Source organism: Phyllobates terribilis, unplaced genomic scaffold (assembly GCF_046119375.1).
Source record: "Phyllobates terribilis strain yellow unplaced genomic scaffold, ASM4611937v1 Scaffold_8__6_contigs__length_399053987, whole genome shotgun sequence".
NCBI lineage: Eukaryota > Metazoa > Chordata > Amphibia > Anura > Dendrobatidae > Phyllobates > Phyllobates terribilis.
In genome coordinates, this window is record NW_027362768.1 from 307,053,463 (window position 1) to 307,125,551 (window position 72,089).

At 45.6% G+C, this 72,089-nt stretch overlaps 1 protein-coding gene and 1 long non-coding RNA gene across 2 annotated transcripts; one reads left to right on the forward strand and one right to left on the reverse strand.

Moving 5' to 3' along the window:
• Positions 1 to 12,078: 12,078 nt before the first annotated feature.
• Positions 12,079 to 16,734, reverse strand: LOC141157375 (uncharacterized). The gene is made up of 2 exons (XM_073644531.1): positions 16,280 to 16,734; positions 12,079 to 15,713 (listed from the first exon to the last, which is right to left on the reverse strand). Exon 2 carries the CDS (start codon positions 15,565 to 15,567, stop codon positions 13,672 to 13,674), a length of 1,896 nt encoding a protein of 631 aa, XP_073500632.1. The 5' UTR covers positions 15,568 to 15,713; positions 16,280 to 16,734; the 3' UTR covers positions 12,079 to 13,671.
• Positions 16,710 to 43,453, forward strand: LOC141157376 (uncharacterized). The gene is made up of 4 exons (XR_012247789.1): positions 16,710 to 16,767; positions 38,045 to 38,312; positions 39,271 to 39,503; positions 42,978 to 43,453. It is a non-coding gene; the product is annotated as an uncharacterized lncRNA (long non-coding RNA).
• The last annotated feature ends 28,636 nt before the right edge of the window (positions 43,454 to 72,089 follow it).

Consider the following 72,089-nt stretch of genomic DNA (forward strand, 5'->3'; position numbering starts at 1 on the left):
GACTACTCGGGTGCTCGACCTGAGCAACGAGCCCAATGTAAGTCTATGGGAAACTCGAGCATTTTTCAGGCTGCTCCCCCCCGGCTGTCTGCAGAGGGCCTAAAAATTGCTCGAATCGATGGGAACAGTGCTCAAATGACATGGGAACAGCATGGGGAAGACTCCTGGAAGCATCTCTGACTCCCAGATCACTGTTGTCAACAACGTTGTCAGAGTATTACGCAACTTTTACGGACTCACAATAAAACATACAAAAACAAAACCAAAATGGATTTTCCTGGGAAATATGTTAAGGAACATCCTTTCCAGGGTAATGACTTGTATATAAGGCAAAATAAATAACCAAAAACAAAAATACTCTTCCACACTTTGGGCTATGTTCACACGTTTTTGATGCGTTTTTGCACTTTTGCTTTGCTTTCAACCAAGACAAATGCATTCACCAGGAAATGTCATTTTAACATTTTACAACCTTATCTGGCCATGTGGTGTGTGACACATCATCAGACTCATGCATACATTGCTGAAAAGACATGGGAACAGCATGGGGAAGACCTCTGGAAGCATCTCTGACTCCCAGGTCACAGCCTAAAAGTGTGCCCATCATAAGTGATCCTTGGCGCATGCGAAGATGCCTCCTGACATGCACCTGTCGTTGCAGACTTGCAACAATCACCGTCCATGTCCTCGTCCCAGTGCAGCGCTCATTTGTCCCTACCCCATTCCTTGGAATGCAAGCGCAAGTATGCAGCCAGCCAGCCACCCACCCACAGGCTACAATACTGTACTGCCAAATTTTTGACAGCTGCTTGCACTTGAAATGTGGCCTTTCAGGCTCGTGGAGGCGGAAGCTTTTCATAACCTCATGCTGGCGGCGGCCGGGTGTCCATACTCAGTCCCCAGCCGCCACTGTTTCTCCCGGTGTCGTCTCTGCCTTCCACAAGCACAGGTCCCATAACATTACCCGTGCCCTCCCCAGTGCACTTACTGGGAAGCACCGCCTAACCACAAACACGTGGATAGGTGAATGTGGCCAGGGACGGTACGGAGCCAGTCCACAGCTTTTTTTGCTGAGTTGTATTTCACCACTGCCATATTCTTTAGCTTGGTGAAAGGACTTGGGAAACCATATCTACCCAGCTGTCATTTCTCCCAGGAAGTCCTCTAAAGCTGCTTTCACTTGAAATGTGGCCTTTTAGGCTCGTGGAGGTGGAAGCTTTTTACCACCTCATGCCTCGTGTCCATACTCGGTCCCCAGCCGCCACTATTTCTCCCGGTGTTGTCTCCGCCTTCTACAAGCGCGGGTCGCTGAACATTACTGCTGGTACTTTTCTGTGGGAATCTGCTTGCCTCCTACCAGCCTGGAATATTTCCAGTAAACTATGGTACGACACCATGGTATTAGCACTGCCCCCAGTACCAGTAGCGAAGCCTTCCCCAATTTCCTTCTCAGGAATTTTATTTGGTAGACTGAGTGGCTGCCCAAATACATTAGTTTCTCACAAAGGAGCTGAAGATAGAGTGGCAGTAGGTGCAAGTTTCTCCAGGCTGTTAGATATCAGAGGGTGAATGGCAGCACATTGGATCAGTGGTTAGCACTGAAGCCTTGCAGCGCTGGGGTCCTGGGTTCAAATCCCAGCAAGGACAACATCTGCAAGAATTTTGTATGTTCTCCCCGTGTTTGCGTGGGTTTCCACCTCAGCAAAAAAGCAGCCATAGAGTGTCCGGGAACCTTCCCACACACTTTTCTTAGCCAGGACTGCTTCTCGGCAGGGTTGGGCGGTCCCACCAGAGAATCCTCTGGTGTGCCCAGGCTTCTACATCAGGAGAGTTCATGATAGCGCTAACTTTGCAGCTGTTATGGGGCTCTTGAGCGGGGGAGAAAGGTGAGCCCTCAGAATCAAATCCTCTGGTGGGCCCAATGTTTTTCAATCTGAAACAGCTTCTCAGTGGGAGTTGTTCTTCACCACAGCCATATTCTTTAGCTCGGTGAAAGGACTGGCATAGAGGGAAACTCTGGCTGTCATTTCTCCGTCACCAGGTTCCGCCCATTGTCACACACGACCATGCCTGGCTGTATGTTCAGCGGTGAGAGCCACAGATCAAGCTGCTCTGTTACAGCTTTCAACAACTCTGCAGCGCTGGGCAGTTTGTCACCTAAGCTTTAAGCATGTTATCTTCAGCACAGCCTGTTGCCGCTTGGCAAAGGCAGTGCTGCAGTGCTTTCAGCTTGTGACTGATGTGGTCATTTCGGAGATGCAGGAGGAGGTGCAGGAGCTGAACAATGTGATTACATTGAGGTTACATTGGCAACTCTGTTTTTATACTAAAGAAAGGTCCTACTGTTTTTTTTTAACATTATTTTTTAAGGCAAATGCATTCACCGGGAAATGTCATTTTAACATTTTACAACCTTATCTGGCAATGTGGTGTGTGACACATCATCAGACACATCCTGTTTCATTGATGATGGAGGGACTCTGAAAGACACATAGAGCAGGGCCACAGTAACGAGTACAACATGTTCCCATTAGAAAGGAGAGAGTCTGCTATACAGTTATAGGGTATGCAGTGAGTCCAACGGCTGACTAAATTTAGGAAAAACCCCACTAAGATATTAAAGACACATAGAGCAGGGTCACAGTAACGACAAGTTCCCATTAGAAAGGAGAGAGTCTGCTATACAGTTATAGGGTATGCAGTGAGTCTAACGGCTGACCCAATTTAGGAAAAACCCCACTAAGAATTTAAAGACACATAGAGCAGGGCCACAGTAATGACAAATTCCCATTAAAAAGGAGAGAGTCTCCCATAGTGTTGGCCTATGCAGTGAATGCAAGGACTGACAAAAATTTGGAGGCACTTCAATGCCTCTTGGAAGAGACGTGGAGGAGGGCCTCACAAAAAACTGTTCCCATTAGAAAGGTAGCGTAACATAAACTCAGCCATGCGTGCCAGACTACTAACAGGCAAGACTTCCGTGTCCTCACCAAGAGGATGACTGACCATGCTCTCCTCCTCCTCCTCTTCTCTGTCCTCTGGCCATCCACGCAGAACAGACGGGATGACAGCTGTGCAGGTAGTACCGTCTATAGGGCATTAAACTAGTTCCTGTCCTTCCTCCTCCTCCTCTTCCTCATTGTCACCCAATCCACGTTGGGATGATATGAGGCTTGGCTGTGTGTAATCACCTTGTATGGTTCCTTTCTCCATCTCATCGTGCTCCGCCTGCAATGCATCCTCTTTGATTGTGAGCAGAGAGCATTTCAGAAGACAGAGAAGCAGGATGGTGACGCTAATTATGGCGTCATCGCCGCTCACCATCTTGGTGGAGTCCTCAAAATTTTGGAGGATGGTAGATATGTCTGACATCCATGTCCACTCCTGAGGTCTTATGTGTGGAGTCTGAACTGAATACAGACGGCCTTGTTGATGCTGGTACTCAACAATTGCCCTCTTCTGCTCACAAATCCTTCCCAACATCTGCAGTGTAGAGTTCCAACGCGTGGGGACATCACACACCAGTCTGTGAGCCGGAAGCTGCAAAAGCTGCTGAAACATGGCAAGGGCGGCGGAAGCTGTAGCTGGCTTTCTAAAATGGGCACACAGGCGGCGTACTTTAACAAGCAGATCCGGCAGCTCCTGGTAGAATTTGAGAAACCGCTTAACCACAAGTTTAAGCACATGGGCCAGGCATGGTACGTGTGTGAGCTCGCCTCGCCTCAGAGCCGCCACCAGGTTCCGACCACTGTCACACACGACCATGCCTGGCTGTAGGTTCAGCGGTGTGAGCCACAGATCTGCCTGCTCTTTCAGAGCTGTCCACAACTCTTCAGCATTGTGCGGTTTGTCACCTAAGCATATTAGCTTCAGCACAGCCTGTTGCCGCTTTGCCGAGGCAGTGCAGCAGTGCTTCCAGCTTGTGACTGATGTGGTCATTTCGGAGATGGGACACGTGCTTGTGTAATGCGGAGACGGCACACCGGGAGAAATAGTGGTGGCTGGGGACCGAGTACCGAGGTACGGCCGCCGCCATCGGGTTGCGGAATGCTTCCATCTCCACGAGCCTAAAAGGCGACATTTCAAGCGCAAGCAGTCGTGAAATGTGAGAATTTAGTAGTGTGGCCTGTGGGGCGTTGGCTGCATATTTGCGCTTGCGTTCCAAGGACGGGGGTATGGACAACTGAAATCTGCGCTGGGACAAGGACATGGACGTGCTTCCTAATGCTGCTACTTGAGAGTGCGCAACGACAGGTGCAGAGCAGGATGTATCTTCGCATGCACCATGGACAGGGGTTCGGCTTGCATGCACAACAGCGGAAGAAGCAATGGTGCCACCTGCAGACACTGTTCCTGGACCCTGGGGTTCGGCCCACAAAGTTGGGTGCTTTGCTGCCATGTGCCTGATCATGCTGGTGGTGGTCAGGCTAGTCGTTTTGCCACCCCTACTGATGCTGGCCTGGCAGGTGGTGCAAATGGCCTTTTTGGGGTTATCGGCAGAGTCTTTAAAAAACAACCAGACTCCGGAAGACCTAACAGTTGTACTGGCAACTTCCTTTGTGTTGGTGTTACGGGGAACGGTTGCCTGCCTTCTGTCTGCGGCCACCACACTGCTTCTTCCTGCCTGTTGGGCTGCTCTGCCTCCCTCCCCCTGTGTGCTGCTGTCCTCGCTCTACATGTCCTTCTGCCAGGTTGGATCAGTTACTATATCATCCACCACTTTGTCTTCCACTTCTCCACCCTGGTCATCCTCCTGACTTTCTGGCAATTGTGTCTCATCATCGTCCACCTCTTGTGACACTTTCCCACCGTCGACTTTGTGTGACCGTGGCTGCACAAATATTTGGGCATCGCTACACGCGATCTCCTCTTGCCCCGCTTCAAGTGGACCGGGCGAGAGGCCCCAATCTATAAATGGAAAAGTGAACAGCTCTTCAGAGTGTCCAAGTGTGGGATCAGTTGTCTCTGGGCACTCGGCATGGTGGGAGGAAGGAGGATCAGGGTGAGGAATATGCGGTCCAGACTCACGGCTACTGAGACTTGACCGTGTGGAAGACAGGGTGGTGGTGGTGGTGGTGGCTAAGTGACTTTGATGCATTATCCGCTATCCAACCAACAACCTTTTGACACTGCTCTGGGTTCAATAGTGGTGTGCTGCGGTCCCCTAGAAATTGGGACAGGAAGGTCAGGCGAGAAGATGTGGGTGTTTGTTGTGGCACAATTTCAGCTTGTCCACGGCCTTGTCCTCGGCCTCTGCATGCACCATTACCATCACGTCCCGTTACCCGTCCCTTGCCACGTGCCTTGCTCATTTTAAATGGAGGACAGTATCTTCCACGCTCACTACAAATGACTTGAGTTTGGAGCAAACTTATATGTGATCCGTGTGATGGAGAAAACAGAGTTTCACATAGCTGGCCTGTAGGTAAGTAGTTTGAACAGCAAACTGCTGTGAATTTCTTCACTGACACACTAAAGGAAATTTTTAATGGAGGCCAGAAATGGCAGTATTTTCTGACAACGTATATGTGATCCGTTTGACGGAGAAAACACGGTTTTAAATAGCTGGATTTCTAGCGCTGTAATATAGAAAGGACTTGGCTGTATTCAGCAGTGCCAACAAGCAAATGGCGCAGAAAAATTGTGTTTTCTGGATTGCTTTTTAAGCAAATAATGAGGATTAAGATCCAAAGAAAAGTATTCCTGGCCCCTGAGACCTGGGCCTTTGTATAGAAATATCTAACAGCAGCAGAAGGCAGAATTGGAATGGAGCCTCTTGTGCTATATGCACTGCAGTCTGCTATATACCCTGCCTGCCTGCCTATATACACTGCCTGCCTGATATCTCTGCAGATGGATTAGTTAGTCCTCAAAAGGACTGTTTGTTAAGATGGCTATGTGTAATATACGGTTTTTCTCCCTACACTACCTAATACACAAGCAAATCTCACCCTGACGCAGCAGCACCTCTCCCTACACTGTCTAATTCTGGAGTGACTGTTACGTACATGGCGGCGCCAGGTCTGATATAGACCCGATGACGCTATGCGGCCAGCCAATCACTGTAATGCCACAACCAACATGGCTACAGCATTACAGTGAGTGGCAGGCAATCCCTGCATGTTGATTGGCACTCTAAAGAGCGCCAAACATGCAGGGAGGGTACCCGAGCTCCCACTGAGCAACCCCGGAAATACTCGGCGAGCACTGAGCATCTTGAGTAGTGAGATATTCGGGCGAGCACTGAGCAGTAGCGAGCATGCTCGCTCATCACTAGTCTTTAATAATTAGCTGCTCATTTTCTGTCATCTTGGTCACTGCTTATACATAGCACTGGAGTCAAAATGAGTTTGTAACAGACTTTTGCGCTCTGCACAGTCAGCAATCAAAACAAACATTATTATACTTAGCTTTGTCATTTCAGCCGCTGCTTATGCTGAGTACAGCAGTGGATGAGATGCTCATCTCATTTGCTTTGTTCTCAGCCACTTTATGCAGATAATGTATAGCTGTCAACTGTTTCTCAATAAGTACAATGGTGAAGTACAGTGGGTATGGAAAGTATTCAGACCCTTTTAAATTTTTCACTCTTTGTTTCATTGCAGCCATTTGGTAAATTCTAAAATGTTCATTTTTTTTTCTCATTAAAGTAAACGGTGGCGCAGTGGTTAGCACTGCAGCCTTGCAGCGCTGGGGTCCTGGGTTCAAATCCCACCAAGGACAACATCTGCAAAGAGTTTGTATGTTCTCCCTGTGTTTGCGTGGGTTTCCTCCGGGTTCTCCGGTTTCCTCCCACACTCTAAAGACATACTGATAGGGAATCTAGATTGTGATCCCTGATGGGGACAGCGACGATAATGTATGTAAAGCGCTGCGGAATATGTTAGCGCTATATACAAATAAAGATTATTATTGTTATTACTCTGCACCCCATCTTGACTGAAAAAAAAACAGAAATGTAGAAATTTTTGCAAATTTATTAAAAAAGAAAAACTGAAATATCACATGGTCATAAGTATTCAGACCCTTTGCTCAGACACTCATATTTAAGTCACATGCATTTCCTTGTAATTCTCTTTGAGATGGTTCTACTCCTTCATTGGAGTCCAGCTGTGTTTAATTAAACTGATAGGACTTGATTTGGAAAGGCACACATCTGTCTATATAAGACCGCACAGCTCACAGTGCGTGTCAGACCAAATGAGAATCATGAGCTCAAAGGAACTGCCCAAGGAGCTCAGAGACAGAATTGTGGCAAGGCACAGATCTGGCCAAGGTTACAAAAGAATTTCTGCATTACTCAAGGTTCCTAGGAGCACAGTGGCCTCCATAATCCTTAAATGGAAACAGTTTGGGACCACTAGAAGTCTTCCTAGACCTGGCCGTCCAGCCAAATTGAGCAATCGTGAGAGAAGAGCCTTGGTGAGAGAGGTAAAGAAGAACCCCAAGATCACTGTGGCTGAGCTCCAGAGATGCAGTAGGGAGATGGGAGAAAGTTCCACAAAGTCAACTATCACTGCAGCCCTCCACCATTCGGGCCTTTATGGCAGAGTGGCCCGACGGAAGCCACTTCTCAGTGCAAGACATATGAAAGCCCACATAGAGTTTGCTCAAAAATGCATGAAGGACTCCCAGACTATGAGAAATAAGATTCTCTGGTCTGATGAGATGAAGATAGAACTTTTTGGTGATAATTCTAAGCGGTATGTGTGGAGAAAACCAGGCACTGCTCATCACCTGCCCAATACAATCCCAACAGTGAACCAATGGTGGTGGCAGCATTATGCTATGGGGGTGTTTTTCAGCTGCAGGGACAGGACGACTGGTTGCAATTGAAAGAAACATGAATGCGGCCAAGTACAGAAATATCCTGGTTAAAAACCTCTTTCAGAGTGCTCTGGACCTCAGACTTGGCCGAAGGTTCATCTTCCAACAAGACAATGACCCTAAGCACACAGCTACAATAACAAAGGAGTGGCTTCAGAGCAACTCTGACCATTCTTGACTGGCCCAGCCAGAGCCCTGACCTAAACCCAATTGACCATCTCTGGAGAGACCTGAAAATCGCTGTCCACCAATGTTCACCATCCAACCTGACGGAACTGGAGAGGATCTGCAAGGAAGAATGGCAGAGGATCAACAAATCCAGGTGTGAAAAACTTGTTGCATCATTCCCATGAAGACTCATGGCTGTACTACCTCAAAAGGATGCTTCTACTCAATACTGAGCAAAGGGTCTGAATACTTATGACCATGTGATATTTCACTTTTTTTTTAATAAATTTGCAAAAATTTCTTCATTTCTGGGCTTTTTCAGTCAAGATGGGATGCAGAGTGTACTTTAATGAGAAAAAAAGGAACTTTTTAGAATTTACCAAATGGCTGCAATGAAACAAAGAGTGAAAAATTTAAAGGGGTTTGAATACTTTCCATACCCACTGTATATAGTTTTCTTATTTTTGTGTGGATAAATAATACAGCATATTGTTAAAATGGGCCGTAAAATCCTAAAATTATCTGTGAGATAATACTGAAGTGATGAAAAATGGAAAGATAAAATTTAAATCAACTAACTAAAAACAGTAGAACAGAAACAGATTTAATTTTATTACAACCCTTATATCAAACTGATACATTCCCATCCTTATACTGTAGCATAAACCTTAGAATCTTATTGGTCAGTTACTGATCACATGACCAGTGCCATCCAGGTGCCCGTGAGCTCAGTTGACAGTTGAGGAAAGTGGCAGTTGGAGTTGACTGGTGACGGTAAAGAAGCTGTCTGCGGACTGTGAGCAAAGCGATAATATGGAGAAAGAGGAGATTGTAGGGAGGAAGAGAGCGAGGAAAAGAAAACACTTGGACTCATCGGCTGATGAGAAGTCTTCAAGCAAAAAACCCAAAAGGAGGGGAAAAAATAGTAAAAGACCTAACTCAGGACAGAAGATGTCTCCCACCCCAAAGATGGAGTGAGTGGATGAGGACATCATTGCCCAGAGTGAAGGACTCAAGAACAGAAGACACTTGGACTCATCGGCTGATGAGAAGTCTTCAATCAAAAAACCCAAAAGGAAGGGAAAAAAGAGGAAGAAAACAGACTCAGGATGGAAGATGTCTCCCACCTCAGAGATGAAGCTAGTGGATGAAGACGTCATTATCCAGAGTAAAGGACCGAAGAACAGAAGGATCAACCAGGATTGTTCAGAGGAACGAAAGACACCATCAATCCAGGCCAATAACCAGAAGAAACAAGACCTGGGAGACTCAGGTAAGAAGAGAAATATAACTAGTAGTGTTGAGCGAGCACTAAAATGCTTGGGTGCTTGAAGCTCAGGCCGAGCTCGCCGTGATACTCGGGTGCTCGACCCGAGCAACGAGCCCAATGTTAGTCGATGGGAGACCCGAGCATTTTTGCGGCGGCACCCCCGGCAGTCTGTAGAAAGCCTAAAAAGTGCCCAAAACGATAGTGACAGTGCTCAAAAGACATGGGGACAGCATGGGCATCACCCCAGGAAGCATTTCTGACCCCCAGGTCACTGCTGTCAACAATGTGGTCAGAGGTATTAAGCCACTTTAACAGGCTCACAATAAAACGTTCAAAAACGAAACTGAAACTGTTTTCCTGTGAAATATGTTAAGGAACTTCCTTTCCAGGATAAAGACTTGTGTATAAGGTAAAATAAATAACCAAAAACAAAAATACTCCTCCACACCTTGGGCTATGTTCACAAGTAGCATTTTTTATGCGTTTTTGTACTTTTGTATTGCTTTCAACCGTGACAAATGCATTCACCGGGAAATGTCATTTTAACATTTTACAATCTTATCTGGCCATGTGCTGTGTGACACATGCATACAGTGCTGAAAATACATGGGAACAGCATGGGGAAGACCCCTGCAAGTGACGCGCTCCCTGGGCCGAGTGTACACGCATGTGGGTCATCCGGAGCCGGGTCTCTGGGGGTTGTAGTCTCCGTGGCGGCGACCTGGTCCCATGGCTCAGGGTGGTCAAACCAGTGGCAGTCTTTATAGGGTTTTTGTGGTTTAATGTGCGACTACGCCACCCGTGGATTGCGGTCAGGGTGTACCGCCGCTGCGAGGCAGTCCGCTGAGGCTGGTGTGGTGTGCGCAGCTAAAGATGGGATAACTCCCCACGGGAAAAGTATGGCCTCAGGGCAGGGAATGTGGATGATGGGAGTGATGGTGCGCGGGCATCCCAGTACTAGTAGTGCTGTATGTGGTGAGAAAGCAGGAACGACTCAGAGTCTTTGCAGTGCAGTTCAGGGTCTTTACTGATGATATTAAGGCAGACCCTCCCGGGAGTACTGGCTAACATAAGCGGCCTGGTCAGTCTGTGAGCAAGCAGGAGTTCCCCTGGCCAGGTGGAGTTGTAGGCTTCCCCGTCTATCTGCACTCTTCCTGGCTACCTTGCTGTAAGCAAGTGGAAGTAGCCCACGTCCCTGAGTATACCGTGTGGTGCTCACCCGTATGGCTGGTGACTTGGGACCTTCTGATAGCCTCCGCTCCTCGATGGCAGTGCTGGTCCCTTCCTTGTGACTGAGCCTCCGGGCTTCTATGGCCAGAGGACCTGGAATCCCCTGCCGGCTGGTTTCTGCTGCTGGACTTAGAGGTTCCCACATCCTCGGACTCTGTTGTCCGGTCGTAGTCTCTTCAGCCAGGACAAGCAATATCTGCTTCCAGTCCCTGGCACTCAGCTCCTGCTCCTACAGAGCTCCTAGCTGTTTCTCGCCCTCTGTCTGGAACTTCACTCCAGGCTCTGTCTAACTAACCCTGCCCCAGATCCAGTTTATATAGGGCAGGTTCCTCCCCTATCTGGCCTGGGACAGGAGGTGTTGCATGTTTAAGGGCTCCTGACCAGGAAACCTCCCACCTGCTCTCAGACGTAATATTTCTATTACTGTGGTAACCAGACCCCTGGGGTGCCAAATTCTTCCCTAGTAAATTTTAGTACTCCGGGACTAAACATATTTTTAAGAAAACACAAATACAGGGTATAATAGTAGCATAACATATGTACACGAAGTTTTAGTCTTTTAGAGGTCACGGCGTGTCCGTAACCGGGTGTCCATGACACACAACAAGGTGAAGTCTTGGAACAGAGTAGGGGACCTGTCCAAAGCAAACCCCTAACGTTGGCCCTGGGCGTGGCTGCAAGGCTGAGGCTAGCTACTTTGGGCCACAAGGAGGCCACGCCAGACAGGTTTTTCTCTTCCGCGGCCATTTTCGCAAGAGGCACCAAGGTGCAACTATCTACAATGTAGTTCCGGTTACTCAGCGTCCATAACCTGTCAGTCCAAATAAACCTGCAGGGTAACTAGAGAAACATAATCAATGAACAGGCAACAAAACATAAACCTTTTTCAGCATTTACGTATGTACAGGTAAATATATACTTGGCATTAGACTCTCCAGCGAGCGGGCATGTGTCCTCTAGTGCTCCTGGTGGACCTACGTAACCCACTATCTGGTTCTGCACTACAGGGTATAGAAGGTGTTGCGGGTAGGCCTGGCAGCTTTCTGCATACTCTTTGGCTTACTAGGGGCACGGCAGGCTCACTACTAGCAGAGGGTTGATTCTCCTGGGCTGCTGGTATGGATTCTTCTGCCTCCTGGGCCGGCTGCTCTTCTGACACTACCTGTTCTTCAGTAGGCCCATGAGGGGCTGGCTGGAGAAAGGTGAGGATGGGTACCACGACAGCGTTGTTGATTTGAGTCCAGGACCGGGGAAAGTCTCCGAGTACAGTACTGATCATTTCTTCCCTTTCCTCTGCGGGTTGAGGGTTCTCTTGATCTTCGTCAGGGCTTTGCAGCTGCTCGGGACACTTTTTCAGGTGGTCTCTGGAGACAATGGCTGTGGTTTCTCCTCCATCCTTACTGATTACACAGACTTTTGGGTTATCATGACTTGAAGGCAGTACTGTGTACGGGTCCTTCTCCCACTGGTCGTCCAACTTGTGGAGCCGCCTTTTTCTCTTCAAGACCTGCTCTCCAGGTACCAGGGGAACAGCGGGAGCATGCTGGTTATAAGTCTTCTCTTGCCTTTCTCTTGCTTGAGACAGACTTCGCTCGACGCTCTCCTGTACTTTCCGATACTGCTGCTGCCGTTCTGTATCCCAGTCTGCCTCTGGCGAGGTGTCCTCAGGTGTCAGGACTCCCATATCCAGGTCAATAGGCAGCTTACCAGGTCTTGCTCTCAATAGGTAAGCCGGGGTACAGTTGGTGGAACCTACGGGGATGTGATTATACAAGTCCACCAGATCAGGCAGTTTTTCAGGCCACAGACTGCGTTCTTCCAGGGGCAACGTTTTTAGCAAGTCTATCACCACCTGGTTCATTTTCTCACATAGTCCGTTGGTCTGAGGGTGATAGGGCGTTGTTCTTATCTACCTGCAGCCATACAGATTGCAGAACTCTTGGAAGACCTCCGCTTCGAAGGCTGGCCCTTGGTCCGGATACCCGTGTGGACGGTAGAAGTGCTGCTGGAAGGCTCTAGCTGCTGTTTGAGCCGTTAAGTCCTTGACAGGGACCACCACCAGGAACCGGGAGTAGTGATCTACAATGGTGAGGGCGCTGAAGTACCCAGATTTGCTTGGAGCCAGTTTCACATGGTCCAGGGCTACCAGTTCCAGTGGCTGTCTGGTGATGATGGGCTGCAGGGGAGTCTTCTGGCTGGCGCGGTCCTTCCTTCTTAGGTTGCACGGGCCACAGTCTCTACACCACCTCTCGATGGCTTCTCTCATGCCTACCCAGTAGAACCGTCCACGCAACAGGAACTCCAGCTTCTTCCATCCGAAGTGTCCTGCTCCGTCATGGTATGCCTCCAGAACCATAGCCGCGTCTCGTCTTGGGACCACTACCTGCCAGGTCAGCTCATGTGTTCTTGAGTTGACCATTCTCCGGAACAGCTTCTCCTTGTAAAGAAACAGTTTACTTTTCTCCTTCCACAGTTGCTTGATCTCCTCCGGAGCGTCTGGGTCAAGACGGGCATCAGCCTGTGTCAGCATTTCCTTCACCAGACTGACTGCGGGATCACTGTCTTGTGTCTCCGCCCAGCTGTAGTGGGGTAAGGGATTGAACGTGGCAGAGCGTCTGTCCCTTACACGGTGGGAATACAGGGTAATTCCATGATGGTGGAACGCAGAGAGTTCGACTTCTTCCAGTTCTTCTGGATCTTCCCCTACGTCTGGTAAGTTTGGCATTCTGAACAGGGCATCCGCGTAGGCATTTGAGCGTCCCGCCCGGTATTTTAATGGTGAATTCATAGTTGGACAGGCGGGCCATCCATCTCTGCTCCAGGGCACCAAGTCTTGCAGTGTCCAGGTGTGTCAACGGGTTGTTATCCGTGTACACGGTGAACTTGGAAGAGGCAAGGTAATGCTTGAAACGTTCAGTCACTGCCCACACCACTGCCAGGAACTCTAGCTTGAATGAGCTATAATTCTCAGGGTTTCGCTCTGTGGGCCATAGTTTTCGGCTGGCGTAAGCGATTACCCGTTCTTTCCCCTGCTGGATCTGGGACAGTACGGCTCCTAGCCCGATGTTGCTCGCGTCCGTGTGGAGGATAAAGGGCTGGCTGTAGTCAGGGTACGCCAGGATTTCATCCCCCGTGAGGGCCATCTTCAGCTGGCGGAAGGACTCCTCTTCCAGCTTTTACCACCTGAAGGGCGGCTTCTGGTTTTTGGCCTTCCTGGATTGACCTATCAGGAGGTCCTGCATAGGAGCTGCCATTTTGGTGAAACCGGGAATGAATCTTCGGTAGTAGCCTACCAACCCGAGAAACTGCCGCACTTCCTTTATGCTGGAGGGTCTTGGCCAGTCTTTAATCATGGTGATCTTATCGGGGTCAGGAGCCACTCCGTCAGCACTCACCACGTGTCCCAGGTACTGCACCTTTGGTTTCAGCAGGTGACACTTGGATGGTTTCACCTTTAGGCCGTAGCTTGCCAGGGCATCAAACACTTCTGCCAGGTGTTTCAAATGGTCCTTGTAGGTTGTGGAATAAACAATGACATCGTCCAGGTATAACAGGACCGTCTCGAAATTCCGGTGTCCCAGACAGCATTCCATCAACCGCTGAAAGGTTCCTGGTGCGTTGCAGAGCCCGAACGGCATACAGTTGAATTCGCTGAGACCCATCGGGGTGGTGAATGCAGTCTTCTCCTTGTCTGCCTCAGCTACAGGAACCTGCCAGTACCAGCTAGTAAGATCCAAAGTGGAGAAGAAGTTAGTAGATTTTAATGCAGCTAAAGATTCTTCTATTCTAGGTAACGGGTACGCATCTTTGTGTGTGATACAGTTGACCTTTCTGTAGTCTACACACATTCTCATTGTGTTGTCCTTCTTTTTCACTAGAACTAGTGGAGCTGCCCAGGGGCTACAGCTGTCCCTGATTACCCCAGCCTCCTTCATGTCCCGCAACATCCCCTTTGCATGCTGATAGTGAGCAGGGGGTACAGGTCGGTATCTTTCCTTTATGGGTGGATGGTCTCCTGTGGGGATTTGATGCTCTACCCCCTTTACTCGCCTGAAGTCTAGAGGGTGTTTACTAAAGACTCTTTCATACTCCTGAACCACCCGGTAGACTCCCTGTTTTTGGTGTGAGGGAGTGGAGTCAGTACCCAAATGCAGTTGCTGACACCAGTCCGCCGTTTGTTTCTTAGAGCCGTTACCTTCCTCTGGTTGAGAAGGAGGCAAGGGTTTTACGGCCTTTACAGAATTTTGGTTTATGGTGAACAATTTGGCTAGCGTGGCATACCGGGGCAGGTGTACTTCTCTCTCCCCGATATTTACGATGCGGACAGGTACCCTCCCATGGCGTACATCGACCACTCCCCGTGATGTCAAAATGGTGGGCCTACTGTCTGAGTAGACGGGCTCTACCATTGCTTGGTAGTCTCTACCTCTTAGACCAATAGCTGCCCGGCACCATATCATCATCTCACTTTTTGGAGGCATGGCAATAGGGAACGAGTCACACATTCTCACGCTACCAATCTCACCACCAGATAATTTCACCTGTTGCCGTTTCATCAGTGCCCGGATTTCTTTTTGGAGGACACGCTGCTGGCTGGAACTGCCGTTCTTGGCAACCTGCTGTAAAATGAGAATCACCTCTGCAAGACAATTTTCAATCACGTTAGTTCCCAAGGTTATTCTAGGGTGACTCTCATGACGGTCAATGTCCACAATAATCAGTCCTTGTGCCGCCAGTTCGACCTTACCGACCTTAATGGTCACCTCTTTGAACCCCACCTGCGGCACGGGCTGACCATTGCTGGCGATGATACTCAGGTCGTCATCTGGGTAGCGGGTTATGTCCGAGTCATTCCAGTACTGCTTAAAGAGCACGTACGGGATGGTAGTCACCTGTGACCCAGTGTCTAGTAGGGCCCTCATAGGAATGCCATCCAGTACCACAGGCAAGACCGGACGTCCCCCTACGTATTTATCACGCCAGTTCGATGGGCCTGATGATCTTATGCCTGGGGGTTGGCCCTCTGCCCCAGGTTGTGCCCGTTTAAATGACAGTACCTTGCCATATGTCATAGTTGATTGCAGCGGCGGCAGATGGGTTGTCCGTCCTCGTTGTATCTGTCGCTAGGTCTTCCTCTGGACGATGGGATCCTCCTCTGTCGGTGCCACGGGACGTCCTCCGGACTGGTGGCCAGCTTGATCCATCCTGGAAGAGAGACCTGTAAAGACTGCACAGTTCGGGTTATAAAGAACACCAATCATAAATGGGTAGTATAAATCATACCATGTGTGTAGATATAGGTATGATATGTACCTTTTATTAATTACTACCCTATATGGACTAAATGCGACTCCATCGCCAAATATAGAACTACCAGAGAAAAAAGCGAAGACCGAATCAACACTTCTATAGCAAAAAATGGTCAATATTTATTATGATACAAAGATCAGACATATACAAAGGTCAGTACAATATTATAAAAAAGGACAATAAAATCAATAACAGCCCTCTCTACATGTGACTCCACACAGGGACCCATAATATAGGTAATCCATGGCAGACCCAGATCCTATGTATTTAGTTTTATTATATCATATCTGCTATATATATATAACACACATAAGCATTAAAATGGATACTATATATGCTGATTACCCTCACTGCTGTATAGTGGAAACCAGTAGAAGTCATTTACCATATCACCCTCCTATTATCTACTATTATTGTCATGTGCGGTGCACTAGATGAATAGAGGGAACATAAATGTCCCCATTGTATGCTTACCGCAGCTCTCCAGTGTCCAAATGTAATCACCAGGGGGCAATAGCACTGTTAGGGGTCCATAATGGGGAGGCACATGTCGAGAGAGACGCCCCTACGCGCGTTTCGGCTGTTCCCTTCGTCAGGGGGCGTGTTTATTGCATCTCTATTGCTTGTTTTTATAGGCACTGGAGGTGCCGTAAGACAGGAAATGATGTGTGTGTCGTCATAGTGATGAGGACACCAACAGGCCTCCGCATCACATGACCGCGGGTGGGCGGAGCTAAGTCCGCATCACATGACCACGGGTGGGCGGAGCTAAGTCCGCATCACATGACCACGGGTGGGCGGAGCTAAGTCACAACACCGTGAGACAGGACATGATGCGTGCATCGTCATAGGGATGAGGACGCCAACAGGACTCCGCATCACATGACCATGGGTGGGCGGAGCTGAGGCACAACATCAATATCACCACAGAAACAGAGGCCGACCAGCACCCCCGCCCACCTGTATGTACGCAGCACACATTTTGCCTCTATGCAGATGCACATCGTAGTTGTTATCTCATAGCAAAGTAACATATATAAACTGTGGACAATAGGAAAACATGTAACAATACAGAGACACAACATATAACGGGACAACAGGGGAAAGAGAGGGGGAGAGAATAGAAGATACGGAAGGCAGGGGAGGAAAGGAGGGGGAAGGGGGAATGTGCCACATGTGAGGATGACAGATTCTAGGTAGAAAACCACCATAGGCAGCATGTATAGTAGGGAAATATCATATATACATCTATAAAGAGAGAAAATATATGGATGAGATGCACACCTTCCATATCTCATATCCAGTGTATCATGATATTAGGCATATCGTCCTCATGGTACACCTACAATGAATATATATATATATACACATTATATCCACCCTCCACATGTATATCATTGATAATCCACAAAAAAGCTAATTGATTAGGGCCAATTACCCATATATCATATACTATATCCATGTATGCATACCACGAAATATCCACTACCTGTATGTATATTTTAGGGTCGCACCAAGGGGAAACCAATTGATCGGGACATATTCCATATCTAACACGATGTCTACCTGATACACACATACATATAAACATGATATCCACAATCAGAGTCACCCTCAGTACCCTCCCCAAGGATAGAAGTAATGCACATAGTACACATATTACATATCATTGAAATATATATACTGAACATAAATAGATATATATCCATATAGTTCACCCACCAACCTATGCACGCCATATATTACACCAGCATACATGAGTCCCACGCAACATATATCAAAACCATCATATAAAAGTCAATATAGAGGCGAAGACGAATACACATTATAACAAATCTATAGTGACATAATGTAGACAAATAGAATCCCCGAAACTACACTAGTAGGACCTCAATATATGCATACAGTCCTTTTAGCTATAATGTTTTAATGTCTCTCGCATCGACTTGTAGTCGGCGTTCCCTCGTCGTTATGTCAGGATCCAATGCGACATCACATCTAAGCCATCCTCACCCACCAGTAACAATCACCCTGCTGTCGACAGAAAGAAAGACGATCATGGATGCATAGAGAAATCCTGATAGATGCAAAAAGAGATAAAATCAATATATACACTTAATAAACATATACAGAATAAAATTGAACCTAGGTTGTAAAGGGCCACTCGCATTGAGATATTACTATTATGATTTTAATATATGGTATGGGTTTTAGAGAAAGGGGGAATAACTAATGCTCTCATTAAGACCCTTCGGTTGTAGTGTACCAAGGGTCCAAATCCAACGAGATTCTGTTTGCGCCAATTTTTGGCCAATCCTCCCACCACGAATGTTAGGTGTTATACAATCGATACCCCTAATCTGGAGTGCTGATGAGTCACAATTATGGTGGGTCTTGAAATGGCGGGGAAGGGTTTTGAGAGTGGATGCATCCACGTGGCCGGCCGCCGCAATAATGCCCAAAACGTGTTCACGGACTCGCACTTTGAATTGACGAGTAGTCATACCTATGTATATAAGCCCACATGGGCATGTAGCAAAGTATATGACATGTTTGGTGGTGCAGGTGATAAATTTCTTGATCTTATATATTTTAGATCTATCCGAACCAAAGAACGTATCACAACGTTCCACATTTGGGCATGCGACGCATCGGCCACAAGGAGTGCATCCACTCCTCCTCCTCTGAGTGTCCAAAAATGAAGCCACTTCCGACCCCTCATAGTGTGAGTGAACTAGATGGTCCCGCAAATTTCTTGACCGTCTAATTGTGATCAGTGGCCTCTCTGGAATAAACTTGGAGATGACACTGTCAGCTCTCAGAATGTGCCAAGATCTAGACAGTATCTGTCTCATCTTAGAAAATTGAGAATGATAATTGGTGATGAATCTCACTTTTTCATTTTCTTTAGCCCCCTCATCACTTCTCTTTCCATAGATAAGGTCATGTCTGGACGAGAATTTCGCTCTGTTATATGCCCTCTTGATCATACGACGGCTATATCCTCTCTCGAGGAATCTATCTCTGAGTTCAGAGGCCTGTCGTTCGAATTCGGTGTCGGTGGAGCAGATCCTCCGAACCCTGAGGAACTGTCCCACCGGCACCGATCTAATCATATGTTTAGGGTGGGATGATGTTGCATGTAGCAACATATTGGTAGATGTAGGTTTCCGAAATAGCGTCGTCTGTAGACAGTTGGTGTCATCCCTTATCAGTGACACATCCAGAAATTCAACTTGTTGTTCATTGGACTGATATGTAAGATGTATATTCCATACGTTCCCATTTAATTGGTCCATGAATTCTTTTAATTTTAGTGTTGAACCCTGCCAGATCATGAGGATGTCATCAATGTAGCGTGCCCAAAAGAGGACACGACCCATTGACTCCTCACGATCTGTCAGGCAGAGGTCTCTTTCCCACAGACCCAGGAACAGATTGGCGTAGGACGGCGCAAAAGCCGCACCCATTGCTGTCCCCTGGGTCTGCAGGAAAAAAGACCCCTTAAATGTAAAGAAATTATGATGTACAGAGAACTCCAACAGTTCCAAGATCAAGGATCTTAAGGCATAAGGTACAGATGAGGTGCCCAAGAAGAACTTAGCCGCGGAAATACCATCCGCATGTCTAATATTGGTATAGAGTGACTCCACATCGGCAGTCACCAGGGTGGTATCATCCTCAACATATAGTCCATCCACCTTCCTAAGTAACTCGCCAGTATCTCTCAGAAAAGAAGGTAGGCATTCCACCAGTGGCTGCAGATGGGAGTCAATCCACCTATTGACATGTTCCAAGAAATTCCCCCTACCCGAAATAATGGGGCGTCCAGGGGGAATCTCGGCATTTTTATGGATCTTGGGGAGAAGATACAGGGTGGGAATTGTAGGTTCAACTACCAACAGAGCTGAAGCTCGGGTTAGCGCGGCTGCGCTTTTAGTTAGCTCTTGGACCTGATGGTGCAGGTCTGTAGCCGGGTTGTTGTCCAAAGCCTGCGCACCAGCTCCTACAGGCTCTGCAGACAAGGGCGCCGCCTCTTGATAATAGGTAATAGCAGGGCGCCGGTGGGTTACAGCGCTACCCGGTGCCGGTTCTCGGAGCACCTGGATGGCCCTGTCCTTGAACTTTGCAAAGTCTAAACCAGGGTTCAGCAAGGCCATTGCATGCAACTAGGTTCGGTGGGCGTTGGACAGCAGACCCTCAATGAATTGCTCAGTTAACAGTTCATCTGCATTCCGCACACTGTCAGGGTCTGCCTGTTTAATGGCTCCCAGGACCTCTTGCAAACTCAAAGCATAGTCTCTTATACTGTCTTGGGCCCGCTGCTTGCACCCATAAAATCTCATTTTGATCTCGGCTGAGGTGCGGGTATCAAAAGTGTCCTTCAGACGGGCCAAGATCTCCTTTACGGTCTCCTTGTCCCGGACTGACCAGGACTTTGCTTCATGCTGGGCTGCGCCGGTTAGCTGGCCTATCAATATGCTCACTTTATGGCCCTCCGTCAGGGGGTATACCTTAAATAGGCTGTACAGTCTCTCTTTAAAGTCGCTTAGGGTATGCGACTCCCCTGAGTATTGGGGCAGCCAGGCCGCTCCGGGGATATAAGGCATTGTAAATGGCATTACTGAGGCAGTGGCCGCGCTGGTGGTAGAGGGTCCCTCCGTGTCCGTCATCTTCCTCCCCCCTACCTTCCGATGATCCTCTTCTGTAGGCCGCGGCTCCGCTGGTTCTGCTCCCGACGAGGACCTTGCGTCGCGTCCTGGTGACGTCAGCGTCGCTCTCTCTCCCTTCCAGGACCTTGTGCAGCGTCGGTGCGTGGGGCGGAGCTTCGGGTCTCGCGCACTTTCGGCGTCCACGCCCCTCTTCTTCCCGCGCGGCGTCCCGAAGATGGCGTCCGATGGCGGGAAAACGACTGCGGATGGCGGGAAACTTCTGAAGATGGCGGGAAACGGCCCCGGATGGCGGGAACCTTCACCATGGAAGGTATGACAGTCTTTTGAAGGCACGCAGTACCCGGTGGTTGCGGGCACGAAATCCTGCCGACTACGCCAAAGCTGACGCGCCCCCTGGGCCGAGTGTACACGCGTGTGGCTTACCCGGAGCCGGGTCTCTGGGGGTTGTAGTCTCCGTGGCGGCGACCCAGTCCCGTGGCTCAGGGTGGTCAAACCAGTGGCAGTCTTTATAGGGTTTTTGTGGTTTAATGTCCGACTACGCCACACATGGATTGCGGTCAGGGTGTACCGCCACTGCGAGGCAGTCCGCTGAGGCTGGTGTGGTGTGCGCAGCTAAAGATGGGATAACTCCCCACGGGAAGAGTATGGCCTCAGGGCAGGGAATGTGGATGATGGGAGTGATGGTGCGCGGGCATCCCAGTACTAGTAGTGCTGTATGCGGTGAGAAAGCAGGAACGACTCAGAGTCTTTGCAGTGCAGTTCAGGGTCTTTACTGATGATATTAAGGCAGACCCTTCCGGGAGTACTGGCTAGCATAAGGGGCCTGGTCAGTCTGTGAGCAAGCAGGAGTTCCCCTGGCCAGGTGGAGTTGTAGGCCTCCCCATCTATCTGCACTCATCCTGGCTACCTTGCTGTAAGCGAGTGGAAGTAGCCCACGTCCCTGAGTATACTGTGTGGTGCTCACCCATATGGCTGGTGACTTGGGGCCTTCTGATAGCCTCCGCTCCTCGATGGCGGTGCTGGTCCCTTCCTTGTGACTGAGCCTCCGGGCTTCTATGGCCAGAGGACCTGGAATCCCCTGCCGGCTGGTTTCTGCTGCTGGACTTAGAGGTTCCCACAGCCTCGGAATCCGTTGTCTGGTCGTAGTCTCTTCAGCCAGGACGAGCAATATCTGCTTCCAGTCCCTGGCACTCAGCCCCTGCTCCTACAGAGCTCCTAGCTGTTTCTCGCCCTCTGTCTGGAACTTCACTCCAGGCTCTGTCTAACTAACCCTGCCCCAGATCCAGTTTATATAGGGCAGGTTCCTCCCCTATCTGGCCTGGGACAGGAGGTGTTGCATGTTTAAGGGCTCCTGACCAGGAAACCTCCCACCTGCTCTCAGACGTAATATTTCTATTACTGTGGTAACCAGACCCCTGGGGTGCCACACAAGCATCTCTGACACCCAGGTCACTGCCTAAAAGTGTGCCCATCAGAAGTAATCCTTTCCGCATCAGAAGATGCAGACTTGCAACTTATCCCCGTGCAAGTCCTTGTCCCAGGGCAGGGTTCAATTGTACCTCCCCCATTCCTTGCAATGCAAGCGCAAGTATGCTGCCTGCCACCCACCCACCCCCAGGCTGCAATACCATACTGCTAGCTTGCTTGCACTTGAAATGGGGCCTTTTAGTTTGGAGGAGGCCGAAGCTGGACACTATCTCATGGCTGCTTCGGCAGTGAGGTATCCATACTCAGTCCCCAGCTGCCCGGCGGCCGGGTGTCCATACTCGGTCCCCAGCCGCCCCACGGCCGGGTGTCCACACACGGTCCCCAGCCGCCTGGGGGCGGCCGGGTGTCCATAAACAGTTCCCAGCCTCCCCTATTTCTCCTTCAAACTTCCCCCACACTTTTCTTAGCCTGGCCTGCTTTAGGGCAGCATTGGGCGAGCCCACCAGAGAACCAGACTCCTCCGGTGGGCCCTGGCTTCTCCATCAGGGGAGTTGAGAGTGCCAAGGTGAGGAGCATGATGATGATGATAGAAGTTAGCATCTGCTTTGTTTTCTTGGAATGCAAGCGTAAGTGTGCAACCTGCCACCCACCCACCCCTAGGCTGCAATACCATACTGCTAGCTTGCTTGCACTTGAAATTGGGCCTTTTAGACATGTAGAGGCAGACGCCGGCCACCATGTCAGGGCTGCGTCGGCGGCCTGGTATCCATACTCAGTCCCCAGTCGCCCGGCGACCGGGTGTCCACGCTCGGTCCCCAGCCGCCAGGGGGCAGCCGGGTGTCCACGCTCGTTCCCCAGCTGCCCTGCATCCGGGTGTCCATAAACGGTCCCCAGCCGCCCCTATTTCTCTTTGGAACATTCCCCCAAACTTTTCTTAGCCGGGCCTGCTTTAGGGCAGCATTGGACAAGCCCACCAGAGAACCAGACTCCTCCGGTGGGCCCTGGCTTCTCCATCAGGGGAGTTGAGAGTGCCAAGGTGAGGAGCATGATGATGATGATAGAAGTTAGCATCTGCTTTGTTTTCTTGGAATGCAAGCGCATGTATGTAGTAGCGGCTAAGCCTGAGGTGGTCAGCGTTTTGGCGCATATCCTACCTCCTCCGAGGATTGCTGGATGTTTTCCTGCTACTATCCCTGTTCTATGACTCCCGTTAAAACAAAGCTTCAGGTGATGAATGATGGATGAGGTGGTGGCAAAGGAGAAAGAGCAGGAGGAATAGGGACCATTCACATCAATATCAGGCCAGTCAACCACACATGTCTAGTAGGATATGTTTCTGTACCAAAAGGAGAGGTTCGGCTACAGTTATAGGGCATGCAGTGAGTGCAATGCCTACCAAAACTTTCGAGGCACTCCAATGCCCCTTGGAAATGACATGGAGGTCAGAGGGCCTTAACTAAACCGTTTTTTCCATTTATTGCAACTGGGTGTCCTGTGCACTGTTGGCCTAAGCAGTGAATGGAAGGCTTTCCAAAAATTATGAGGAACTGCAATGCCCCTTGAAACAGACGTGGATTACAGCATTCTAAAAACCTTCTACCCATTATTGGGGAGTGGGTCTCTCTTAGTGTTCACCTATGCATTGAAAAGGAAAAGTTGACTAAAATTAGGGGGAAATGCAATGCCCGTTGGAAGAATGGTGGAGTTTGCAGTGGAATAAAAAGACAATATCAATGCCCCTTGAAAAAGTAGTAGAGGTCGCAGTAGTTTAACAAGACGTTTTTTTTTTTAACAATACTTTTTATTGAAATTTTCACTTTATACAACTGTATTCCAATTATTGGACTCTGGATACATTAAGGTACATCTCTCGCAAAGGTAACATCGTTGATCAATAGTATTATTCCGGATTTTTGAATATCATGTTCAGTGAGAAAGGAAAAAAAAATAAAAAAAATAAAAAAAAACCACAAAAACAAAACAGAAAACAGTTTAACAGAATAATCCCCAACTGCCCTCCCGCATCCCAGACATACAGGAATACCTATGTACAGCGACCTTGTTAGTTCTGTATTTATTTCAGTGTCTTATAACTCCTCTCACCTATGCGACACGTTCTATAGCTTCCTTCCCTTCCACATTTGGATCAGCAATTTTTAACCTACCCAATGTTCCACTCATGTCTTCTACTATATACCAGCTAGTACACAGAAATGGCTTCACAGCTCCTTGAATTTCCTCATTTGTGTAATACTTCAATAGAAAACCCCTCCACTTTGTCATGAGTGCTTTTACATTTTTTTCCCTATCCCGCTCGGCTTCCAGCATTTCCGAGCGAAACAGGGCTTTAACAAGACGGTTTTAATGCCCCTGGGAAAAGTGGTGGAGGTCGCAGTAGCTTAACAAGACAGTTTTAATGCCTCTTGGAGAAGTGGAGGAGGTCGCAGTAGCTTAGCAAGACGGTTTTAATGCCTCTTGGAAGAGACGTGGAGTTCGCAGTGGAATAAAAAGATAATATCAATGCCCCTGGGAAAAGTGGTGGAGGTCGCATTAGCTTAACAAGACGGTTTTAATGCCCCTTGGAAGAGACGTGGAGGTTGCAGTAGCTTAACAAGACGGTTTAAATGCCCCTTGGAAGAGTGGGGGAGGTTACAGTAGCTTGACAAAACGGTTTTAATGCCCCTTGGAGAAGTGGTGGAGGTCGCAGTAGCTTAACAAGATGGTTTTAATGCCCCTTGGGAGAGACGTGGAGGTCGCAGTGGAATAAAAAGACAATATCAATGCCCCTGGGAAAAGTGGTGGAGGTCGTAGTACCTTAGCAAGACGGTTTTAATGCCCCTTGGAAGAGACGTGGAGGTTGTAGTAGCTTAAAAAGATGGTTTAAATGCCCCTTGGAAGAGACATGGAGGTTGCAGTAGCTTAACAAGACAGTTTAAATGCCCCTTGGAAGAGTGGTGGAGGTTACAGTAGCTTAACAAGACGGTTTTAATGCTCCTTGGAGAAGTGGTGGAGGTAGCAGTAGCTTAACAAGACGGTTTTAATGCCCCTTGGAAGAGTGGTGGAGGTCACAGTAGCTTAACAAGACGGTTTTAATGCCCCTTGGAAGAGAAGTGGAGGTCAGAGTGGTTTAACAAGACAGTTTTAATGTCCCTTGGAAGAGCGGTGGAGGTCACAGTAGCTTAACAAGATGGTTTTAATGCCCCTTGGAAGAGACGTGGAGGTCGCAGTGGAATAAAAAGACAATATCAATGCCCCTGGGAAAAGTGGTGGAAGTTGCAGTAGCTTAACAAGACAGTTTTAATGCCCCTTGGAAGAGACATGGAGGTCAGAGTGGTTTAACAAGACGGTTTCAATGCCCCTTGGAAGAGGGGTGGAGGTCGCAGTAGCTTAACAAGACAGTTTTAATGCACCTTGGTAGAGTGGTGGAGGTCACAGTAGCTTAACAAGATGGTTTTAATGCCCCTTGGAAGAGTGGTGGAGGTCACAGTAGCTTAACAAGATGGTTTTAATGCCCCTTGGAAGAGTGGTGGAGGTCACAGTAGCTTAACAAGACGGTTTTAATGCCACTTGGAAGAGCGGTGGAGGTCGCAGTATCTTAACAAGACGGTTTTAATGCCCCTTGGAAGAGTGGTGGAGGTCACAGTAGCTTAACAAGACAGCTTTAATGCCCCTTGGAAAAGTGGTGGAGGTCGCAGTAGCTTAACAAGACGGTTTTAATGCCCCTTGGAAAAGTGGTGGAGGTCGCAGTAGCTTAACAAGACGGTTTTAATGCCCCTTGGAAGAGACGTGGAGGTCACAGTAGCTTAACAAGATGAGTTTAAAGCCCCTTACAAGAGCCATGCAGTACAGCATATTAAAAACATTATTCCCATTATTGGGGAGTGGGTCTCCCATAGTCTTTGCCTATGGCTTCCAAGCAAAAGCTGCCAAAAATTAGGACAGAGGAACTTGCAATGCTGGCAACAAGGACCACAGTCACCCTGGTGGTATAGTGGTGGTGGAGGCTGAGGATAAGAGCAAAAAAAAGCCGAAAAGAGGAAGCATATACCCATGTGTGGGTGTGAAGCGGTGCATGGGAATACACCTCCCGAAATAACACATTAGATTTGACTTTATGTTACTCTGCTGTCATTTGGTGGTGATGAGAAGTCTGGCCCAATCCAGCCCTTGTTCATTTTGATAACGGTCACCTTGTCAGCATTGTCAGTTGACAGGTAAGTGTGCTTATCAGTTATAATTCCCCCAGCGGCACTAAAAACACGCTCCGATAACACGCTAGCGGCAGGGCAGGCCAGGACCTCCAAGGCGTACAGAGCAAGTTCATTCCAAGTTTCCAGCTTGGATACCCAATAATTAAAAGGCACAGAGGAATCACGGAGGACGCTGGTACGGTCGACAAGGTACTCCCTCACCATCTTTTGAAACTTTCCACTCCTTGTGAGAGTACCCCGCGCCTCAGGGCCTGTAAGCTGGGCGGGTCTCAGAAAACTGTCCCAGAATGTTGACAGTGTTCCCCTGCCGCTGCTGGATTGGAGTTGCGTCTCTCTCACCTGTACGCCTTGGTTGGTCAACGAGCTGTGACCTCTGCCGCTAGCGTGTTCAGATGGGAATTTTTTTAACAGTTCTGCAGCAAGGGCCTTCTGGTACTGCCCCATTTTTGTAGACCTCTCCACCTCAGGAATAAGAGAGTGAAAGTTCTCCTTGTAGCGGGGGTCTAAAAGTGTCACCAACCAGTAATGACTGTCACCCAACATTTTGGCAACGCGAGGGTCACGGTTAAGGCAGCGTAACATAAAGTCAGCCATGCGTGCCAGACTGGTAACGGGCAAGACTTCCGTGTCCTCACCAAGATGACGACTGACCATGCTCTCCTCCTTCTCCTCCTCCTCCCCCCTGTCCTCAGGCCACCCACGCTGAACCGACTGTATGACAGTTGTACAGGTACTACCATTTACAGCGCATGATACCAGCTCCTGTTCTTCCTCCTCCTCCTCCTCCTCTCCCTCATTGTCCCCCACTGCTCATTGGGATGAGATGAGGCTGGGCTGTGTACCCATTACGGGTTCTTGATCCATCTCTTCATACTCTGGCTGCAATGCCTCCTCTTTAATTCTCTGCAGAGAGCGTTGCAAAGGACAGACAAGTGGGATGCTGACGCTAATGATGGCGTCACCGCCACTCACCATCTTGGTGGACTCCTCAAAGTTTGTCAGGATGGTACATATGTCAGACATCCAGGTCCACTCCTGAGGTCTTATGTGTGGAGTCTGACTTGAATATCGACGGCCTTGTTGCAGCTGGTACTCCACAACTGCTCTCTTCTGCTCACAAATCCTTTGCAACATGTGGAGGGTAGAGTTCCAACGTGTGGTGACATCACAAACCAGTCAGTGTGCTGAAAGCTGCAAACGCTGCTGCAACACAGCAAGGTCGGCGGAAGCTGTAGCCGACTTGCGAAAATGAGCTGACAGGCGGCGTACTTTGACGAGCAGATCTGGCAACTTGGGGTACGATTTAAGAAACCGCTGAATCACGAGGTTAAGCACATGAGCCAGGCATGGTACATGTGTGATCTCGCCTCGCCTCAGAGCCGCCACCAGGTTACGGCCATTGTCACACACGACTATGCCTGGATGTAGGTTCAGCGGTCTCAGCCACAGACCTGCCTGCTCTTTCACAGCTGTCCACAACTCAGAAGCAGTGTGAGGTTTATCACCTAAGCTTATGAGTTTCAGCACAGCCTGTTGCCGCTTGGCTGAGGCAGTACTGCAGTGCTTCCAGCTTGTAACTGATGTGGTGATATCTGAGATGGAGGCTGAACATGAGGAGGAGGAGGAGGATGATGCGCAGGAGCTGTACACTGTGGGGGCAACTCTGACTGACATAGGGCCCGCAATCCTCGGTGTGGGGAGGATGTGTTCCATCCCAAGGTCTGACTGGGTCCCGGCTTCCACTATGTTTACCCAGTGTGCCGTCATGGAGATGTACCGTCCCTGGCCACAAGCACTTGTCCACGTGTCCGTTGTCAGGTGGACTCTCCCAGTAACTGCGTTCTTGAGGGCACGGCAGATGTTTTGGGACACGTGCTTGTGTAGTGCAGGGATGGCACACCGGGCAAAATAGTGTCGGCTGGGGACCGAGTACCGAGGGACGGCCACCGCCATAAGGTTGCGGAAGGATTCCGTCTCCACCAGCCTAAAAGGCAGCATTTCCAACGCAAGCAGTCATGAAATGTGCGAATTTAGGACTATGGCCTGTGGGGCGTTGGCTGCGAATTTGCGCTTTCGTTCAAAGCTCTGTGATATGGACAATTGAACACTGTGGTGGGACGTGGACGTGGACGTTGATGCTGTTTCTTGAGAAACTGCCATAACAAGTGAAGACTGAGAGGAGGGGGCATCTTTGCATGCAGTATGGACAGGGGATTGCCTTGCACGCACAACAGGGGGTTCTATTACACACTCAACAGCGGAAGAAGCAGTGGTGACACCAGCTGACACTGGTCATGGACCCTGGGGTTCGCCCCACAAAGTCGGGTGCTTTTCTGCCATGTGCCTGATCATGCTGGTGGTGGTCAGGCTGGTAGTTTTGTCACCCCTGCTGATGCTGGCATGGCAGGTGGTACAAATGGCCTTTTTGCGGTTATCAGGAGTCTTTTAAAAAATTCCCGACTCTGGAAGACCTACTGGTTGTACTGGCAATGTCCCTCGTGTTGGTGTTACGGGGAACTGTTGCCCGCCTTCTGTGTGCAGCCACCACACTGCTTCTTCCTGCCTGTTGGGGTACTCTGCCTCCCTCCCCCTGTGTGCTGCTGGCCTCGCTCTGCGTGTCCTCCTGCCACGTTGGGTCAGTTACTAGATCATCCACCACCTCCTCCTCTTCCACTTGTGCACCACGATCCTCCTCCTCACTTCCTGGCAATTGTGTCTCATCATCGTCCACCTCTTGTGACAAATTGCCAGCGTCGACTTCCTCTGGCCGTGGCTGTTCAAATATTTGGGCATCGCTACATGGGATCTCCTCTTCCACCACTTCAAGCGGAGCAGGCGAGGGGCACAAATATGGAAATGGACCAGTGAACAGCTCTTCAGAGTGTCCAAGTGTGGGATCAGTTGCTGTCTGACGACACTCGGCATGGTGGGAGGAAGGAGCATCAGGGTGAGGAGGAGTATGCGGTCGAGACTCACGGCTACTAAAACTTGACCGTGTGGAAGACAGACCGGAGGTGGTGGTGGTGCCCAGGTAACTGAAAGTATTATCTGCTATCCAATTAATAATATGTTCACACTGATCAGTTCGCAATACTGGTGTTGTAGTGTGCTTCCCTAGTAATTCGATCAAGAAGTGGGAGCGAGAAGATGTGACTGTTGGTTGTGGCACATTTTCACCTTGGCCACGGCCCTGTCCTCTACACACACCATCACCAGAACGTCCAGTTCCTTGTCCCTTGCCACGCGCCTTGCCCATTGTAAATGAAGTAAAATAGTTTACACTCGCACTATCAATGGAAAAAGGGTAATAAAAAGGAGATTAGAAGAGGAAAACCACAGTTCTATTTGTCTGGCCTACACCAGAATCTTTTAAACAGATATATTTGTGACTGAACAGACAGGGAGACACTATTACTGTTTTTTTTACGTAAAACAGGCCAAAAGCTGGATAATACACAGATTTGAACCGAGGAACTGCAAAACCACAGTTCTAATTTACTGGCGTATACCAGACTTTTTTAAACAGATATATTTGGGGCTGAACAGTCAGCGAGACACTCGAACTGTTTTTTTTTTTTATGTAAAAAAGACCCAAAAGTGGATAATTTTTTTTACGTAAAACAGGCCAAAAGCTGGATAATACACAGATTTGACCCGTGGAACTGCAAAACCACAGTTCTATTTTTCTGGCCTACACCAGACTCTTTTAAACAGATATATTGGTGTCTGACCAGTCAGGGAGACACTATTACAGGTTTTTTTATGCCAAAAAATGCGAAAAACAGGATAATACAGAGATTTGACCCGTGGAACTGCAAAACCACAGTTATAGTTATGTGGCGTACACCAGACTCTTTTAAACAGATATATTGGTGTCTGACCAGTCAGGGAGACACTATTACAGTTTTTTTTTACGGCAAAAATGCCAAAAACAGGATAATACAGAGATTTGACCCGTGGATCTGCAAAACCACAGTTATAGCTATGTGGCGTACACCAGACTCTTTTAAACAGATATATTGGTGTCTGACCTGTCAGGGAGACACTATTACAGGTTTTTTTATGGCAAAAAATGCCAAAAACAGGATAATACAGAGATTTGACCCGTGGAACTGAAAAACCACAGTTATAGTTATGTGGCGTACACCAGACTCTTTTAAACAGATATATTGGTGTCTGACTTGTCAGGGAGACACTATTACAGGTTTTTTTTATGGCAAAAAATGCCAAAAACAGGATAATACAGAGATTTGACCCGTGGAACTGCAAAACAACAGTTCTATTTTTCTGGCCTACACCAGACTCTTTTAAACAGATATATTGGTGTCTGACCAGTCAGGGAGACACTATTACTGTTTTTTTTTGGGCAAAAAATGCCAAAAACAGGATAATACAGAGATTTGACCCGTGGAACTGCAAAACCACAGTTATAGTTATGTGGTGCACACCAGACTCTTTTAAACAGATATATTGGTGTCTGACCAGTTAGGGAGACACTATTACAGGTTTTTTTTACGGCAAAAAATGCCCAAAACAGGATAATACAGAGATTTGACCCGTGGAACTGCAAAACCACAGTTATAGTTATGTGGCGTACACCAGACTCTTTTAAACAGATATATTGGTGTCTGACCTGTCAGGGAGACACTATTACAGGTTTTTTTTTATGGCAAAAAATGCGAAAAACAGGATAATACAGAGATTTGACCCGTGGAACTGCAAAACCACAATTATAGTTATGTGGCATACACCAGACTCTTTTAAACAGATATATTGGTGTCTGACCAGTCAGGGAGACACTATTACAGGTTTTTTTCATGGCAAACAATGCCAAAAACAGGAAATACAGAGATTTGACCCGTGGAACTGCAAAACCACAGTTATAGTTATGTGGCGTACACCAGACTCTTTTAAACAGATATATTGGTGTCTGACCAGTCAGGGAGACACTATTACAGGTTTTTTTTACGGCAAAAAATGCCAAAAACAGGATAATACAGAGATTTGACCCGTGGAACTGCAAAACCACAGTTATAGCTATGTGGCGTACACCAGACTCTTTTAAACAGATATATTGGTGTCTGACCTGTCAGGGAGACACTATTACAGGTTTTTTTTATGGCAAAAAATGCCAAAAACAGGATAATACAGAGATTTGACCCGTGGAACTGCAAAACCACAGTTATAGTTATGTGGTGTACACCAGACTCTTTTAAACAGATATATTGGTGTCTGACTTGTCAGGGAGACACTATTACAGGTTTTTTTATGGCAAAAAATGCCAAAAACAGGATAATACAGAGATTTGACCCGTGGAACTGCAAAACCACAGTTATAGTTATGTGGTGCACACCAGACTCTTTTAAACAGATATATTGGTGTCTGACCAGTCAGGGAGACACTATTACAGGTTTTTTTTACGGCAAAAAATGCCAAAAACAGGATAATACAGAGATTTGACCCGTGGAACTGCAAAACCACAGTTATAGTTATGTGGCGTACACTAGACTCTTTTAAACAGATATATTGGTGTCTGACCTGTCAGGGAGACACTATTACAGGTTTTTTTTTATGGCAAAAAATGCGAAAAACAGGATAATACAGAGATTTGACCCGTGGAACTGCAAAACCACAATTATAGTTATGTGGCGTACACCAGACTCTTTTAAACAGATATATTGGTGTCTGACCAGTCAGGGAGACACTATTACAGGTTTTTTTCATGGCAAACAATGCCAAAAACAGGAAATACAGAGATTTGACCCGTGGAACTGCAAAACCACAGTTATAGTTATGTGGCGTACACCAGACTCTTTTAAACAGATATATTGGTGTCTGACCAGTCAGGGAGACACTATTATAGGTTTTTTTACGGCAAAAAATGACAAAAACAGGATAATACAGAGATTTGACCCATGGAACTGCAAAACCACAGTTATAGTTATGTGGCGTACACCAGACTCTTTTAAACAGATATATTGGTGTCTGACCAGTCAGGGAGACACTATTACAGGTTTTTTTTATGGCAAAAAATGCCAAAAACAGGATAATACAGAGATTTGACCCGTGGAACTGCAAAACCACAGTTATAGTTATGTGGCTTACACCAGACTCTTTTAAACAGATTGGTGTCTGACCAGTCAGGGAGACACTATTACAGGTTTTTTTACGGCAAAAAATGCCAAAAACAGGATAATACAGAGATTTGACCCGTGGAACTGCAAAAACACAGTTCTATTTTTCTGGCCTACACCAGATTCTTTTAAACAGATATATTGGTGTCTGACCAGTCAGGGAGACACTATTACTGTTTTTTTTATGGCAAGAAATGCCAAAAACAGGATAATACAGAGATTTGAACCATGGAACTGCAAAACCACAGTTCTAGTTATCTGGTCTACACCAGACTTTTTTAAACATATATATTGGTGTCTGAACAGTCAGGGAGACACTATTACAGTTTTTTTTTACGGAAAAAATGCCAAAAGCAGGATAATACAGAGATTTGAATCCAAAACCACAGTTCTAGTTATTTGGCCTACACCAGACTCTTTTAAACAGATATATTGGTGTTTGAACAGTCACAGACACACTCAATTATTTTTTTTTGGGGGGGGGGTGAAATACCAAAAGGTTAATAAGACGCATATGTGTACAGTCTGACTGAGGGAAAAAAATATATAGGATTTAGATGAAAAAAAAAAGGATTTTTCCTGGCCCCTGAGACCGGGGGATAAGTCTAGCAATTTGACCAACAGGAGCACACAGGACTGTAATGCAGCGTTTGCTGGTATAACCACTGCGTCTCCTATACAGCCTGCCTGCCTGCCTGATATCTGGGATGGATATTAGTCCTGAGAAGGACTGTTTGTTTGATTTGGCAGGCTTTAGAGACCCTACACTAACTATTTCACAGTATAAATCTCTCCCTAGCTTTGCAGCACTGACCCTACACTGTCTGATCCGGAGCGACTGTGTCCAAGATGGCGGCGCCTGGTTTTAAATACTCGAGGTGACGCTGTGCGGCCAGCCAATCACTGTAATGCCCACAAACAACATGGCTGCGGCATTACAGTGACTGGCTGGCAATCCCTGCATGTTCATTGGCTCTGTAAAGAGCGCCAAACGTGCAGGGCGGAGACCCGAGCTCCCGCCCGAGTAACCCAGAAATGCTCGGTGCTCGTCAAACATCCCGAGTAGCGTGATGCTCGGGCGAGTACCAAGCAGTGTCGAGCATGCTCGCTCAACACTAATCATAAACTTTCATGAAACTCATGGATCATGTTTTACCCATATATAGTGAGATCATACTCTAATTAAGAAAGGGTTATATCATACAAAGTGCATAGTGCAATAAATATACTCCCAACTAAATATTCAGAGCAGCAACTTCACAAATATACCAAAAATAAATTTTAAAGAAAGTGTCAAGTGCTCATGTGAAAGGCCTGATTGTTGGAGAAAAAGTAATAATATTTAAGGGGCAAACATGGGCCCATTTGTATCAGTCCTCCACACAGATTCCATGTGTCATCATGTAGAAGAAGATGGTAGAATGAGAAGTAGAATGAAGTACCTGCCAATCCCACAATGTCCACAGAGATCCGACGCGCGTTTCGCCGATAGGCTTTCACGAGGATATAATGAAGTCCCAGATGTAGGGGGTATATAAAGGAGAAAGGACCAATTGGAAGTGCCCATGTACTGTGTCCTGCTTTTGGTTCCGTCTGCTCATCGAGGAGGCCCTGTAGAATTTCTGCGGCTTCATGTTCTTCTGTTGTCGGAAACATATGAGCATCAGTATGTATATGAAACATTTTTTAAAAAATAAGTTTACAAGCAAATAAATGAAGGTCTTTAAGTGTCGTAAAATAGTTAAAATTGCATGATGGTGAGAATAACAGTCCCCTCTCCAGGATATCAATCTGAGACTGGGTCAGAGTGTAATCAGATAGATTAATTACTTTCAGGTTGGAGTTGGACCCTCCATTTTCATTCAGGAATCTGCAGCGGCCGTAAGGGGCTAGGGTACTCAGTAGCCGGGCCAGCAGTCTTCCAGGGTGGTCACGGTGGCAGTGGCCCAGCTCCGTGGCCATGGCCGAGCTTTTGAAGGGAGTATTTACAGGGGATTCGTAGTCTTTATGTGACGCCACCTGTGGTGCCTGGTCAGGGATGACCTCCGCTTCTGCGTGGACCCTGGGGGATAGATGGTATAGCAGCTGGGACGAAACACTTCCCACAGGTGAAGCGGGCCCCCAGGGATTGAGAAAGGTTATATGAAGGATGGCGGCGGGGGAAACAGGGTGCAGAGAGCAGGGCGGCAGCAGTGATGATAGTCGCGGTGGTAGCACAGCTGCGGGGAGGCGCAGAGGAAGAAGACAGACACAGGGAATGCAGTCCGGTTACCTTTACTGCAGAGAAAGCTGCGGAGTCCGGGGCACTGGTCACTAGGTGCAGGAGGGTCCGGTCAGCCTAGAAGCAATCGGAGTCCACCCCGTCAGGTGGGTAAGGAGGCCTGCCTGCTGCGCTTCTCCGTTGCAGGCCCCGCTGCCTGTGAGCTATCATGCGGCCCCTGTCTTCACTCCTGCCCTAAGCTCCGTACTAGCAGGCGGTGCGAACCTATAACGGGTACTGCCGTCTTGGGTGCAGCTCCGGCCTCTAGTTATACCGCTGTGCTCCCGGGCCTCTGCTTGTGGCCAGGAAACTTGCAGTCTCCTGTCCCCCAGATTCGGTTGCCGGGACGTGCAATCCCTGTACAACCCAGGACTCTGGCGTCCTCTGCTTCGCTGCCTGGGGTGAGCTCTTCGCTTGCTCTGTTCCATAGAAGTTTCTCCTTCTCTCTCTGCTGCTTTCTCCCCCCTCTCCCTTCCCTTTCACAAACACTACCTAACTCCTCCCCCTAGCCGGAAAAGGCAGCTCCCCAAAATAGGGTGTAGAGCTCCCCCTTCAGGTCAGGGATCAGAACCTGTGTGTGCATGTGGGGTTTACCTGACTTGGGGAGCTCCTCCTGCTTCCAAGCATAATATCACCTCTGGTGAAGGAGGCAACACTACTGTGGCAACCAGCCCATGGAACACCACAAATTCATTTCTGGAAAAAATTTTCCGGGATCCATGCCCTTTCTGACCCCATCTCGTATTGTAGTTATATCTAGTGGTAGAGGACTCACTAGACTCATTGTCAGTGGAAGCCGCAGATGACACTGAAGTCTTCCGTACACTATGGGAGATTTGTGAAAATTTCCACTTATAGACCTTATCATTCTCTTTATCTTGTAGGTCAACATGATACTTTGTGGTTTTGGTTGTTTTAATTTGTTTCTCCCAAGTTGCGAAACATTCATCAATCTCACTGTTGAATTTCTCAAAATCACTCTGAGACAACAGTGTTTTCAGTTGTTCCTGTAGAGAATTAATCTCTTGATCAGTCTCCACCATAGTGATTCCATTTTTCTTGATGATTAGATGGAGAAATTTACCAGAGCATTCGTTGCATATTTCCTCCCATTTTGAGGTGAATTCTGTATCCTCTTTCCCATATGAGGGAAAGACCTGGACTCTAAGACCCCCTGGTATTAAATTTTCTTCAACGTATTTTTCTAGGGTGAACTTGTTCCACCACACCTTGATGCGACGGTGATATAAATTATATAGATTAAAGTAGTTTCGCCTGATTATTTATTGGACCAATTTTGGGAGTTGTTCAGAGCTTATACCTTCATCATATGGCCCTGGTGGGATGTCCCAGCAAGTTTTTCCTATGTCATCGTCTTCACCCTCATCTTTTGAAGATCCTGTTGTTATTATCCTAATGTGTCTTTTCCTGTACTTGTTAGCCCTTGGGGGTGTCCTTATTATTTATTATTTTTTATTTATATATATTTATTATATATATATATATATATATATATATATATATATATATATATATTAATTATTATTTTGTATTCTTTATTTTTTATTTTTATTCTATTAATTTATTTTTAGTTATTTTCATATTTGCTAATTGTGTACTTATGCTGTGGTTCATCACATGGATATGCGGTATATATGATTCGCTCCTACTTATATATTTATATATCTATATATAGTTATTTATTGTCTTTTCATATATTCTGGTAAATGCTGCATAAGTATGTTTGCACATGTCACTTTTTAGGTTTTCTGCACGTGACACTTTCTTTCTGAACATTGTGATGCATCCGTCATTCGGTTGTTCACTATTTCCTGCGGCTTGCGTTCCACCGTGGAACGCTTTGTTTTGTACACACCTACGTCTGTTCTTTGGACATAGACGTCATCGGCTCCCACTGTCATTTCCGACTGAGACGCCGGGAGACATATGCGCTTCTGCATACTCCTGCGTTCCAGCCTGACTCGCACGCCGACGTCACTTCTCCCGGGGGGGCCGCGCTCTCTTAGAGACGCAGCTGCCCTGGTTGTAGTGACGCCGGCTTTACCATGCATGGCAATTACACTCTACAGCTGGACACAGTACATGGGCACTTCCAATTGGTCCTTTCTCCTTTATATACCCCCTACATCTGGGACTTCATTATATCCTCGTGAAAGCCTATCGGCGAAACGCGCGTCGGATCTCTGTGGACATTGTGGGATGGGCAGGTACTTCATTCTACTTCTCATTCTACCATCTACTTCTACATGATGACACATGGAATCTGTGTGGAGGGGTGATACAAATGGGCCCATGTTTGCCCCTTAAATATTATTACTTTTTCTCCAACAATCAGGCCTTTCACATGAGCACTTGACACTTTCTTTATAATTTATTTTTGGTACATTTGTGAAGTTGCTGCTCTGAATATTTTGTTGGGTGTAAATTTATTGCACTATGCACTTTGTATGATATAACCCTTTTTTAATTAGAGTGTAATCTCACTATATATGTTTATGATATATTTTGTATTTTATAATGTGCTTGTGTACCAGCTGACCCCTGGTGCCCGTTGTTCTGGGCAATTTTTCCTCTTTGTATTTCTCAGTTTATTTTTATTTATATCATTCAATAAATGGTATTCTTATATTTATTTGACTATGTGTGACAAAATCTAAAATAACTTAATCTGATCAGTAAACTCCATAATGAGAAAAAAATCAAAACGCCAGAACTACATTTTCTTGGTCCCCCCGGAACATTGTAATAAAATGCAATAAGAGGTGATCAATACATTGTATCTACTCCAAAATGGTGTCAATAAAAAAAGTCATCTCAGGACGCAAAAAATAACCTTTCACAGCACAATGTCCTAAAAATTGAAAGTGTTACTGATCTCAGAAAATGGTGACACAAGCAAATTTTTTTTCACAAATTTCCGAGTTTTTTTCCACTTAAACCCCCCCCAGAAAACTATGCATGTTTGGTATCTGCATGATTGTACTGACATGGATGATCACATTGCCAGGTCAGTTTTACCATATAGTGAACATGGTAAATTAAAAAAAAAATTGTGAAATTGCACTTTTTTTTGCAACTTTAATGCGCTTGGATTTTTTTTTACCACTTTTCAGTGCATCACATGATAAAATGAGTGGGGTCATTCAAAAGTACAACTCAAAAAAAAATGAAAATGTAACAAAAACAAAAGTTTTGGCTCTTGTAATAAGGGGAGAAAAAAATTGAAAATAAAAAAACTGAAGAGCGAAGGGGTTAAAGTCTGAGGTGGGTGGTAACACACTGAGTCGAGTTTTGTGTGCGCCGTCACAGTTGTATATAATACATTCATTCTAATTTTTAATATCCTTTATTAATTTTATTTATGGAGCGTAATTATGAAAGATCCTTTTTGTCTCTTGATTAAGTAGTAGGACCCAGTGTCATTTACTATATAATCACACAACAATATGAGTGACATATAAATATGGTGACATATAAGAGGTAGCACTACTAATAATGCTTCTCTATGGCAGATCCTGGACATACAGTATAACGCCGGAGTAGACTGATACTCGTTTGGAGTCATCTTAAACCAAATGCTGACCAGCGGGTGTAGCTACCATCCCACACTCTTTAATGATTCTTCCTCCGGCGCCAAGGACATTATGGAACAGCTCCTCCAGAAAGATTAGCGAGAAGTGATTAGGAGTCAACGGTAACATTCGATAACACCCCTTATTCCAGCGAATTGATTGGGTCTAAGTGGAATCCCTTAGGAAGGCCCCACCATACATCCCTGTAGTAAGTAAATTTACAGAATTGTCACATGGATCTGAATAAGATATTCTCCCACAATATTCTACGCTTTTGGCTCTGTGGTACATTATGTTTAATGTCAAGGTTGGAAAATAATTTGGATGGCGTTAATCTTTACATTACTATTATCGACGATCAGGCTGGTTTGACAATTTAATTTATTAACGATGCATGTCTAGTCTATAATATAGTACTTCTTTCAGACTGCTTCGCAGACTATATGCAAGTAATTATCTGGTTATACGTTCTGTCAGGTGCAAGCCATTTAATCTGGTAAAGCATTGCATAGGCATCTGTAGCTGGAGCTAGAGAAGATGACCCTTGACTAAAAAAAAATTTAAATGAGGTCTTCAGGCCAGTTCACAACATTTTGATAATTTTTCAGGCAAACCTAAAAGTGAATCTAAAGAAGATTAGTTTACATTTTTCAATAATAATTCTCCTTTTTGTAGTCTCCACTGCTGATTTTGACCAGAAGAAAAATAAAGCAAAAAACTTGAAATATTTTGTCAAAAACAGAACTGATGGAGGTAGCCCAATTCGGAAAGTGACGGTTAGCAGGTCAAAGTGCTCAGAATTAAAGTGATAAGTACAGATTGTACTTATTTAAAAACTTTTCGTTCTAACCATACTTGAGCTATTGCATGTCACCTGCACATAATTCTGCATCCTATGCAGGATGAGACAGAAGTATGATTGGCCATAGATATGATTAGTGGCACTGCAGCTCATTGAAGTGACTGTCCTTGAGCTTCAATGCTCATGGTGCTGGTTTTGATATTATAAGATGTTACATTTACATTTAGAAACGTTCCTTTAAAATTGAGAAATTTCTTTTTCAAGATTCAAGACTCTTTTGATTAGTCAACAAGTTAACCATGACTTTTTTCTGTATCTTTTTCTATAGCCAACTAAGCCTAAACCCAGGTTCCGTGTTTTTCAGCTTGACAAGATCCAAGCGACAGAGGCTGCATTATCGATAACATCAGAGGACCAGGCCATGTTCAGAGGGTTTTCATTTGTCAACTAGAAAACCCTCAACAAGACACCAGCTCAATAATATCAGAGCAAGCTGTGTGCCTGAGCTTCCAGAAGACCATGTAGATAAGACCAGAAGATCGGATGTCCAACATCATGAGGGACCTCCACATGGATAACTATAAGTGATAAGTATAGGTAAATATAGATTAGAAAGGATAAGTATATTTAATATTCAATAAAAATAAGGAAAAAAGTATAAGTATAGGTAAAAAGGGATAAGTATAGGTAAGTATAGCTAAGAAAGGATAAGTATAGGTAAGTAAGGATATTGTGTGTATTCATTTTTGCATTTTTGCATCAACTAATTTGAATAAAACTGAAGATTTTGTAATATAAGTTATAAGATTGATCTTGTATTCAGTGAGACATTGATTAAAATCTCACTTTTCAAAGGGGGTGTACTCATTTATGCTGAGCACTGTGTGCATATATTTGCCCACATATATAAATATATATATGTGTATGTATTTCCATGAATACTAATCATATACAGCACAGACCAAAAGTTTGGACACACTTTCTCATTTAAAGATTTTTCTGTATTTTCATGACTATGAAAATTGTACATTCACACTGAAGGCATCAAAACTATGAATTAACACATGTGGAATTATATACTTAACAAAAAAGTGTGAAACAACTGAAAATATCTCTTATATTCTAGGTTCTTCAAAGTAGCCACCTTTTGCTTTGATGACTGCTTTGCACGCTCTTGGCATTCTCTTGATGAGCTTCAAGAGATAGTCACCGGAAATGGTCTTCCAACAATCTTGAAGGAGTTCCCAGAGATGCTTAGCACTTGTTGGCCCTTTTGCCTTCATTCTGCGGTCCAGCTCACCCCAAACCATCTCAATTGGGTTCAGGTCTGGTGACTGTGGAGGCCAGGTCATCTGGCGTAGCACCCCATCACTCTCATTCTTGGTCAAATAGCCCTTACACAGCCTGGAGGTGTGTTTGGGGTCATTGTCCAGTTGAAAAATAAATGATAGTCCAACTAAACGCAAATCGGATGGAATAGCATGCCGCTGCAAGATGCTGTGGTAGCCATGCTGGTTCAGTATGCCTTCAATTTTGAATAAATCCCCAACAGTGTCACCAGCAAAGCACCCCCACACCATCACACCTCCTCCTCCATGCTTCATGGTGGGAACCAGGCATGTAGAGTCCATCCGTTCACCTTTTCTGCGTCGCACAAAGACACGGTGGTTGGAACCAAAGATCTCAAATTTGGACTCATCAGACCAAAGCACAGATTTCCACTGGTCTAATGTTCATTCCTTCTGTTCTTTTGCCCAAACAAGTCTCTTCTGCTTGTTGCCTGTCCTTAGCAGTGGTTTCCTAGCAGCTATTTTACCATGAAGGCCTGCTGCACAAAGTCTCCTCTTAACAGTTGTTGTAGAGATGTGTCTGCTGCTAGAACTCTGTGTGGCATTGACCTGGTCTCTAATCTGAGCTGCTGTTAACCTGCGATTTCTGAGGCTGGTGACTCGGATAAACTTATCCTCAGAAGCAGAGGTGACTGGGGCGATCCTCATGTGAGCCAATTTCTTTGTAGAACTTGATGGTTTTTGCAACTGCACTTGGGGACACTTTCAAAGTTTTCCCAATTTTTCGGACTGACTGACCTTCATTTCTTAAAGTAATGATGGCCACTCGTTTTTCTTTACTTAGCTGCTTTTTCCTTGCAATAATACAAATTCTAACAGTCTATTCAGTAGGACTATCAGCTGTGCATCCACTAGACTTCTGCACAACACAACTGATGGTCCCAACCCCATTTATAAGGCAAGAACTCCCACTTATTAAACCTGACAGGGCACACCTGTAAGGTGAAAACCATTTCCGGTGACTACCTCTTTAAGCTCATCAAGAGAATGCCAAGAGTGTGCAAAGCAGTCATCAAAGCAAAAGGTGGCTACTTTGAAGAACCAAGAATATAAGACTTATTTTCAGTTGTTTCACACTTTTTTGTTAAGTATATAATTCCACATGTGTTAATTCATAGTTTTGATGCCTTCAGTGTGAATGTACAATTTTCATAGTCATGAAAATACAGAAAAATCTTTAAATGAGAAGGTGTGGCCAAACTTTTGGTCTGTACTGTATATGTGTGTGTATATATATATATATGTGTGTATATATACTGTATATGTGTGTATATTTATTGTGACAGTGTCACTGGTAAAGTGCTGGAAGGGAGATATGTTTCCCTGAGGCTGTTTGCTTCAGTGAACTAAAAACCATTAAAGTTCCTCCAGCATATTATTTGTTGAGAGGGGTTAAGCCTATAGTAAAAGGGAGTGTTTTTTTGTGAATGACTATTGTGAAGGGTGAGAGGTCATTCACCATATCTCTCCAATCAGGGGAGTGTCTGGGCTTTAAATAGCCAGCCTTGACACTCAGGTGTGGTCAGTATCTGGAGGCCAGCTCCAGAAAGAGGAGCATGTGTTTGTTCCTGCTAACCCCGTGGTTTTTGCTACCCTGGAGTGGCCGGACCCCGGCCGGTGCAAGGACTTTGCTGGACTCTTTTCATATTTTGTTTGCCATTAGGCCGGATGGGCTGTGGTGGTTTTTCATGAACTTTACATTGGTTTATGCTGCTCAATAAACCAACTGAAAATTTAAAGACATAGTGTTCCGTTTATACCTCAATGCATTGCCGAGTGAGCCGATCTATCACAAATTCACAATATATATACATATATAGAGTGTGCATATATGTTAGGGCTACAAGAAAAGTTGCATTGCAATATTTTATCTAACGCCCAGTGGTCGGCGCTCATAGCAAGTGAGCATTTTTGCTACAGGCGATCAGATGATCGTAGCTTCTAGTCTCCCATGGAGAATATTGAAGCATGTGTGAAGTAAAAAAAATGTTTTAAAAAATATTTAAAAAAAATATAAAAGTTCAATTCACCCCCCTTTCAACCCATTCAAAATAAAACAATAAAAAAAATCAAATATAAAAATATTTGGTATCGCTGCATTCAGAATCGCCCGATCTATCAATATATATTAAAGGATTAATCCGATCGGTAAACAGCGTAACAAGAAAAAAATCAAAATGCCAGAATTATGTTTTTTTGGTCGCCGCAACATTGCAATAAAATACAATAAGAGGCGATCAAAAGATCGTATCTACCCAAACATGGTATCAGTAAAAACGTCTGCTCAGCATGCAAAAAATAAGCCCTCACCAGGCCCCAGATCCTTTAAAATGGAGACGCTACAGGTCTCGGAAAATGGCGCCATTTGCTAGTATTTTTGCAAACTTTGGATTTTTTTTCACCACTTAAATAAATAGGAACCTATACATGTTTGGTATCTACAAACTCATAATGACCTGTGGAATCATAATGGAATTTTTAGCATTTATAGAACGGTAAAAAAAACAACAAAAAAAAACAATTGTGGAATTGCACTTTTTTTGCTATTTAACCAAACTTAGTTTTTTTCCCATTTTCTAGTACATGATATGGGAAAAAGCAATGGTGAAGTTCAAAAATACACCTCATCCTGCAAAAAACAAGCCCTCACATAGCCATATTGACGGAAAAATACAAAACGTAAAAAGTTCCCATGCTCATCAGTGTGCTCTTTTTTTTATAGAATGTACCAAACGGTTGATTTGCCGCTCCTAAAGAGACACAGATTTGTATTCTATATGATTCTAGTCTAAGGGTACCGGCCCTGACTGGAAAGATTCAGATCTGCTCCATTGACCATCAGAGAGACATGGATACATTTTGGGGAGACCAGGTTGGAACGAAGAAGTCACCTGGCCCCATGGATATGTTGTTTGGGGTTGCCAGGAGAGACCCACCGATTGCCTGCAACCCACGGAGACATTTGGGGAAGCCAGATTTGGACCCGCCGGGCATCTGGCTCCTTGGAAGTTCTCAGAGAGGCCAGGTTGGCACCCTCAGGTCTGCTGGCCTTGTACCTTGATGAACTGCTAGCTTCCTAAGCTTGCCGCTACCTCCTCTCTTTTGGGGCCCACCAGAAGCGAGGGGGCCACTGGTTGAGGTAGTTGGCCCTGGAAGTCTCCAAAGTCGCAGCTGTTCTATCCCAGGTAGGCGGAGAAGAAAGGGTCAGACTGTGTAATGTTGTACCATCTTGGGTATTTGCTGGGACTGTTCTGTGTGTTTATTGTCCACTTTGTGGTTCAATAAAGTATTACCACGCTGTTTTACCCTTACCCTGTGTTCTCTATCTCTTTTTAATAAGTAATTACGGTAGGAAGGTTTAGAGTATAATGTAGTTCTCAAATGTCCATCCATTTTATTAATTTCAACATGAAGGAAGTGTGTACTATTCCCTCCTTACAAGGAAACAATGTGTAATCATTAGGAGCATGGTGGCTTTTTACTGCAGAACCAACAATGAGACACATACGGCCGTGCCACCGAGTCTTGTGCCGCAGCTCAGTTGCGTGCCTTTTTATGCATTTTTATTTATAAAGCAGTCAATACTGTTTGATTGCTTTATAAAGAAAAAAACAATATGTCTTTAATGCTTGTTTCTTTAATAGATGGCTTCCAAAAGAACCTCCCGTCTGCCTCCTGCGGACCGCGTTAGTGTTCACCTACCTCCCCTCACCCTCCCGACAACCTCTCTGAACACTACAGGCAAGAAGCTGATAAGACACAAGAGAAGCCGGGAGCAGCTGACAACCCTCAATGGCATCATGTACGTTACTTGTGATGGGATTCAGATATGTAGTCATCTCTTCTCTTCTTATTTCCTACCTCCGTGTCTTCCCTTTACAGTATGAAGTAAGCTTTAAAGGCTTATGAAGAAACTGTGACAGAACAGAAGCGCAGAATCCCCTCACCCCTTGAGCCCCAATTTCTGCCCACTGTAAGATCATATGTCTGTTTTCACTTGCATTAGATCACTATTCCAACTAATTAGATAGTAGTAAAAATAAACCAAATAGACATAGTACACACCCTCACCCTGTCCAGCATTTGGCTGCAGCGGTAACATCACCGCTGATGCTAATCACTAATTGACGGTTTATGCTGTCAACAACAATAAAGCAACTGAGTTAATTGATTGGCTGCAGCAGTGATGTGCACTGTAGTCATGATGTTACCTCTGCAGCCAAACACAGACACCGGAGATGGCAGGGAGCCCTTGCTGGGTAAGAGGCGGGTGAGTACTTTTTTACTACTATCTGATTGGTTGTGGTCTACTTTTCTAAAAGGAAACCCCTTTAATATTCTGTATTTTATGATTACTCCATCTGGAAATATATGAATACATTTGGTTGCTGCTGTTCTCTTCTCACTCTTTCTCATATAGAAATACACAGCTTTTGTGACTTATTTAGAAGGCAGAAATGGGTATTGGGATTTTTCTTTTTCTGATTCTCTTACACCCAGGATGGGCACTCCATTCAGTCATTAGGGCCATGCCTAAAAAATTGCAAGTGAAAAATGAGAATTTTTTAACACAAACCATGTGAATCTTTATAGCAGTGATTGGTAGTATGCCTATGACCCTCAATGCCCAGATCACCCCCTATACTAGTTCTCAGGAATCTTCTACATTACACGTCTCTTGTTATTGATAAAATTTACTTTATTTGAAATATTTAATGTGAAATTCTCCTATTTTTTGTGACAGATGAACAATGAACAGAGAAAACTACTGGTGGGTAGAGTTGAGCGAGTATGTTCTGTTCCAAGTATGCTCGGGCTGAGCTCCGAGTATTTAAAGCTGCTCGGTGATATGGTTGAATCGCTCCCGTGTGCATGATTTGCAACTGTTTGACAGTTTTATTACATGTGAGGAATGTGTAAGAAATAGACATTCCTCCCATGTAATAAAGCTGTCAAACAGTCGCAAATCATGCACACGGGAGCGATTCAACCATATCACCGAGCAGCTATAAATACTCGGAGCTCGGCCCGAGCATACTCGGCGAAAGGGTTACCAGAACATACTCGCTCAACACTACTGGTGAGTTTTATTTAATACCTATATGTTTTATTTATGTCTTTTTCTTAACTTACATGTCCTGCAGCTGAGAGGGGTCCAAGTCCTCATAATAATAATAATAATAATAATAATAATAATAATATAATAGTCTTTATTTATATAGCGCCAACATATTCCGCAGCTCTTAACAATTCACAGGTTCATATACAACAGTCATAAGTAACATAGCTAAAGATAATACACTAATTACAGCAAAAATGACGACCCTGCTCGTAAGAGCTTACAATCTACAATGAGGTGGGGGTGACACAAAGTATAATGGCTTATTTACAAGGATGGTCCAGCCATCTTGAGGGGATGAGGGATAGATAAAGGCTGCATGAGCTCATCACCAGCCAGTATCTGTAGTGCTTTTGGGTTCGGTGGAGACTTACTGTATGTTTGGAGAAATAAGGGATGGGCTATAAGAATATAAAAGGACTTCGATTAGGGAAGGTGATAGGCTGCTTTAAACAGGTGTGTTTTTAGGGAGCGCCTAAAACTGTGTAAGTTGTGGTTCATCCTAATTTCTTGGGGTAGAGCATTCCAGAGAATAGGTGCAGCTCGAGAGAAGTCTTGAAGTCGGGAGTGGGAGGTACGGATTAGTGCGGATGTTAGTCGAAAGTCGCTTGTGGAGCGTAGAGAACTGGTAGGCCGATAAACAGAAATGAGGGAAGAGATGTAGGGGGGTACCACACTGTGGAGGGCTTTGTGGGTGAGGACAAGCAATTTAAATTGGATCCTATAATTCATGGGCAGCCAGTGCAATAACTGGCACAGAGCTGTGGAGTCTGAGTAACGGTTAGCCAAATAGATGACCCTGGCTGCAGCATTAAGGATGGACTGGAGGGGGAAAAGTCGAGTGAGGGGGAGGCCAATTAATAGAGAGTTACAGTAGTCAAGGCGGGAGTGGATCAGGGCAACAGTGAGGGTTTTAGTTGTTTCCAAGGTGAGAAAGGGGCCGATTCTAGAGATGTTCTTCAGGTGCAAGCGACAAGAGCAGGCAAGACATTGTATGTGGAAGGTGAAGGAGAGATTGGTGTCAAACACAACGCCCAGACAATGCGCCTGCTGGCTCGGCATTATTGTGGTGCCACACACGGAGAGAGAGATGTCAGATTTAGAGAGGTGAGTAGACGGCGGGAGTAGAAGAAGTTCAGTTTTGGAAAGGTTGAGTTTCAGGTAGAGAGCGGACATGATGTTAGAAACTGCGGCCAGACAGTCACTGGTGTTCTGTAGTACAGCGGGGGTAAGGTCAGGGGATGAGGTGTATAGTTGTGTGTCATCAGCATAAAGATGGTACTGAAAGCCAAATTTGCTGATGGTCTGTCCAATTGGGGCTGTGTAGAGAGAGAAGAGAAGAAGGCCAAGGACTGAACCCTGAGGAACCCCAATCGTGAGAGGAAGAGGGGAAGAAGTGGAGCCAGCGAATGATACACTGAAAGAGTGGTCAGATAGGTAGGAGGAGAACCAGGAGAGAGCAGTGTCTTTTATGCCGATTGAGTGGAGCATAGAGAGTAGGAGGTGGTGGTCAACGGTGTCGAAGGCTGCAGAGAGGTCAAGAAGAATGAGCAGAGAGTGATCGCCATTATGTTTTGCTGTCCGAAGGTCATTGGTTACTTTGATGAGTGCAGTTTCTGTAGAATGTAGGGGGCGGAAGCCGGACTGTGATGGGTCTAGAAGAGAGTGAGTGGAGAGGTAACTGGTAAGGCGGGAGTGGACCAGGCGCTCCAAGAGTTTAGAGATGAAGGGAAGATTGGAGACTGGTCTGTAGTTGTTTGTGCAGGAAGGGTCAAGAGAGGGCTTTTTTAATAATGGAGTAATGATGGAGTGTTTGAAGGAGGAGGGGAAAATACCAGAAGAGAGGGAGAGGTTGAAGATTTTAGTTAGGTGAGTAGTGACGACTGAAGAAAGAGACTGGAGTAGATGTGAGGGGATGGGGTCAGTGGTGCATGTAGTGGGATGAGAAGAAGAAAGGAGCCTGTAGACTTCATCTTCTGTGACTGGGTCAAATGTGGAGAGTGATCCAGAGGGGATGTGGGGGGGATGAGAGTCACGGCACTTGGTGGCTGGGAGCTGATTTCCTGATGGATGGTGTCTATTTTCTCTGTGAAGTAGGAGGCCAAGTCCTCGGCACAAATGTCTGCGATGGGGGCCTGCGCTTTAGGACTGAGGAGGGAGTGAAAGGTATCGAAGAGTTTTTTGGGGTTGTTGGATAGTGAGGATATCAGGGTGGTGAAGTAGGTCTGTTTGGCGAGGTGAAGGGCAGAGTTATATGTTTTTAACATAAATTTATAGTGGATAAAGTTTTCTGGTGTCCAAGTTTTCCTCCACAGGCGTTCGGCACTTCTAGAGCAACGCTGGAGAAATCGGGTTTGCGGTGTAAGCCAGGGCTGTTTTACTCTGTGTTTGGAGGTTCTGAGGGTGAGGGGCGCTACTTGGTCCAGCGTGCTTCTGAGAGTGTTATTGTAGTGGTTTACAGCGAGATCAGGACAGGAAAAAGATGAGATTGGGGATAGTGATGAGTGAAGGGAGTCTGTAAGTGTATGAGGGTTAATGGCTTGTAGATTTCTGAATGTGTGATAGGTAGGAGTGTGCTGGGGCAGGCGAGGATTTGTGAGCGTGAAGGAGAGAATGTTATGATCAGAGAGGGGAAGACGGGAGTTATTTAGGTGGGGGATTGAACTAAGCCGGACAAAGACCAGATCAAGGGTGTTTCCATCTTTTTGTGTCTCAGAGGTTGAAAGCTGTGAGAGGCCAAGAGAAGTGGTTAAAGATAGAAGCTGGGATGCAGCTGAGAAGGTGGGGCTGTTTATGGGGATGTTGAAGTCTCCCAGGATAAGGGTTGGTAAATCTGAGGACACGAAGTGCGGCAGCCAGGCAGAAAAATGGTCAAGGAACTGGGTGGCTGAGCCTGGGGGACAGTATATGAATGCTACTCTGAGGGAGAGGGGATAGAAGAGCCTGATAGTGTGGACCTCAAAAGAGGGGAATGATAGTGATGGCACTGGGGGGATGACCTGGAAGGTGCATTGTGGGGACAGGAGTAAGCCGACCCCACCACCAAGTCTGTTTGCAGGTCTTGGGGAATGGGAAAAATGCAAGCCGCCATGAGAAATAGCGGCAGGGGAGACCGTGTCAGAATCCTGGATCCAGGTTTCAGTGAGGGCCAGCAGATTGAGAGCGCTGGTCAGAAAGTAATTGTGCAGGAAAGGAAGCTTGTTGCATACAGACTGTGGATTCCACAGTGCGCAATTGAAGGAGGGAGATGGAGTACAGCTGATGTTAATTAGGTTAGCAGGGTTTCGATGTGAGGTGGGGGAAGGGTTCAGGTTGGCAAAGGGTGGTTCGGGGTTAGGAGAGATATCCCCTGAAATGAGTAGTTGCAGTAAAAAGAGAAAGAGCAGATAGTTTTTGGATTTGTGACATGGTTTCTTGTGCAGTACCTTTGGATGGGACAGAGTGAGATTTGTCAGGAAGTTCAAAAGAGCATGGGAGCTGTACATGGGAGAGGGAAGGAGTGAGGGGCAGAAATGGATGAGTGGTGATGGATGGAGGATAGGGCGGTGAATGTGGATGAAAAAAGTACACAGGAATATGGACACAGGAATAAAATACATAGTTAGCAGAGAGTACAAAGTGTGGGTTACCTGACTCCTGCCCTGAATGACTGCCGTTGAAATTAGCGTTGAGCCACCCCCGTAGTGTTCGAGTTCGGTTCGGTTCGTCGAACACCCGTGTGTTCGCCGAACTGTTCGTCGAACTGTTCGTCGAACACCTTCGAACACCGTTAAAACCAATGGCAGGCAAACAAAAACACATAGAAACACATAGAAAACACCTTCAAAGGTGTCCAAAAGCTGACAAACTGCTCAGAAGACACAACTAACACATGGAAAAGTGACAAGTACATATAGTCATGCGAAAAGAAAAGAGGTGGAGGAGTAAAAGGAGGGGGAGACACAAATATAGGCATGTCATGCCCTTCTAAAATCCAAAAAGTGAGAAGCCGACACGTTCAGTCCGCTCCTGCCCGTGCCACCTCCGTGTCGCCGGGTTTGTGCCAGAGCCACGGTGAACCCTGACGGCCAGCCCCCCTCTCCCAATACTGGTGCCTGTCCGCTGGTGGGTCGAGCGAGCCCCCCTGTGGTGGAGGCAGCTCTAAGCTTTTTAATTTAAATTGTCTCTCTAATTTGAATGAATACACTTTAAATCCATTTACAAGGATCTATTGGAGGGCAAGTCTCATGCCAGCAGCCGCGTAATTCCAGCTCCAGTAGCGTCCACTAAAGCTGCTGCAGTTAAAAAGCTTTTATAAGGATCGAGCTCGGCTGTCCACCGCAAGGCATCCTACTGCCAGTCCCAGCCCCTATGCCTTGGGGTGCCTCCTGATGCTCTTCACTGAGTATCCCGTGGTCCCGAAGCATTTCCTTTGAAAAAATTAAGTGTCCAAACTACAGGTGGTGTAGCTTGCTTAACAGCCGGGATAATCCGCTGACTAGCAGACACTGCTACTAGGCACAAAGTATTTCCTGGGCTAGATGCAGTTAAAAATTTGTAATTAGATACTCTCGTTGGATGCTGAGAAAGCATTCCATAGAGTCTCCTGGCACGCCATATATGATTCTCTTAAAAAGCTTGGGGTAGGGGTCTAGGGGACCCTTTTATAGCCAAAATCACGGCCCTGTATCACAATACGTCACCTAGGCTGAAGATAAATGGAACTGTAGCACCCTGAGGGCTCGGTTGCTACAGAGGTATTGCACCTCACCCAGAGGTGTGATATCTCACTCTCAGGTAAGGATGGAGTGTGGATCAGGACCCGACACCTGCATGCATTACACCACATTGCCGTGGGGCAGGGCGACCAATATGCCTCTGAGATGGGCACGACAGTCCCTGTCCCTGGCTGGAGTGGGGGGAGGGAACACTGAGGAAGGGGAACCCTGTAGTGCAGGAGCAGGGAGGAAGCAGTTCCTGGGTGCATTGAGAAGGGAGTATAAAAGGTGGGCACCATCTTAGTTCAGTGCAGAGAAGTCTGAGCAGAAGTGGCAGGGAGCAGGGGCTCTGCATGAGCTCTGCTCCGGAGGCGGGCCTAGTAACAGAGGCCCAGGCCTGCAAGAGGGAGAAGGAAGGAAGAGGAGCGGAGAAGGCTCCAGGAACGAGGAATGAAGGGATCCCAGGGGTGCGGACGGGCGAGTCGCCACCGCACACCCGAATCCACCTGCGTGGAGGGGTCAGGCCAAAGGGGGAGACCGGTCCCCGAAACTAGTGGAGGCAGGAAACGACCCTCAGCTAGAAACCGGAGGCTGTGACATTTTATGTGGCGCAGCCCCTCGCTACAAACGCTAGGAAGGCACCACATAGGGTCAGGGAAACTGGCGCCAAGTTTACCAAGAGGAGGCCCGAGGCAGCCGGACAGAAGGGTTGGTAAGAAAGGCCAGACAAAGGACACACAAAGGGGGTCCTGTGAAGCGCTCCAAAGTTATCTGGGAGTTGTCTGAGCCCCTCACCTGGTGAGCACAGTACGACGTGGGCAGCCGTTACCTGCAGACGTGGTCTGGATAATAAGAACTGTGAGTAAAGGCCCTGGACTGCATCACTGACTCCGTGTTGTTACTGCTGCTGCCCTGCACCATCACCCCCAACCTCCGCATACACTGCCCTGAGGCTATACTCCTCCCGTGGGGAGTTATGCTACGCTCTGCTGCACCCACAACACCAGCCTCAGTGGTCTGCCCTGCAGCGGCGGTTCACTCTGACCGCAATCCACGGGTGGCGTAGTCGGACATTTAAACATCAAAACCACATAAATAGTTCCGCCACTGGTTTGACCACCCTGAGCCACGGAACCGGGTCGCCGCCACGAATACTACAACCACCAGCATCCACCAAAAAGGGTCCGGCTCCGGGTGTCCCAAGGCCCAGGGGGTGCATCAGAACATTTTCATCACCTTTCACAATCACCAATGGGACAAGGCAGGGATGTCCTCTGTCCCCTCTCTTATACATCCTAGTGACGGAGCACCTGCTCTCATCAATTCGCCATAACCCCAATATTAGGTGGATTGAGGTGGGAGGCACCGAGTACAAGTGCTCTCTATTTGCTGATGATGTCCTAGTATATATCACTCAATCACATATATCCATCCCTGCTGTTATGGCTGAAATAGATCACTTTGTTACATGGTCAAAGTTTAAAATCAATGCAGCGAAGTCTGAGGCCCTCGATGTCTCCCTCCCCAAATCCATATAGGATTCCATCCAGTCCAACTTTCCCTTTGCCTGGCCCTCACAGGGTATCAAATACTTAGGAATTCCTATTCATAGAGACCTCTCCCATCTATGTTATCTTAATTTTGGGCCCTTTATTGAACAACTCCATACAGACCACGGTTGGCAAGTTAGAACTGTAAGATTCACTACGTGAACCACTGGTGTTTTGTGGAAAAGCACATGTACACTGTGTTCCAAATTATTATGCAAAAAGTGTTTAGGAGTGATAAGGGAAGAATTTGTTTGTTTGTCAGTTAAACTCATTGATGGTGATGTGTGTCAGGGCTCTTTATATCACTGTAAGCAATTGCAGACACCTGTGCTAATTAGTTTGGCAGGTGTGTCCAATGAAAGGCAAGACTACTTAAGAAGGCTGTCTCACATTATTAAGCAGCCTACATTTTCTGCCAAAATGGGAAAGAAAAGGATGTGTCGGCTGCTGAGAAGCAACAAATTGTGGAGTGTTTAGGTCAAGGCACGACTACAATCAACATTGTGCGATGATCAGGATGAAGTGTCTTGGCAATCAAGAAGTATGTAGCTGATTCACAGTACACACGTGTGCGTGCTGATAAGGGCAAATTGAGGACTCTTTCCTACAGGCAATTACGTCAGGTTAAAAGAGCAGCGGCAAAAAAGCCTTGTCATAGCAGCAGACAAGTTTTTGAAGCTGCTGGTGCCTCCAACGTCCCCCGAACAACAAGATGCAGGGTCCTTCAGAGGTTTGCAGCTGTGCATACGCCATCCTGTCGACCTCCTCTATCCACTTCACACAAGCAGAAACGGCTCCAGTGGGCTAAACATTACATGAAGACTGATTTCAAAACTGTTTTGTTCACGGATGAGTGCCGTGCAGCGCTCGATGGTCCAGATGGATGGAGTGGAGGATGGCTGGTTGATGGACACCCCACGCAAACACGGCTACAGCGCCAACAAGGAGGAGGTAGAGTAAAGTTTTGGGCTGGAATCATGGGGAGAGAGATTGTCGGCCCCTTTAGGATCCCTGAAGGCGCTAAAGATAAACTCCATAATGTATGTGGATTTTCTCAAACAGCACTTCCTGCCATGGTTCAAGAAGAAGGACCGTGTATTTCACAGCAAGATCATTTTTTTGCATGATAATGCACCATCTCATGCTGCACATAAAACATCTGCATCTCTGGCTGATATGGGCATAAAAGGGGACAAACTTATGGTGTGACCCCCATGCTCCCCTGACCTCTACCCCATTCAGAACCTCTGGAGCATCATCAAAAGGAGTGTCTATGATGGCGGGAGGCAGTTCACATCTAAGCAACACCTCTGGGAGGGTATTCTGTCCTCATGCAAAACAATTGAAGCAGAAACCATCCAAAACCTGACAAATTCAATGGACGAGAGAGTTCAGAAGCTCCTTTCGAACAAGGGGTCCTATGTGAATATGTAACATCACCTAGAATAAAGTTTTGAGTTGAAAACTGTTTGATTTCAGTTTCTAATAACCTGCTAATGCTTATAATTTCAAAAATGACCATTTTTTTGGTCTTTATTAAAATGAAAAGGTTGATCGAAAAGTTTGGCGGATCTAAGAGTGTGGCAACCCAGTAGTCATGATTACTTCGAATTCTGACAATATGAGGGTCATGTTGCAGGTAGTGCAGCAAGAAGGCACTTATGTGTCTTGCGCATCTCGGAGCCCCAAAATTATTTTCCGGGCTAGATGCAGCTAAAAATTATTATTTATTTTAAATCTGGTGGAGCTTAGTATAGATGGACTAATAGGATCAGTGCTGCACACTGCTACAAAGCCCAAATTATTTTCCAGCCAAGATACAGATAAACATGATTAGTAATTTGAAAGCTTAAAACGGTTGGTAGGGTGATTTTAACCAATCATCAAGCTTTTACTCTCCCCAGGATGACACAGGGGTAGAAAAGTTGTTTTGGATCCATGATTTGTTCATCTTTATGAACGTGAGTCTGTCTACATTATCAGTGGAGAGCCGCGTGCGCTTATCTGTCAGCACACCACCAGCAGCGCTGAACACACGTTCAGACAGAACGCTGGCTGCGGGGCATGACAAGATCTCCAAGGCGTAATTGGCTAGCTCCGGCCATTTATCCAGATTGGAAGCCCAAAAAGAGCAAGGGTCCAGTGACACAGTCATGGCTTCAATGTTTACTTGGAGATACTCCTGTACCATCGTCTCTAGGCGTTGACTATGTGTCAGACTTCTTGTCTCCTGTGGCCTTGCAAAGGATGGGCTAAAAAAGTGGTGAAATGATTCCACAAAATTGATGTTACCAGCAGATACTGTGGTTCTGTTACGGTTTGAGTGCTGAACACTTGACGGTCCCACGGTTGGCAAGTTGGAACTGTGAGATTCACTACGTGCACCACTGGTGTTTTGTGGAAAAGCACATGTAAGATTCTGCAACAGTCTCTGCTGATACTCCTGCATGCGTGCATCCCTTTCTATGGCAGGAATAATTTCGGCAAATTTACTTTTGTACCGGGGATCTAACAGTGTGGCAACCCAGTAGTCAGGATTATTTCTAATTCTCACAATTCGAGGGTCATGTTGCAGGTAGTGCAGCAAGAAGGCACTCATGTGTGTTGCGCATCCAGGAGCACCAAGTCCCTGTTGTGTTGGTGGCGAGGTAACAATCATGCTTCCTTCCTCTGTCCTCTCCCCCCAACCTCGCACAACAGAAATGTGATCAAGGTCTCCCTCATCTGATGAGTCTTCCATCAGTTCGTCCTCCACTTCTTCCTGGGCTCCTGCACCTTCCTCACTAGTTTGGCTGCTACCATGCGCCCTGGTAAAACCATCTCCCCCACCCTCACATGCCTGCCGCCTTGATGCTGCCAACCGTCTGGACCTTGCAGATGTTAGCCCTTCCGCATACAACTCCTCCTCCTCTACTTCCTCCACCTCCTCTTGTGCCACCACCTGACTCCGAATTCTGTTTAACATGTGCTCCAGCATGTAAATCACCGGAATAGTCATGCTGATAATGGCATCGTCAGCACTAAACATCTTCGTCGCCATTTCAAAACTGTGCAGAAGGGTGCATAGGTCCCTGATCTGAGACCACTCCTCCAGCGTGATTTGCCCCACCTCTGGATCTCGTTGGCCCAGGCTATACGTCAGAACGTATTGCACCAGGGCTTGTCGGTGCTGCCACAGTCGCTGCAACATGTGCAGAGTTGAATTCCACCGGGTAGGCACATCGCATTTTAGCCGGTGAAGTGGCAGGCCCAACGACTTCTGTAGAGATGTAAGTCGCTGAGCTGCGGGATGCGAACGGTGGAAGTGAGCACACAGCGACCGTGCCCTCTGCAGAAGGCCATCTAGTCTGGGATAGTGGGCTAAAAATTGCTGGACAACCAGGTTCAACACGTGAGCCATACAAGGCACGTGTGTGACATTGCCCCGGCTAAGGGCCGCACCCAGGTTTGCAGCATTGTCGCACACGGCCTTCCCTGGTTTCAGGTCCAGTGGAGACAACCATTCATGAAATTGGTTCTCCAGAGCTGACCACAACTCCTCAGCTGTGTGACTCACATTTCCCAGACATTTCAAAGTAAAAACCGCCTGATGACGTTGAGCCCTACTGCCAGCATAGTAAGGAGGTGTGCAGGATCCCTTCTGCGCAGTTAGAAAGCTTGTGGCATGACCAGACAGGCTTTGGGTGCAGGTGGAAGACCGAGAGGAGGTTGAGGAGGCAGAAGCAGTGGAGGAACTTTGACATAAAGAGGATTGACGCACAACTCGTGGGGACGGCAAGACTTGGACAGCAGCCCCTTGTCCTGCTGTCACCATAGTTACCCAGTGCCCAGTCAGCGACATGTAACGCCCCTGTCCATGCCTACTCGTCCAAGTGTCTGTGGTGAAATGCACCCTGTCACACACAGAGTTTCTCAAAGAAGCGGTGATGTTGTGTGCGACATGCTGGTGGAGCGCAGGCACACCTTTCTTTGAGAAGTAGTGCCAACTGGGCATCTGGTACTGGGGCACTGCGACGGACATAAGGTCTCGAAAATCCTCTGTGTCCACCAGGCGGAAAGGCAGCATTTCTGTAGCCAAGAGCTTGCAGATGGTGAAATTCAACCTCTTAGCTTTCTCATGGCTAGTAGGAAATGGTCTTTTACTTGTCCACATCTGAGGGACCGAGGGCTGGCTATTGTGCTTAGACGGGGTTGATAAGGGTGTCCCCGGCAAACTGCCGGTCTGTGAGGAAGATGCAGGCGGACATGTTAGATTGCCTTGATCCAAAGGTGGTGCTATCGATGTCGGACAGCGCTCAACACCAGCTGGTGTTACCACCTCCAAAGAAAATGATGACCTGCCAATCACGCTGGCTGTTGCGGGTAAAGAGGTGGCAGGTCTGCGCCCCAAAACAGGTGTGACTGCTGTCCCCCCAGTCACAGAGGATGAAGAGGCCGCGGATGCACAAGATATGGCAGACAGTGGTTGGCCCGGCCGGCTAGGCCGCATTGTAGCACACTGAGCTTCCCACTGCAACTTATGCTTCATGTCCATGTGCCGGTTCATGCATGAAGTACTCAAACTATGTATTTTTTGGCCTCTACTTAGCTTTTGCTGACAAATGTTACAGATAACACGAGTTGGGTCATCTTTATCGATCTGAAAAAATGCCCAGGCTATGCAAGGCTTAGCACCCATGCGACCTGAAGAGCCACCACGACTTGTGGTGAGAGGCAGAGTTGTGTTTAAGGATGCAGTTGTTGACGTGCTTCCAGTACTACGTCTCTGTCCAGGAAGGCGCAACCTGACCTCGTCGTCACTAGCATCTTCCTCCACCTCCTCTGCTGACCTCATCTCTTGGCTGACTGTGGGTTGACAGTAAGTGGGATCTCCAACCTCATCATCATCACCCTGTGCGTTATCACACCCGTCGTCCTTAGAGCCAACCTGTTCCTGCCCTGACAAAAAACTAAAGTTGTCGCTCCAATCAGGTATTTGAGTCTCATCATCGTCTTCCTCATTGTCTCCACCAACAGGAGTTACAGTTTGGGAACGAGGGTCTACATTATGGTCAGAACCTTCTGCGTCTGGTCCTGGATCCGACTCATAAAGATTCTGGGCATCAGTGCAGATCATTTCCTCGTCTGGATTCACAGAAGCGCTGGAGTCGACCTCTGATTCCCAGGCTATAGTATGAGTAAACAGCTCTGCAGACTCAACCATCTGTTCTACCTCATACTCAGACGGGCAGCTGGAGATTTGGGAGCTGTGAGGAAGCAAGTGCGATTGGGGTGACACCTTTGAGGACTGGAGTATTTGTGATGTTGAAGTTGATGTGGAGGAGAGCCCACTTAAAGGAGCACTTGATATCCGTTGAAGCACCTGCTGTTTTTGTGCCTCATCTGGAATTTGTAGCGATTGGCGTGGCCGTAAGAAAGGGATCTTATCACATTGTCCGCTAAAAGAAGTAGACATTTTAGTTTGGCTGGAAGATGGTCTTTCTTCTGCAGATGTTGCTGTTGCTTTAACACCTACCCCACGGACACAACCTTTTTTCCCCTTCCCAACACGCCTATTCCCCTTTCCACCAGCAGCAGGCCTTTTTCCACTCATTTTGGTGGTTAACTAATTCACAACTCTGGAGTTGTTTGCACAAAAAAACAATGGATGGGAACCGAGCAGAGTTGAGTGGCCAAACTGTGGTATTATGCCAAAACTATTGGCTGGGTTAGATGGAGAAAAAAATTATATTCGATTTGCAACCTGATGGAGGTCAGTATAGATGGACTAATAGAACAAGTCCCACACACAGCTAGAAGCCCAAATATTTTTTCAGAGGTAGATGCAGAAAAAAAATATATTCAGTTTGCAACCAGATGGAGGTCAGTATAGATGGACTAATAGAGAAAGTCCCACACACTGCTAGAAGGCCAAATATTTTTTCAGAGCTAGATGCAGACAAAAAATTATTTTGAATTTGCAACCTGATGGAGGTCAGTATAGGTGGACTAATAGAACAAGTCCCACACACTGCTAGAAGGCCAAATATTTTTTCAGAGATAGATGCAGAAAAAAATTATATTCAGTTTGCAACCTGATGGAGGTCAGTATAGATGGACTAATAGAACAAGTCCCACACACAGCTAGAAGCCCAAATATTTTTTCAGAGGTAGATGCAGAAAAAAATTATATTCAGTTTGCAACCTGATGGAGGTCTGTATAGATGGATTAATAGAACAAGTCCCACACACAGCTAGAAGCCCAATATTTTTTCAGAGGTAGATGCAGAAAAAAAAATATTTTTAATTTGAAACCTGATGGAGGTCAGTATAGATGGACTAATAGAGAAAGTCCCACACACTGCTAGAAGGCCAAATATTTTTTCAGAGCTAGATGCAGATAAAAAATATTTTTAATTTGCAACCTGATGGAGGTCAGTATAGATGGACTAATAGAGAAAGTCCCACACACTGCTAGAAGGCCAAATATTTTTTCAGAGCTAGATGCAGATAAAAATTATTTTTAATTTGCAACCTGATGGAGGTCAGTATAGATGCACTAATATAGAAAGTCCCACACACTGCTAGAAGGCCAAATATTTTTTCAGAGCTAGATGCAGAAAAAAATTATATTCAGTTTGCAACCTGATGGAGGTCAGTATAGATGGACTAATAGAACAAGTCCCACACACAGCTAGAAGCCCAAATATTTTTTCAGAGGTAGATGCAGATAAAAATTATTTTTAATTTGCAACCTGATGGAGGTCAGTATAGATGGACTAATAGAGAAAGTCCCACACACTGCTAGAAGGCCAAATATTTTTTCAGAGCTAGATGCAGATAAAAATTATTTTTAATTTGCAACCTGATGGAGGTCAGTATAGATGGACTAATAGAGAAAGTCCCACACACTACTAGAAGGCCAAATATTTTTTCAGAGCTAGATGCAGAAAAAAATTATATTCAGTTTGCAACCTGATGGAGGTCAGTATAGATGGACTAATAGAACAAGTCCCACACACAGCTAGAAGCCCAAATATTTTTTCAGAGGTAGATGCAGATAAAAATTATTTTTAATTTGCAACCTGATGGAGGTCAGTATAGATGGACTAATAGAGAAAGTCCCACACACTGCTAGAAGGCCAAATATTTTTTCAGAGCTAGATACAGATAAAAATTATTTTTAATTTGCAACCTGATGGAGGTCAGTATAGATGGACTAATAGAGAAAGTCCCACACACTGCTAGAAGGCCAACTATTTTTTCAGAGCTAGATGCAGAAAAAAATTATATTCAGTTTGCAACCTGATGGAGGTCTGTATAGATGGATTAATAGAACAAGTCCCACACACAGCTAGAAGCCCAATATTTTTTCAGAGGTAGATGCAGAAAAAAAATATATTCAGTTTGCAACCTGATGGAGGTCTGTATAGATGGACTAGTAGAATGATGCTATGCCCAAAATATTTTACTTCACTAGGTGCAGTAAAAAAATTGGTATTCTATACACAGGTGGTATATCTTGCAACACAGATAGGCTACTCCACTGACTAACACACTCTGCAATAGGCCAAAAAGGATTAGCTTTGCTAGATTCAGCCAAATGCTGTGAAAAAAACTTGCACAGCACTGGCACAGACCTGCCTGGCAAAAACTGATAGGAACTGATGTAACCTAGTCCTGAAAAGGACTGCAATTACAATTAGTCTTTACTCCCACCATCTATCTATTTAAGAGCACAGACCTGCCTGATAAAAGTCGTAGGAAATGCTGTAACCTAGTCCTTAAAATGACTGCAATCACAACTATTCCCTACTCCCAAGCTATCTGTAGATTTGTGCGAAAATTGGCTTGAAATTAACAAGGTATAGCGCACACAGCAACAGCGGTGCCGTCTAACACGCAGCTGCAGCAGTGAGAAAATGGTGGCGACGGGGAAAATGGCTTGGTCTTATAGGGCAAGGACATGTGACATACACTGCCAATGACACATGCCCTTGCTTGTGTGAAAAAAAGCACTTCGCTCCGTGTGTGCGCTGCTGATAGGCTGACAGATTGCACCACCCCACTGCAAATGCGGGAAAGAGAAAAAAAAATGGAGAACTTCATTGTTCCTGCAGAGATCCATCCCCTGCCCCTCCCCCCACCCCGCTGTACACTCAAACTGCGTATTAACATTAATTTTCATCATTACTGAGAAAAAATCCAGTTATGATTTTGGTGCACGAACAGTTATCGAACATAACCTCGAACAGCCGAATTTTTCTCAAATTGTTCGTGTTCGCCGAACGGCTCGAACACCGCCCAAAACAGCTCGAATTTGAGATTGGCGAACAGTTCCAGTAGAACAACGCTCATCTCTAGTTGAAATGACTGTCAGACACTTGTCGAATAGGACGCTTTGCTGAAGAGTACACGTGCATGCTCCCCACACCGCGCGCACCCCTTATGAGACATCTAGATTTACAGGAAGGACAATAGCATCAGGTGAGAGGGATTGTGGGAGCTGCTTGTGACTAAATTGCCAGCTGCTCAGCTCACCAGGGGGGTGGAGGGCTGATCAAAGAAACAGGCCTAGATCACTATGCCTGACACAGAATAACACCTTTCGCCATCAGATAAAGTCTACAATGATGGCAGGACAGACAGTGAATACTGAGTACAATGCATCAAATAACAGAGCACAGATACAGCAAGCAGACACATTATTCCATAGAAATAGTTTCAAGATGACGGTTCAGCAGATGAAATAGATCACAGCAGATCCTCACTGCTCAAAAAACACTTGGAAGCAGCTGATCAGCACTGAGATCCTGGAGGAGCGCAGCGAGCGGCAACTGGCTCATAGACTTTCTGTGCTCATGCAGGGATGGAGATGTTTTTTTCTACAGTATGTATTTCTTATCCTGTTCTGATAAAGAATTACATCCTGTATTATATTCCAGAGCTGCACTCACTATTCTGCTGGTGGATTCACTGTATACATACATTGCATTACTGATCCTGAGTCACATCCTGTATTATACTGCAGAGCTGCACTCACTATTCTGCTGGTGGAGTTACTGTGTACATACATTACATTACTTATCCTATGCTAATCCGGAGTTACAGCCTGTATTATACTCCAAAGCTGCACTCACTATTCTGCTGGTGGAATCACTGTGTACATACATTACATTACTTATCCTGTACTGATCCTGAGTTACATCCTGTAATGTGCTACAGAGCTACATTCACTGTACTGCTGGTGCAGTCATTGTGTACATACATTACATTATTTATTGTCACGGGTGTATCAGAGGTGACAGACAGTCGCCCTGCAGTTGGTTGCAGGAGATCTCTATGTTTGGCATTACAGCCAACATCTTCCTAGATGAAAGGCTGTCTCTAGGACCTAGCAGCTACCTCCCTCTGGTAATTAGCTCCCTGGCCTGGGTGTATATATACCTTGTGTGTCTGAGAGGGAGGTGCTGGCTATATGCATTTCTAATTGTGAAGGCTTAGCAAGAGCAGTACTTCGTCCTCTCTGGAGCTTGAGGCCGAGTTCGCATTTGTCTGGAGTCATCTAAAGCTAAGCATTCTCCCCGTTTGTCTACCCTTGTTGTCTATAGAGTTTAGTGGAGATTGACTAGTGCTCATCTCCTCCCATCCCTAGCCTTAGACATACGCCAGGGAAAGGGCGAGGCACGCGTGTGGCGATTGCTGAAGAGGCAATATTGGGACGGTAGTTGAGACAGGGTGACACTAGACCAGTCTAGGAGGTCTCCACTTCCCCCTTTCCGTAGTGTCTGGACTCCCTTTCCCTCTTCCCTCTGTGTTGCACTAAGTCTGTCACGGGTGTGTCAGAGGTGACAGACAGTCGCCCTGCAGTGGGCTGCAGGAGATCTCTACGTTTGGCATTGCAGACAGCTTCTTAGATAAGAGGCTGTCTTTAGGACTGAGCGTCTACCTCTCTCTTGCTAATTAGCTCTCTGGCCTGAGTGTATATATACCTGGTGTGTCTGAGAGGGTGTCGCCGGCTATATTCATTTCTACTTGTGAAGCTTAGCAGGAGCAGTACTTCGTCCTCTCTCGAGTTTGAGGCCGTGTGCTTATTTGGAGTTCATCTAAAATTAAGCCATTTCCCCCTGTTTTGTCTACACTTGTTGTCTATAGAGTTTAGTGGAGGTTGACTAGTGCTCATCTCCTCCCATCCCTAGCTGTAGCCTTACGCCAGGGAGAGCATGGCGAGGCACGCGTGTGGAGATTGCTGAAGAGGCAATATAGGGACGGTAGTTGAGACAGGGTGACGCTAGATCAGACTAGGAGGGTTCCCTTTCCCTTTTCCCTCTGTGTTGCACTAATTCTTTCCCACACCTGGAGTGACACTTATCCTATACTGACCCTGAATTACATCCTGTATTATACTCCAGAGCTGCACTCACTGTTTTGCTGGTGGAGTCACTGGGTACATACATTACATTACTGATCCTGTACTTATCCTGAGTTACATTCTGTATTATACTCCAGAGCCGCACTCACTATTCTGCTCGTGCAGTTACTGTGTACATACATTACATTACTTATCCTGTAATGATACTGAGTTTCTTCCTGTATTTTACTCCAGAGCTGCACTCACTATTCTGCTGGTGCAGACCCCATGCACTTGCACTTTTTTATTTATTTCATAGTCAACTTAGATGGGGCAAATATATACAGTGTCAGGGCTGCCATATGTGGATAGAGGGACTTATGTTATTTAATTAACTCTTTTGTATACTTAAGGAATTCAGGAGATATACACCACCCTCACCCATTATACTATAGTGGTCTAGCAGCTACAAACACCTGTTCCTCTGTCTATTCTGTCTATTCTGACTTTTTTATGACAATGTTATATATTTTGCCTGTTTTTGTTTTGTACTCTAATGAATTTTGGTAATTTAAATATAAATGGACTATCACTTCGTGTCTCTTGTAGGAAATATATGCTGGGGAGTGTCCAGGTGGTTTATCGACTATAGCCTTTATTTTTGGGCATTTGGCTATAACATATTAACTGAAATACATTGTATGTGTTTCAGGTGACATCGGCCATCAGTACATGAATATAGCACCAAAAACACCATCAGCACATGGATGTAGTGCCAGAACCACCATCAGTACATGAATGCAGCACCAAGCTTAGTACAACGATCAATTGTAATATCTGGTCAGTCCCATATATAATTGTATTGCTTGAATTTACAATTCCCAGTATGTCCTTAACAATGGAAAGGAGATACTGGGGGTTGTTGTTACCAGCGATCATCAGACTGCGGACCATACAGGAACCACAGTACTGATGAGACGTAGTCACTATCACAAATAAACATTTACATCCAGGTACATTATAATTGACATCTTCTCTGATTGAAGTCATTCCCATCCCTTTTGTCTCCATGCACTACAGATGCCATGATGCGATTTCATGCCCATATCTAATCTCTACAGACTTCCCTCTACTCTGTCTTCAGCAGCACATCCCAACTCGATGCCCTTAAATATAAAAGTATCCTTACACTGCTAATAAATAGAAACAAGAACACCAATGCTATCTGGTGTGTCATTATTTTTTTATTGCATCCTTATACTTCTCCAGAAATATAAATTTCTCTCATGCTGCACCCCTGAATAAATTATTGCACCTCACTTTGCTTCCAGCAAAATATATCCCCCCACACCGTCCCTCTCTATAATATCCCCCCACATTGTCATCCATAATATCCCTCCACTCTGCCCCTCTCTATAATATCCCCCCACATTGTCCTCCATAATATCCCTCCACTCTGCCCCTCTCTATAATATCCCCCCACATTGTCCTCCATAATATCCCACCACTCTGCTCCTCTCTATAATATCCCCCCACATTGTCCTTTTCCATAATATCCCCCACTCTGTCCCTCTCTATAATATCCACCCACATTGTCCTTCTCCATAATATCTCCCCATACTACCCCTCTCCATAATATCCACCCTCACTACCCCTCTCTGTAGTTTTCCTCCCACACTGCCCCTCTCTATAATATTCCACCCACATTGCCCTTCTCCATAATATTCCCCCCACACTAGACCTCTCCATAATACCCCCCCACACTGCCCCTCTCCGTAATGTCCCCCCACACTGCCCCTCTCCATAATGTCCCCCACACTGCCCCTCTCCATAATGTCCCCCCACACTGCCCCTCTCCATAATGCTTCCTCCCACACTGCTCTTTCCTATGTCTCCCCCACAATGACTCTCTGAATAAAGTCCCCCCCACCCCAATGCCCCTCTCTATACTATGCCCCTTTCACATTCCCTCCTCATTGCTACATAATGTGCCTTGAAAAGTAACACCAATCCTCCCCTCCCCCTGCCACCTCATCAAAAATGATACCACATTTCATCTTCAGCAACTCCATGAAGCACTTATTAGTGCCCAACGCATCCTCACCACCTTTGCGGCGCTAGGGCTATCAGCAGTGTGATGAGGTTATAAGTGTGCTGACATCATGCCGCTGCACGTCGGGGCCGGGGCTGATGAGTGCTGCTCTGCCCCAGTCCTGACGCCCAAGTGTTCCAATGTATTCACGTTAAAAGACACGGCATTTGAATATAGGGATGAAGGGAACCGGCGTCTCCCAATTCCTGCGGCCTGCAACAACCATATTTTGTGCAGGCCTGATTTAGGTGTACCAGTGTGCAGCTGAGCTCTTTGGAACTCTAGAATTTATGTATTTTTATATATATTATTTTTATCTTATTTTTTATATTATTTCCTTTGGATCATATAGCAGCAAAATATTCTGCAGCGCTGTACTCGGATTGTCAGCACTCTTATTAGTCCCTGTCCTTAGCTGGGTTCACAGGCTAATTTTAGCTCACACTCAAGGACCAATTTAAAAGGAAACCAATTATCAAGAATATTTTTGTAGTATGGGAGTAAAATCCGGCAGAAACTAAATCAAGCACGAAAAAAACATATAAACTCCATGGCCATGTTGCAGTTGGCTCTGTAGTGTGAATTGACTTGCTGCTCAGGAGGACCAAGCAACATAATAAAGAAGCCTCCATAGAATCCCCAATTTTTTTTGTGATTTTCCATATACAAATCAGATAATATATAGTAAAAAATGTTATTTTAAGGACTTAGGATCCGATTCATCATTAGAGATGAGCGAATTGGATTAATCTCAAATCTTATAAAAAATTTGGATTCTCCTAAATTGGAATTATTACAATTCGCTTAGTGCAAATTCAGCAAAATTAAATCCAAACTGTAGAGGCCCCCTGTGATGTCTGAGCCTTAGATAACATAAGAGCCAAAGAGAAGAGGATGTGCGGAGAACCAAGATACAGAGCTGAGGTGGTGGGACAGGTGAGCAGCAAGGCGAGTATTTTTTTTTACTCCATGTTTATTATGCTCTGGGGTCTGGAGATAACTCAAAGTATGATAAGGAACATTTGATTCGTATTGAATAATTTTGATAAGAATTGGATTTCATGGCCAAATTTGAGTGATCATCACTATTCATTATTGCTTTGTGCCTTTTTTTTTGGGAGTAAAAATAAATCCAAGGGTAGGGTCAAACAACTGTTTTCTCCACATCCGAGAAAAACGGTCTGATTATTCTGATCAGACTTTGATCAGAGTTTGATTAGAATGGCATCAGTTTTTTTCAGACGTGGAAAGAAAAAAAAAATGTTTATCTGCCTTCTCCATTCTGTCAGTCCGTGAAAATCGGACCCCATTTGGATATCATCCAAATGTCGTCCGATTTTTTTCATGGAACCATATACTTGTATTTCCAATTTTGATCAGACACTCGGATCAAAATCGGACATGTCTCTGTTTTTTTCCGTGGCCCAACTCAGTCCTAGCAAAAAATCGGACATGTGAACAGTCCCATGGAATATCATAGGTACAAGTGCTATCTGTGAAAACCATGGATAGCAATTGTACAAGAAGATCGGTCGTGTGCACAAGCCCTTAGACTGTTTTTTTTTTATTTGTGCTTTGTTAATTATTTAACTTGCGCCTTTTTTTTATTGAACGCTATTTGATGTTGTCTTGTTTTTTTTTGCTCTGCATTATGAGTATAATTTGGGTTATTTTTCCAAAAAAAAATCTTTAGCGTTTGCTCTTATGCATCAAGCATTGTGCGTCCATTTTGATGAATTGGACACAAAGTCCACCAGCATAAGTGAGATTTTACCACTTTGGCATCTGGCAAAATTAGCCAATTGGAGTGGGATATCATGAGAATCCTAAACTTATGGCTGGTTCTAAAGTGAGTATGATGTGAATGGAGCTTGCTCATTTAATTCTGGGAATAAAACCAAGTTTGCAGGAGGAAATCTTCTGGTCGATAAACCTGTGCCCCTGCTGAGGAACGATATTTACTTGCTTCCTTTGCCCTGATTTTGCCCTTGCACGTCTATTATTTCTTTTGATCCTGTTTCATTCCTGTGTGCGTGGCAGGTTCTGCCGGCTGTGGGCATCACATGTGTCGTGTATCTCCAGTGCCAGCACCTTTCACACTACTACGGATCTACTCACAGCTGCTTCTGTTGCTTTTGGATTCAAGTTTGTATAGACAAATATTAAACTGCAAAAAAAGCCTCTTTCATTTTAATGTATATTTTATATATGAAAGTTATGTTGTTGATGGAACATCTTATGCTAAAAATGGTTGTTTCCCCTAATTTCCGTCCAAACATACATTGATGCATTTTGGAAGTGCCTCACACCAGATGTTCTTAGCTCACATAAGCATCTCTAATAGCAAAGGTTATATACAGTATCTTATAATGTTAAGGGTATTTACAGTATATGATTTGGTGTAGTGTTTTCTTTTATAGTATTTGTACCATATTAAAAGAGTTATCTGTTATATAAATTACAGTTGGGTCCAGAAATATTTGGACAGTGACACAAGTTTTGGCATTTTAGCTGTTTACCAAAACATATCATCAAATTGGTCTTAATGTGCAGACACTCAGCTTTAATTTGAGGGTATTCACATCCTAATTTGAGCAAGGGTTTAGGAATTACAGCTTGTTAATATGTAGCTGTCTCTTCTTAAAGTGACCAAAAGTAATTGAACTATTATCTCAAAAGCTCTTTAATGGGCTGCATGGACTTTTCTCTCGTTAATCCATCATCACTTAAGTAGGTAAAAGGTCTGGAGCTGATTCCAGGTATAGCATTTGCATTTGGAAGTTGTTGCTGTTAACCCACAACATGTGGTCAAAAGGAGCTCTCAATGGAAAGGAAACAGACCATCATAGGGTTGAAAAAAAAGAAGAAATCCATCAGAGAGATAGCAGAAATGTTAGGAGTGGCCAAATGAACAGTTTGGTATACTGTAGAAAAAAAAGTGCTCCCTGGTGAGCTTGGGAACTCAAAAAAGCCTGGTCACCAACAGAAGACAACAGTGATGGATGATCACAGAATCCTTTCAATGGTGAAGAAAAACCCCTTCACAACATCCACACAAGTAAAGAACACTCTCCAAGAAGTCGGTGTTTCAGTATCTAAGTCTGTCATAAAGAGAAGGCTTCATGAAAGCAAATACAGAAGGTTTACCACAAGGTGCAAACCAATAATCAGCCTTAAAAATAGAAAGACCAGATTAGACTTTGCCAAAAAATATCTAAAGAAGCCAGCCCATTCTATGGACAGATGAAACTAAGATTAACCTGTACCAGAATAATGGAAAGAAGAAAGCAAGGAGAAGGCTTGGAACAGCTGATGGTCCAAAGCACAGCACATCCTTTGTAACACATGGTGGAGGCAATGTGATGGCGCGGGCATGCATGGCTTCCAATGGCACTGGGTCACTAGTGTTATTGATGATGTGACTGAAGACAGAAGCGGCCGGATGAATTCTGAAGTGTACAGGCGACACTTTGTGCTGAGGCTCAACCAAATGCAGCAAGGTTGATTGGAAAGCGCTTCACAGTACAGATGAACAATGACCCAAATCATACTGCGAAAGCAGCCCAGGAGTTTTTAAGTCAAAGAAGTGAAATATTCTGCATTGGCCGAGTCATCACCAGATCTCAACCCCATCGAGCAGCATTTCACATGGTTAAGATTAAACTTAAGGCAGAAAGATCCACAAACAAGCAACAGCTGAAGTTAGCTGCAGTAAAGGAGGCAAAGCATCACAACGGAGGAAACCCAGCGTCTGGTGATGTCCATGGCTTCTAGACCTCAGGCCATCATTGCCTGTAAAAGATTCTCTACATGGTATTAAAAATGAACATTTTATTTATGGTGAAGTTAATTTGTCCAATTACTTTTGAGACCCTGAAATGAGGAGACTTTGTAGAAAAATGGTTGTGATTCCTAAACATTTCACAGGATATTTTTGTTCAACCCCTTTAATTAAACTTGAAAGTCAACACTACAATTGCATCTCAGTTGTTAAATGAAAAATAGTGGCCCGTAGAGGCCAAATCATGAAGATTCTGTCCCTGTCCATATAGTTCTGGACCTAACTGAATATACACCATATGCAAATAGCTAGCTGTACGACACATAGTAGAATAATGCCAACTGTTAAAGGTATTCCCATAATATAATTGCATGAAATATTACTAACATCTCTGTGATTGGTGTGAGTCTGATCTCATTATTGGGGCTCTTGTTACATGCACGCCGCTAGATTCAGATGGGGGCGAGACAGGTTACATGAATTCTTTGGAATCCTGGGGGAACCGTTACTCAGGTCAACCATAGACCATGTGCTGCAGCTTCTCTCAGGCACACAGGGTTATTGACCCTCAGGCACAGACACATAGGTTGTTTCACTTGCTGACCAGACACACTTGACAAGAGTCATCATAAATGGTAGAACAGTAGCATTTAACTGTCACACTTTGCAACAGCACTACTTCTACTTGTCACACTCTTCCCTCCTTTTTGAATGTCCTTCTCAACATTCATCTTAATTGGTCAATCTGACCAATTCTGAGACAGTGGTGAAAGTTGGATAGCTTTGTATACAAATTGGCATTGACAAATTGGTATAACAATCATAAACATTGATAACAACCTATTCTTATGACCTTTCTGTAAGAAACAAACAATTAACACAATTAAAACAATCAACATCTCTTTAGCTGGAGCTTTTCGTATGTCTTCAACCAGCTCTCTCTATCTCTTCTTTAACAGTTCTTTGTTTCTACAAACTCTTTTAAGAAAAATCAAAGCATGAAAACATGTCTTTCCAGTAGGCAACATCTTCCATACTGCCTCTCGGTGGTGAATACCAGTCAAGTGGGCTTACCTGGTCCGCAGGCAGAGATACCTGTTTCCAGTCGACAGTCCTTGGCATTTGACTTGGTTCACCAAGTGTCTCATACATCAGCATCACGGGCCTCCTCTCCACATCTTAGACAGTGGACACACACCATACTCTGATTTGATGAACGGCACGCTTCACAAGCTGGGTATCTTTTGTTTTGGAACCTACTCCTGGTTATGAGGGATACAAGTTCTGGCCTGGAACTAATGAACTTTTTCACCTCAATCAACTCGGCTCTCAGTTCTCCTATTACTTCCTCCCAGTCAGCGCTGGCGGTTCTCTCTTTTGTTAGTGATTTAAGGTTCCTTCTCAGAGGCGGCACTGGAGGGTCTCAATGATGATCTTCGGACTTCTCCAACTTCAGCTGACTCATTTTGGTGATTTTAGGAGCAGAGCCTTTCTTTAACTTCTGTTCGCTCTCTGATTCTAAACTAGCTGCCTCATTATTTTTTTTTAATTAGGACTTTGTCCAGAATGCCAGGATCTTCTAGGTACTGTTTCAGCTGCAACTTAATGTCTTTGGTGATTAACCCCTTTCCCAATGATCTCAAGAACTTCTTCTGGACTAGTCCAGCATCAAACTTCTCTTCTGCTTCTACATCTCTTGATGCAAACAAAAGTCTATCCTTCAGTTCAATTGCTCTGAACAAGAAACTTTGGGGTGATTCATTATTTTTCTGTGAGAGGTTAATGAGTCGGTGGAATAATTCTGAAGTACTCTCTTCTTTATAGTGCCCTTGTAAAATCATCTTCAGATGTTGCAAGGTCAGTTGACTCTTCATTTCTAGCATACTCCGGAGGTTCAGTCCTGGGCTGATCGCTTTCACCACCCCCTCAACGATCTCATCTGGCTGGTAGCCTTTCTGTAAGCCTGCATCGATCTGGTGCAACAAGTTCATATAAGACAGTCTCTCTTTCTGTTCACAGCCTCAAATCTGTCCCAGAATCTTGAATTCTTTCCTTATGGTGATTTGTGGTGTTAGAGAGGACTGTCTCCCTGATTTATCTAACCTATGTTAAAAGTCCTCTCTGAGTCTGTCACCCGTTCAGAGGTTTTGGTCAATTCCTGCAGGGCTGTTGCTAGGGCTTTGAATTGTTCTTTCAATTCCTGTAGTTCAGTCTGTGGACAGAGATTCCCACTTTTGGTCATTGGTGCCGCTCCTCCTTCCTCCAACTTCAACATGGTTAGAAACTGTGTTAGTTCTTGGAGGAATGTCCCCATGACGTCTTCAGCTTCTTTCTCCCCCAGCTCATGCATTTTTGCATTAATGGCAGCTAACAGTTGCCTGCGGTTGTGTGCTTTAGAAATCTGTTCTTCTGACATCTTTATATGTTCTGCTACTGTTCTCAATTCTTCACAGGTTAACTGAAGAAGCAGCTCACTAATTCTGTCCATTTGTATTTCCACATCCATTGCTGCTAGTGAGTTTTCTTTAGGGTTGGTTCCCTTTAACTGGTGTAGCAGAGTTGAGTTGAGGTGCTGTGCTGCTGTATTTTTCCAGACACTTTTCCTCTTCTCCCTCTACACTCTAATTCCCACTCAGGAGTGCCCGTATGGGCCACCAATGTTACATGCACGTAGCTACGTTCAGACAGGGGCGAGACAGGTTACATAAATTCTTTGGAATCCTGGGGGAACCGTTACTCAGGGCGACTATAGACCATGTGCTGCAGCTTCTCTCAGGCACACAGGGGTATTGACCCTCAGGCACAGACACATAGGTTGTTTCACTTGCTGACCAGACACACTTGACAAGAGTCCTCATAACCGGTAGAACAGTAGCATTTAATAAGAAGCTGCACAGCCAGTGCAAGTTAAGTCTTATGAGCAACAGGCTCCAGTGACAAACAGTACAGTTTCCTTAGCAGCACAGCAGTTCACAGTCTTCCCAGTAGTGCAGGACAGCACAGTTCTAAGGCAAAGGCACGTTAATGAACACAGCATTCTTTACAGCACAGTGAGATGGATGAAGGGGGAGGGTTTGCTGAGGGAGATGATCCCTGTGACACCATTTCTTACAGTCCTTATCTTTTTGCTTGACAATACTCTGCACTGCTAGTTCAGGAACTCTACCTGACCTGTGCTTAGCTTCACTCCTGACTTGAATCCATTTCACTTCAGGGGCGCTTCTGTGAGATACAGAGCACAAACCCCACCTTTCTCTTCAGCTCCAGCCAGACAGTAAACAACTTCCTCACAATCCCCCTGGGGCTCTGGTAAAACCCTCCCTGTCTCCTCTGACTGTGTTAACCTCTCTAGTTGCTGGATGCTTCTGGAACACAACACTTCCTGTCTCATATGCTTGTGTTACTTCTAATAGTTGCCGAATGCTTTTAAAGCAACAGCACTACTTGTGACTGTCACACACTGCAACAGCACTACTTCTACATGTCACACTCTGTTGCAGTTCCCTGTTCCACCATGCAGGGAAATCAGTAAGATATTTGCAACACATTACTGGCATCATAGTCTCTTCATTCTAAGGTTCAGTGCTAATTTCCACAGTTGGATCTGGTCAATCAATTGGTGATGGCATATTCCACTTATGTACTAACACTAACTATAGTGTGAAAACTTATACACCTTGCCATCACGTTCACTGTGACTATGCAATTTTGTACATTGTCACTGGTATCCTCAATATTAGATCAGATAAACAGGGTATACAGCAGTGTGAGCAGCCTCTTCTTACATGAGCACCCCCGGTATCCCCAATATTAGATCAGATAGACAGGGTGACACCAGTTTGAGCAGCATCTTCTTACCTTGGCACTCCTGATATCTCCAGTGTTACATCAGAATATCCACTGGGAGCACATCTTCCTACACATAGTGTGTGTGTGTGTGTGTGTGTGTGGGGGGGGGGCAGAGCGCCTACTACATTTTCTCACAGCCTTATGTCCTTTTAACATTCTACAACCGGTTTCTGTCAGTGTAACTCTTCAATAGTGAATATTTCTGTAGATAAAAGAGATGTCACTTGCTAAATCAAGGAGAAATAAATATTTATAATGACATTTATTTATTTATTCATTTATTTATTCATTTATTTATGTATAATTTTTTTATTTCCAGAGAACCCTTTTTAATCTAGCCATGTCAAAGACTTGACTAATTTTAAAGAAGTTGTCCATAAGTGAGCAGCGGTACGATCCGCACACTTTTGGTGATA

Bases quoted from the DNA above. Each gene is read 5' to 3' on its own strand.
- LOC141157375 (XM_073644531.1), bottom strand. From the start codon at position 15,567: ATGACATATGGCAAGGTACTGTCATTTAAACGGGCACAACCTGGGGCA.